Source organism: Phaeoacremonium minimum (assembly GCF_000392275.1).
Source record: "Phaeoacremonium minimum UCRPA7 unplaced genomic scaffold PA7_03_scaffold_582, whole genome shotgun sequence".
Taxonomy (NCBI): domain Eukaryota; kingdom Fungi; phylum Ascomycota; class Sordariomycetes; order Togniniales; family Togniniaceae; genus Phaeoacremonium; species Phaeoacremonium minimum.
In genome coordinates, this window is record NW_006921484.1 from 6,403 (window position 1) to 76,752 (window position 70,350).

The 70,350-nt window shown below is 50.0% G+C and overlaps 10 protein-coding genes across 10 annotated transcripts; 5 read left to right on the forward strand and 5 right to left on the reverse strand.

Moving 5' to 3' along the window:
• Window positions 1–2,903: 2,903 nt before the first annotated feature.
• Window positions 2,904–4,702, forward strand: UCRPA7_8182 (putative bzip transcription factor protein; the record flags this gene model as incomplete). Its single annotated transcript, XM_007920701.1, has 2 exons — window positions 2,904–3,825; window positions 3,882–4,702. 2 exons carry the CDS (start codon window positions 2,904–2,906, stop codon window positions 4,700–4,702), a joined length of 1,743 nt encoding a protein of 580 aa, XP_007918892.1.
• Window positions 4,703–15,843: 11,141 nt separating this feature from the next.
• On the reverse strand, window positions 15,844–17,648 carry UCRPA7_8183 (putative alpha-amylase protein; the record flags this gene model as incomplete). The annotated part of the gene is made up of 6 exons (XM_007920702.1): window positions 15,844–15,868; window positions 15,929–16,443; window positions 16,496–16,877; window positions 16,929–17,339; window positions 17,389–17,436; window positions 17,494–17,648. The coding sequence occupies 6 exons, from the start codon at window positions 17,646–17,648 to the stop codon at window positions 15,844–15,846; spliced, it is 1,536 nt and encodes a 511-aa protein (XP_007918893.1).
• Window positions 17,649–19,105: 1,457 nt separating this feature from the next.
• UCRPA7_8184 (putative pathway-specific nitrogen regulator protein) lies at window positions 19,106–22,123 on the forward strand (the record flags this gene model as incomplete). Its single annotated transcript, XM_007920703.1, has 1 exon — window positions 19,106–22,123. One exon carries the CDS (start codon window positions 19,106–19,108, stop codon window positions 22,121–22,123), a length of 3,018 nt encoding a protein of 1,005 aa, XP_007918894.1.
• Window positions 22,124–22,490: 367 nt separating this feature from the next.
• Window positions 22,491–23,831, reverse strand: UCRPA7_8185 (putative chorismate synthase protein; the record flags this gene model as incomplete). Its single annotated transcript, XM_007920704.1, has 2 exons — window positions 22,491–23,733; window positions 23,797–23,831. 2 exons carry the CDS (start codon window positions 23,829–23,831, stop codon window positions 22,491–22,493), a joined length of 1,278 nt encoding a protein of 425 aa, XP_007918895.1.
• Window positions 23,832–33,896: 10,065 nt separating this feature from the next.
• Window positions 33,897–37,084, forward strand: UCRPA7_8186 (putative vacuolar membrane protein; the record flags this gene model as incomplete). Its single annotated transcript, XM_007920705.1, has 6 exons — window positions 33,897–33,908; window positions 33,961–34,212; window positions 34,265–34,384; window positions 34,439–35,317; window positions 35,367–35,702; window positions 35,753–37,084. 6 exons carry the CDS (start codon window positions 33,897–33,899, stop codon window positions 37,082–37,084), a joined length of 2,931 nt encoding a protein of 976 aa, XP_007918896.1.
• A 226-nt stretch (window positions 37,085–37,310) lies between these two features.
• Window positions 37,311–38,019, reverse strand: UCRPA7_8187 (putative lipoate-protein ligase a protein; the record flags this gene model as incomplete). Its single annotated transcript, XM_007920706.1, has 2 exons — window positions 37,311–37,397; window positions 37,597–38,019. The coding sequence occupies 2 exons, from the start codon at window positions 38,017–38,019 to the stop codon at window positions 37,311–37,313; spliced, it is 510 nt and encodes a 169-aa protein (XP_007918897.1).
• A 6,892-nt stretch (window positions 38,020–44,911) lies between these two features.
• UCRPA7_8188 (hypothetical protein) lies at window positions 44,912–45,799 on the forward strand (the record flags this gene model as incomplete). The annotated part of the gene is made up of 1 exon (XM_007920707.1): window positions 44,912–45,799. One exon carries the CDS (start codon window positions 44,912–44,914, stop codon window positions 45,797–45,799), a length of 888 nt encoding a protein of 295 aa, XP_007918898.1.
• Window positions 45,800–46,133: 334 nt separating this feature from the next.
• UCRPA7_8189 (hypothetical protein) lies at window positions 46,134–46,658 on the forward strand (the record flags this gene model as incomplete). The annotated part of the gene is made up of 2 exons (XM_007920708.1): window positions 46,134–46,361; window positions 46,428–46,658. The coding sequence occupies 2 exons, from the start codon at window positions 46,134–46,136 to the stop codon at window positions 46,656–46,658; spliced, it is 459 nt and encodes a 152-aa protein (XP_007918899.1).
• Window positions 46,659–47,131: 473 nt separating this feature from the next.
• UCRPA7_8190 (putative sh3 domain-containing protein) lies at window positions 47,132–53,376 on the reverse strand (the record flags this gene model as incomplete). Its single annotated transcript, XM_007920709.1, has 2 exons — window positions 47,132–47,760; window positions 47,811–53,376. The coding sequence occupies 2 exons, from the start codon at window positions 53,374–53,376 to the stop codon at window positions 47,132–47,134; spliced, it is 6,195 nt and encodes a 2,064-aa protein (XP_007918900.1).
• A 4,749-nt stretch (window positions 53,377–58,125) lies between these two features.
• On the reverse strand, window positions 58,126–58,650 carry UCRPA7_8191 (putative rta1 domain protein; the record flags this gene model as incomplete). The annotated part of the gene is made up of 1 exon (XM_007920710.1): window positions 58,126–58,650. One exon carries the CDS (start codon window positions 58,648–58,650, stop codon window positions 58,126–58,128), a length of 525 nt encoding a protein of 174 aa, XP_007918901.1.
• Between the last annotated feature and the right edge of the window lie 11,700 nt (window positions 58,651–70,350).

Sequence of the window (70,350 nt, forward strand, 5' to 3'; positions counted from 1 at the left end):
GTTTGTTTACTGAGCAAGTTCTTCAAGGTTTTCTCAGTCCACACGCCGAGGCAAAGTCGCGATTGCAGTTATTGGCCGGACATAACTCATCTCAAGATCGCCTCCTTCCTTTCGTGGAGGCAGAGAATTTAGCTAAGGATCTCCACGAAGACGAGGCCCTGTAAGCAACGGCAGTCCCACAAGGGCAGACAAGCCTCTCTGTAAAGCTTGAACGGTCGCCTGATTCAGCGGCGTGAAAAAGGCGTTCCGGTGGGGCTATATGCTCGTTGAGTGGTCTGAAGCAGAGACGATGATGAAACAACCGAACGCGATGTCAAGGCATGGTGCTATTTTTGTCGCAATCGCCAGGAACAAGAGTTATCAGCCTTGTTAGAGGAGCTCTTCTGGGTGTTTTGGTCTTTGATCATTGGCATAACGGCATTTGGCAAGTGGGGACCGGGTCCAGGCACTCAGTGGGTGGAGCGGCGAGTCGGGCATTACGAAACGCCGCCCACATCCCAGTTTTCCGTCCGTCTCTGCCAGTGAGAGAACATGGGCGCCATCCCGAGGTGTCTCCATCGTTCCAAGTCATTGGAGACAGTGGCGTTGTGTTAGTTGGTGTCTGGTGTTTCTCAGAACCGGTTGAGCGACAGCAATGTGGCTCTCTGCTTTAGGTCATCTACTATGGCCCTGGAGGGCTCAGAATTGGCCACTGTAGCCCCAATACCAGTCGTTTTTTGCTGCTATGCGTCCCCATCGGCTAAACCGTGGAGGGAATGCTTGCGACTTATCGCATGTGTCTGGTGGAGGCTGTGCATGAATTCAGCAGGGTCAAGGAGTGGAAATGATGGTTGTTCTCGCTGCGAGTTTGCGGTCCACCTGACTTGGACGCCGAAGCCGCGCGATACGAGCACTGCTCGCCAAAATTGCTTTGCGCATGAAGTACCACAATGCCGCTTCTTCTCTGCAGCCGGCGACGATTGCTGGATCAGGTGTGTAGCACGGTGTCTACCCTGGACCTGAGAGACGAGCTGTGGGAATGTGGGCGGTGCCCGGGGTGTATGTTAAGCTTCACGCTGTCAAGATTCGTGTTTTCTGGGCTCAGCATGACCGAAAAGATCACAGCCCGGACCATGGCTATAGTTGTTATGCAGAGCGTACCCGTTTACCATCGAGAAAGGGGTTGCTGGAATTACAGATTCAAAAAGGCGCCGCTGACTCCTCGGGCTCATCTCGTCAAAAAGTCTCGAATCCATCTCATTTGAACTGCAGCGGCTGTGTAGGCAGATCACCCGCCTCATTGGCAGCCAGAGCACCGCAACTGATACAATCCCGCCGCAAATCTACGGTCCTGAGGAACAACTGTCGCAAGTATCCGGTACGAAAGTCCACCAACATTGTCGCGATATCCTTAGGCAGTTTCGGCTCGTTCCAGGTATCTGCTACTTCGCGGAAGACCTCGCACCACCGTCGGGCCCGCTGAAAGCTCCGCACCTCGTTCTTCGGTCATTGCCAGCAAAGCCCATTGATCCTCCAGGCTCAACAGCACCGCCGGAATAAGCAGCGAGGGGGAGAATAGAGTTCAGGCCCGCCATCCCAAACGAATCTGTTGTTACTCTCCGACGATCGAACTCCTTGCTGGCCCAGGGACACCCATCCATCAGATCGTCAGTCAAGTCAGATCAAGATCGCTTCACCGATTATTCACACATTAGCAAAAGCCAAACCCTTCTAACCTGCCTGCCTGCAGAAGAGTCGTCACTGACGCTCGTCGTCGTCGTCTGCATAGTCGTAGCTGTTTATCAATCGTGCATCTAATCGGCGATATCGCGCACCATCGCGACATCTGGTTCCTGCTGGTTGGCATCAGCGCTGTCATCATCACCGATTAGAGGCTTCGCTTTGGAGCCCAGAAAGGCAGTAGGCGTCGTCATCCTCAGGCCGCAGGTGGTGAGCAAAAGTCTTGGAAACAGGCCAGTGGTACCTGAGCAAAGTAGGCGTAGCACAGCCAACTTGCAGGTACACAGCGGTCGGCGGATTGCAAGTAACTGCGTGTATACGGGCTTCGGACGGGCTTGACAGGCTGCCGGCTGTGCCTCTCGTACGGGTCGTACCACAGAGAAGCAGCGAAAGGAAGCCGTTGGAAGCAGGCCAGAAGCGAAAGAGCAGTCGAAGAGGAGCAGTGATTGGTGCAGCGCGCTCCCTCGGTCCCGTCGGTCTCGCTCCGCTGCACAGGACTGTGTGGTGTAGGAATCGGAATCGGTGGTGGTCTGGAGTCTGGGAAGTCGAGAGTGCAGAAGGAGTACGTACCTACGTACCTACGTACCTACGTCTGGCATTGGGTTGGGTGACGCTCGCATCGGCTTACGCGTCCCTCCCCTCCCAAGCACACCAGACCCTTGCCAGGCTGCGTCGGGGCCTTCCAAACCAGGCCAAGTCAGGCCAAGCCCAGCCAAGGGAGTCGCTCTAAGCAGGCTCCGCCCACCGCAGGCACCAGACGCCCACCACCTTTCCCACTAAACCATTTGCTGTCTGTCCCTTTCTCTTCGTCTCGCCCTCGTCTCGCTCCGTCCGATCCATATCCCGCCGACTCGACTCGTGGCCCTACTACTCAAACTCATCAGTCCCGCAACACCACCGGATCTCTTGTACCTTCTGCTCTTTCCTCCTTTCTTTTCCCTCAACATCAAACAAAACATTCACAATCCCTCCAACATCCGCTCTTTCTTCTCGACGACCGCCATTATATCATCAATCCTGTCGCTAATCGCTCGCCCACTCGAGTAATACAAACATCCATCGAAAGTCGCCACCACATCATTAGCTCCTGGTGTTGACCAGCCCGCATCATTTGGAGACTCAAACAGGCATTGTAGGAGCAAAAGAAGAGACTAGGCGGAGGCATGTCCAACAACAAGAACAGCATGTCGACGAGTCCGGCTGCATCGCAGCACGGCATGGTCGACCCTCTCGAGTCAATGCTCGACTTCTCTCAGTATGACGACGGCAACTATCAATCGCCCTCGCTGTCCCCGGCCAACGGAAAGGCTCCCTTCACCAGACCGACGACAACTGCCACCACCCAGGGAACACTGCTACCACCAGCTCAGCCGATGAACGGCCCGAGCCATCAATATGATCTCTACAAGCAGCAGACCGGCATCGTCCCCGGTGCCCTGGCGAACACGCTGGCCGTGAACCAGAACAATACTCAGGTCCCCGGCTACTCCAGCTTCGACATCGACTCCTATCTCGGCATCGAGAACCAGTTCGATTTCAACACCTCGCCGTCTCAGAACACTATTGGTACCTCCGAGATGGATATGGAGTTCGACTCGCCGGCTGCCGAGCCCAACTTCTTCTTCCCCGAGCCCACCGTTAACCCCAACGCCATCGGCGGCCAGGAGTCAAGCCTACCATCGCCTCCGGTCATCCCGACCCAGACTACCAACGTCGGCCGCATGTGGCCCGGTATGCATCAGCAAGCTGCCCTTGCCAAGGCACAGGCCCAGCAGAGACATCAGCAGCAGATCATCCAGCAACAGCACCAGCAGAGGCAGAATGCCCAGGTCAAGCAGCAGAGACCCAAGGGTGCTCAGCCATCCGACCCTATCGTCGAGCAGAAGATCAGCCAGTTGCTAAACTCTATGCGCAACAAGCCCTCATCAGTTGACGGTCAGGGCAACGTTCCTCTATTGCAGGTTCCCCGCCCGAGAAAGGACGAGGATGACATGGATGAGGACGAGAGACTCCTAGCTAGCGAGGAAGGCAAGAAGCTCAGCAGCAAGGAGCGTCGTCAACTCCGGAACAAGGTTTCCGCCCGCGCTTTCCGATCAAGGAGAAAGGGTAAGACAATTTCCCCATTTTCATGTTTACCAATGCATTGGCTAACACTACCGCAGAATACATCACTCAACTTGAGTCCGAGATTGCCGGCAAGGTCACCGAGAACGGCGATCTCCGTGCACAGAATCGTGCTCTTATTGACGAGAACAAGAGACTGTCCGACTTGACTCGCATGCTTCTCTCGTCACCATCATTCTCAGACTTCCTGGACCGCCTCAGCTCAAACCCTGCTCAGATTCCTCAGACTCAGCCCGCGCCACAGGTGGAGCAGAGGCAAGAGCCTCGCCAGCCTAAGGATGTCAACCCGTATGGTGGTCAGCAGCAGATCGGCATGGCCATGATCCCTGAGCAGGCTATGGATTTCTCCATGCTCAGCCTTGACACCGATGCCTTCAACTTCCAGCCACAGGTCTACTCTGTAATCGAGACCCCTGATGTCCCAGCCCTCGACGCATCTGTCCTCTCAGGCAAGACTTCCAACTTTGTTGGCGAGCACTTCGACTCTGAGGATGAGAAGGTTGAGATGCCAGTTATCCAGCGCCCAGCTCCAGTTGAGGAGAAGGTCATTGCTCCTGCCGCCCCGGTCATCATTGACGAGGAGTTCGAGAACGATCCCGACTATGCTCTGTACCACGGCACTGCTGCCACCTCTCCAGCTGTCGAGTCTAAGGAGCTCGTTGAACTCGACACCGACAGCCTGTCGCACGTCGAGATCTTCGGCGGTGTTGAGGCTGAGAAGGTGCTCGCGCGGTACGAACTCGTTGATGCTACAGAGGAGGAGGCCACGGCCGCCATTGCCATGGCACGCGTACAACAGATCAGCTCTCGCCTTGACTCGATATGTTCGAGGTTAGAGATGCTCACTGTTGACGTATAATCTCTCTTGACTGGAATGCTTCCTATCTCATTTGACGTAACTCGTCTCATCTCCTCCTCACATCTATATCTCCTACCCTTTTCTTTGTGCATAAGGATAAGAACATTTGGCTTACAGCTCACATCGGCGTTGGGAAACACATTATCTCGGGAACATGTATCTTGTTGAGAGAAAAGGGAACGGGCAACTCTATTTGAAGACATTTTTTCCTCCTCTGTTACAGGCTTTGTTCGGTCAATGCCTGGCGGCTCTTTTGATGATATGATGAGCTATGTTGGCTTGCAGTTTTAGTTTTAGAGTGGACGCCCCTGTTGTCGTCGTTGTCGGGCGGAGGACAGCTTTCAACGGGTCTTATTGAAGAGTGGGTTGGAGGGAAATGCTATGAAACGCGGAGCACCGCTTGTATTAAATAGCTGGCGCCCGCAACTCAATATTAAAACAGTCAACTTACACTTTTGCATCCTCCCTGCAAAATTGAACAGTGATGATGGAAATGATGTGCCTACGTAGAAAACTACCCATCAGGTTTCCAACTACCCAACTTCCGCATCCCCACCTCGTGTCATATCAACTGAGTCCAAGGTAAGTTTAGTCAATGACCTGATGTCTAATTCAACAGCTACTAAACTGCTTCTAACATCCTCGTCGAGGAAGATGCCTTATATACGGAAAGTCCGAACCTAGATTTTTACTAGATTTTGTAGATTTATCATAAAGTTACTCTCTCCATGAAATTAAGAAAGAAACGCGACTTGTATATCTCTGAGTGTGCCTATGTCTTGACATACTCCTGCCACGACGTCCATTCGCTTTCCGGCCCAGTGGTGTTCATGAACAAAGTTAGCCACACACCATTTCCGTCGTACCGCCCAACTTCTATATCAGAAATCCGTAGAGTTTCAGGTATACCGAACGGTGCTACTGAACAAAGACACGGTGAATTCGCTCTGGTCTCTTCTATATCAGGTGAGGCGGCTGCGAACGGCGGCGTGATGTTGGCAGGTTTGATTGCTGCTTGTACTTGGCCCGGGGCATTGTCTTCACAGTGACAAGATGTGTTTCGCAGCTCGACATCCACGATGCATGAGGAAATGAGGCCAATATCCACAGATCTCCAGATGTTCTCCCGTTGCCAGGTGTTCCTTAGAAGCAAGTCAACTGCTGTGCGCCTGATTTGAGGATGTCGGCATTTTGCTGCGACAAGAAACAAACTGGGGACAATTCCAGTCTCAAAGGTAAATGGCGTTGCATCCAATGTCTGGATATGATTAATAGGCGACTTTGATATTGCCAGAGGAAAACCTACCGGTTTCAAACCGGTTGAGGACTTGTCAGAACCCTTGCGCTTCCCCGTCTCCTGGCTAAACTCCACGCATTCCAGATATTCAGAGCACAGACGCACCATAGCGCTGAACCTGTCCAGTTGACCATCCCACGCAGTTTCTTGATCAGACAATGCTGTAGCTACCCATGCAGAAACCGTGTGCCAGTGAATCTCAAAAAGAAGTAGGGAGCGCTTGTACTTAGATCGCGCCGGAGATGTAGCCAGCCAAATGCTAAACGCCGAGTACCATCGAGACAGACGTAACTTCAATAAGCCTTGTTCTTGTTCTGCTGTTCTGCCATTTGGTAGCACTGGTCGTGGTAGATTATTAGATGGTATTTTGTAACAAAAGTCTGTTGGTAACCGATCGGATCGCTGCCGATCTGCCTTGAGCAGCATTCGCCATCGTATTGCTTCCTCTGATATTATATAAAAGCCGCTGCTGACCTGATGGATGGACCGAAATGTAGATGTTTCGAAATGCGTAGCCAGCCCAGTTGAGACGGGCAACGAATAAGCTCCGTACAAGGAAGATGAGACGCCTAACCTAATCAAAACCGGAGCAATATCCTCGTGTATTATGTCCAGCTTTGATTTGGGTATGTGTCGTCCGTCGTTTAGACTGGCTAGAATCTTGCGTCCCTGATGCAGATGCAGAAGAGCAACTTTATTCCTTCCTCGTATGCATTCCAACAAAGCAAACAGTATGCATGTGATCAGAGGAGTAACTAGGTCTTCCGGGCCCCTTGTCGCAAGGTGCTTCTGGAGGACAAATATGGCTTTATTGTATTGCTTTAAAACCATTGGATCGTTCTTCGTGTGAATGGGATCTATCACGGGCTCTTTGGAAGTCAACTTCTCAAATGCGGTGCTCACGGCAAGCATAGCATGGAGAATGGACGGTTCGCTCTCGCAAAGCCTAGGGACAATTGAAGTCCACAGGCTTGCGTCATGATCTATCGTGAGGCTTGGAGCCGTAACGGAGTGAAAGAAGTGGAAAGCCCGATGGTCGTGAGCTGAATCGAAAGAAGGCCCAGTCCGCAGTCCAGTTGAAATGGACAAGTTAGGATTGAGTACGCTTCCAGCGTCAAGCCTAGTTTTGGGTATGGCATAACCATCGCATTTCCGACCAGTCTGGGTGCATCTAGTACAGACTGGCTTTCCCTCGTCGCTATGGAGCTCATTATTCACCGCACAGGTGCTCAGAAAAAGGAGACGGAAGTGTTGGAGGTGGGAACCACCGTTGCAAAGAACATAACACGGCCGTGGCGTCCGTGTAGCTCCCACTTATTACCAGAAGACAAACTTACCACTTTACTTTTCGAAGCCTGCAAGATGTCTTTTGCATTAGACCACGCTTAGGTGCTCATGTGAGGTCAGATCTAGCAGTGCAGACTTACTTGCAGGTCAGACAGCCTGGAGACGCCCCCGTTAGTTGACCCTTCAGATAAAACCGGGGATACTTTATCTATCTCAAGCTATAGGACACTCCTGATAGGGTCACTCGCCCGTTCGCACTTTGGTGCTACCTTTTCTCCCGCCTGAGTGGGTAGGAGAGCGAGATGCGTCGCTTGACAAGGTGGTTGCCATGATCACATTGTTTCTAGTGTGAGACCATTGTAGACCATACGGGAGCCAAATGCGGATTCGCACAAAAGAAAAACGTCAATAATCAATGCTTCCGTCTCGCAAAAATGGGAGTTGTGAGATGATGAAAACGCCGCTTTCTAGTCTCCGCCAATAAATCCTGTCATCAATCGTCCAAGACATTCATGCTCGGAAGTCTGGCTGCTTTGTAGAGCGCACTGATTGGCCAGCCCGGACTTTGACTAACCCAAAATGGAATGGCGTGGACCCTATGCCAGGAGCTTTCGACACCTAGGCGAGCTAAGCTAACCCACACGAGCCTAAAATCAGCTAAGAGATCCCCTGGTACTTACAGAGCTGTACTTGCAACCCTCATTACATGTACGCGATACTCCCCAACTTCCATTGGTCTTATACGTGCTAATCCTTAAAGCCAATGAGCATCGATGAGTCTTACAGCATTGTCAACTGCCAAGTGATGGCTTTAGGTTTATATAAGATTGGCATTCCCCCGCAAGATGAGTGTTTCCTTTCTGTCTCAGTATGGCAACTTACACATAGTCACTCTTGTTTCAACACTACTCACCGCTGTACACAGCATGAACGATGGCAAAGACGCAAACCAAAGATTTCATCACCGGATCCAAGCCGCTCTCTGGCAACATATTCGCTTTTGAACCAGCGGACACGCGACTAGAAAGCAATCGACCGCAATCTGTTAACAATAATGGCCCTACAATTATCGTTTTATTCTCGTGGGGGAGTGCCCTTCCAAACCATATCATCAAATACGTGGATGGGTATCGCGCACTATTCCCTACGGCGCGCATCATCCTAGTCACTGGCTCAATGTCCCAGGCAATGTACCACTCATACAAAGCACAAACGGAGGCTATAATGCCGGCTCTTGAGTATATCTTCAGATCCGGAAAGACAGCTGACGAGCGCATCCTGCTTCAAGCGATGTCCAACGTCGGCATTGTGGGTTATCTCACGTTGCTCAGGGCATACCAGGAGTTCACAGGCAACCCTTCCGAAAAATTACCCTATACCCTGCTCGTTCTTGACTCCACGCCGGGCTCGTCGGATTTTGAGCCAGTGACATGGGCGACTGCACTTGCCTATGAATGGAGAGATCTCTCCCCTCTTCCCATCATCGTCATGATATTTCTCTACACACTATACACAGGTGGTCGGTGGTTGGTCGCAGTGCTCACGGGAACGAACGACGTGGACTTCCGTCTCCGGGCCGGGCCAAACAGCACGAAATGGGCAACTACGAGTGCACCAAGACTTTATCTCTACGGGAAGAAGGATAGATTGATTCTGTGGAAGGAGGTAGAGCAGCATGTTGCAGACTCCAGGCAGAAAGGGTTTAAGTGTGAGACGGAACTGTTTGAAAACTCAGACCACGTAAGCCATATGAGGAAGGAGCCGGAAAGGTACTGGGGCGCGATCAGTAGTGCATGGAAGGATGCCATAAAGTCTAAAAGCTGAGAGTATAAACGCACGTGATGGTCCCGGACTAGAGGATAGGGATGATCTCCCGATGGAACCGAATTTCCTCGACTTCGAAGCGGATAGTACAGGAGTTGACTTGTCCCAAAACAGCAAAGCAAAGCAAAGCTAAAGTTAGATGGAAGGATAAAGATAGCGAGAGATGTAGAGTTGGAGGAGTATCAAAGTAAGTTATGAAAGGAGATAAAAGGGGCGTGAAAAAAGTAGCTAAGTATGAAGGGAAGGGTAAAAATACTTAATGAAGTTATTTGTAAACTCTAGAATTCGTAATCATAGCTATTAGCTAACTTCTTAACAAAGGATACAAGACCAGTAGTCCATACACTAAACTTACACAGATATCTAACGATATTCATCATAATTGATGCAGTACTAGCTACTCGACGGCGAAGGCATATTCAAGTCTTTTATATTGTTTCCCTACTACTATTAAATATCACTAGGATGACGCACATAGATTGATACATTCCTTCCTGGCTGGATAACTTCGCAAAACCTGTCACTTCGAACCCTGACATATTGCTGTTGTGTTTCGGAAATGCGTTTCAGATAGATGCTCAAGTGTTGGACCCCCAAACCTGTACATTCTAGTGTAGCAATCTCTCCAGTAGCTGACTGCATCAGTCTCATATTGATCTGAATGCCCTTGTTGGTCATCAAGAAGGGGGAGCTATTTAAAGGGTCTGGCCGATGGTAGTAAGAACCGCTGTACTGGAAACACTTAGGTGCTGGAGCTAGCAATCCAGTGGGAACACTTCCTTCATCGGGAGAGTTTCTCCATGCGAAGAGTGAATGATCATCAGAGTACTTCATGATTTCTTCCTGAAGACGGTGGAATGCCCTCGTTAGTCCCTCGCCGTATAGCAAGGGCAGATTGACCCCGAATATACCGAGGAGACAGTAAGCAGCATCCTCAGGCACTGTGGTTGATCTATTGCCAAACCACGACATACGATTAGCGATGCTCATTGCTCCAACCCGCTTCCGACCCAATAAAACGTCTTTGTCGATACGGGTAGCCCTAACAATTACCTCGGTGTTGATTGTGACGGTTGTGTCACGGGTAGACTTTTCCGAGGTTTTACTCCCTATGTGTAGCCAATTTCTGTCGAAGAACTCGACTTTCTTTGGCGCAACTAGCTCCTGTAGTGTCCAACCTCTTTGAAACCAAACACTCTGTCCTGGATCTGTACATTCGCGGATACGTTCCTCGCCGTCTTCAGCGTGATAGGAAAGATAGCCTCGACTGTCGAAATCGCTCAGATAAACGATGCAAATATCAGATTCTTGGTACCAACGATACATCGAATTAATAGAGGTTGAAAGCTCGATCGGGTTCTTTTGATCGATACAGCATGAGTCGATCCAGGCATAGTTGAAGCCTTGTTGTTTGACCATGTTGCAGAACTGTTCAACTTTCATTGCGCTTTGGTATTTCGCAGACGTTTTGTCGCTCCGCAGTCGTTTCAAAGCAGGAAGTTCATTGAGCATGATTTCATGGCTTAACCATCTATGCGATAAGATGGCATACCTTGGCTTCTGTCCATTTAATTGTTTTTGGATATTGTGGTAGTCTTTGGCTATTGAAGACGATACATCGCTCTGTTGGCAGCAACAGTCGCATCTGCACGATGTCTCCCTTTTGCCTTGACCGGAAATCCCTAGCTCCCCGCTTTCCACAGCAGCAACATCCAATAGACGCATGTCTGCAGCAGAGGAAGTGTTTTTCAACTTTGACTTCGATAGTCTTTGGATATCGGTAGCGCAATTCATCTGTCATGTCTTCCAAACACTTCACGAAACTTCGGATTAAAGTCTTGCCAAGACCGATGGGTGCCTAGAATCCCTACTTGGGGGAGCGTTACATTCATATGCAGTCACCATATTCCCTGCTAATTGATCCTCTCGGAACAGCTCGCTCTCAAGAGTTTCAGCTTTTTCAGCTTTGAAGGCAACAACATTTGAAGTCTAACATGCACTTCATCCTCATCGAATTACAGTCTTCCCCATGCTAAATCCACCTATAACTTCTCTCTCGCATGAGCTGTCAAATTGAATGCCGTTGTGCTTGGAATTGAAACCAAACCAAGAAAAAAATGTCCACGATTCAAGATCACGACATTCAAATGGAGTACGTCTACACGGGCCTTTGCCCAACACCCGCCATGCCGCTAAGAGAAAACTAACCGACTGCCAAGGCGTCCTATGTACACTATGGAGCAGCCTCAGCCCTATGATCAACAGACGTCACATCGACCGGACAGAGTTGAGCAATACACAAATGCAGCTTATGTACGACCAATCAACGGCCTAAGCCAGAAGTCAGAATTGGTGGATTGTCAGATTTGCCAATACCCTAGGTGGACTGAGATCAGGAATGTGGCAAGTGAGGAGACCAGGTACGTATGGTGCCGTCAGGTGCCGTCAGGTACAAGGAAAATCTCGTCCTCTGCTTAAGCTGGAAATGCGGCTGCAACTTAATTGTCAGCTGAGTTGCTAATGGCTTGGCTTCGAGTAGGCGGTTGCGGAGCGCAACTATGAAGAACTTCTGGCCTTGCGCTGTTTGCTGCTACTTTTCCTCTTCTGTCAACAGCAGAGCGAATGATTTTGAGCATTACTGCTCAGTGTGCAAACAATATTTGTTCACATTCAGGTATAACCAGCAAGTACAATACGCCGACAAGATCCAATCTCGATATCCTCAGGACGATGCCAAAGATAAGGAGAACGACCAGATTAAGGAAAGATTGAGGCTATAGACATATGCAGGCATTCAGAGAGTTTATCCATAGACATAGTTTGGTAGGATCGGCATTTTCTGTTCAAAGCTTGATGGCACAAGGAACTTGGATCTGTTGAGCGAGATTCGAAGGCTGTTGGAACAGGACTGGTCTTGCCCGGGGTTTTGTTTTACGATACATCACCCCTTTGTGCTGAAACGATATTAACTGCTAGTTTGACAGTCTTAAAATGCTCAAGTATCGATTTTGAAAATTCCTCGAAAACTTCGTATCCCTTTACTTCTGGTCTACACACATACACACGATATACTGACTCGTCGCATCTTTGACGGAATTCTGACTTGAAAACTGACAATGTTTACGCGATGTAGATTCTTGTAAGGGTACACCTACTTTGATTGCCGTTTCCTTTGTTCCTTGACATATCGCTATCCTCGATCTCCCCACTTGAATATCCACCATCGGTAACAAGCCTTTGAGAACTACTATCCGAAAGGTCATCTAGCACCTCTACATCTGCCCTCTTTTCATCATTACCAAGTTCGTGTAGCTGAATTAAGCACTGCCAACAAGAAGTCTTATCCAAGACAAAGACTTGATGGCCATTTTGCACAGATAATACTGTTGCAGCCAATCGAGCTTGCCAATTACCATAGGCTTTCACTACGCCAGGCTCGATTGGTGGCTCCAGAAGCTCCTCCCATCTTTCGATGGAAACTAGTGGAGAGACATCGCTGTTTTTGTGATATTCATGACTCGAGTTCGTCTTATCCAGAGGTATGTGAATTTCAGATTTCGGTAGCTGAATCTTTGGCTTTTTGAGAGATCCGAGAATGTCCAGATCGGCAATCCACTTTCCGCGGTCGTATAAAGTAACAAACGCCTCGACAAAAAATATTTCTGAATTTCTTAAACCGTGCTCACCGAGATCGACAGGCAACTTCCAGTCAGAAAAGCCTAAATGGAGAGTAGTATATTGGAAGCAGTCTTCCCGTCTTCCATCGAATATGTTGTGATTGATGCATTGCCAGTCACCCTCTGCTACTTTTGCTACCCGCGGTTGTTCTGGCGGGACCAATAGCGAAATACCTGGCCTTCCGAGATTGCCAATGACCCTCGTCACGCTACAAGAGCCTGTGTAATAGAGGGGGTCGTTCAGTAGTTGGTCTGCGACATACAAAGAGTTTCCGTATGACATTGCCATTACAGGCCCCAAGATCTTAGGGTCAAGATCGAACGATCCAGACTCAATCATGACGATGCAAGCAAATGTCTCTTGTAATGAGAGACTAAATGGTGATAATGAAGGGTATTTATTTGGAAGTAGCGCCTGCGTGGTGGATCTGGATAGGGCCCATCCATAAGTTTTGATTGGTCGTGAGGCTAGTTTAAGAGAAACTGTTGTGGCTTTAGTTGAGTCGACAATGTGACAAAGCGTTGCAAATGCTTGCAGAGGATGTCCTAAAGCAGAGTCTCTCCCCACACACACATTCATTTGATCTACTAATCTCAAAGGAGATATCGACTTCTTCTTGAGGGCGTAACGGATCATATCCGCCGCCAAAACCTCTCTGTTATCTTTATGCATGTGCGGGACATTTGCTGGGTAAACAACGTATAAAGCAGCGACATGTGGGTTTCCAAGTAAAAGTTTTAGACTTAGCCAGGATGTATCGCCCTGGCCAGGGTCGAGGCCGATGACCCGGCGAATCTGTTTGAGACAGAGCTCAGATGCACGATCCCAACAATACGACCTATTGAACCAGGGCATAACCCTTCCTTCTGGTAATACATGAACTTGCTCGCCAGTCTTCGCTAGATCGTCCATGCGGGAAGATTTGAATGACCTCCGACGACTTGGACTTCCCAAAATGCGTGCATATTTGGGAACTCTGGAGTTCGTAATCGTGGCTATCTCATGACTCTTTGACGTAGCATGTAGATATTGAACAATCAATACAGCAGATATATCCAAATTTCTAGCAACATGGCGTAAAAAATCTACTGCAGCTTCTTCGTTCTTCATGGTGGCTAAGAAGTCATATGGATTTGCGAGACCAAACGACTGGGGGGATGTTAGAAAATTTCCGTAACGCCTCCGCCCGGCTTTGACCAGCCGGATACGATCATTGTTCGTCTCGTTGATAGAGGCGAGATATCTCTGTGCTGCGGTTGACAGAAGTGCTGGCCAACAGTGTTTGGCGTCGCGGCCAAAGACTGGCTCAATTAAGGAGTAAATGCTCGTAATAATCTCTGCCCCAAGGGGAAAATGATGATAATCTGGGAACCAAGAGCCTAGTAGACTCCCAAGGGCAACTAATAGAAGATCATCCAGGGATACTCTTGCCGTATGGGTGCTGTAGGAGCCGTAGACCATACGTGAATCACCGTAATATCGGTGATAAGACAGTGGGAGGGACCAAAAAATGCCCCGATGTGTACGTTGGGATGTCTTTATCCCAAGAGTGACAACTCCACCGGGTGAGATTAAGCTGTCTTGCTGTCTCACCAGCTTGGATTCCTTGACCAAAACCATCATGTCTGGGAATAGATGCCATGCTGAAAGACCAAGGATAACCCCACCTTCATTCACACTCTGAGGAATGCCTTGTATAAGCTGATTCATCATTGTCATTGCTGTCGTCCAAACTTGAACAACACTTTCGTAGACCGTGGTATTGTTATTGATCTTAAAGCCAAGATTGTTGATGATCAATAACACCTGCTTTTGCGATTTTTCTTTCGCTTGATCTGCGGTATGTAACCAAGCTCTAGCACTAGCGTCCCATGTTGCGAGCTGGTTCCTCGTCAATGATATCCTCGATGCTAGGTTAAGATTGTACGAATCATTGGATTCACTGGCGGAAAGGATTTTTTGCCGTTCATTGACGAGTTCTACCCAAAGAGATGTGGCTTCTGAGCCGGACCAAAGTCGTGCCAACATACAGGCAAGAAGGTGAACGGCAATAGCATCATGACCAGAAGTGGCGGCTGCCCAAATGGAAGTTCCATCTGCGCCAATTTGGTCTGCAAACATTCCGTGAGATTTTGTTCCTCGGGGATTGTGTATGGGATTTTGAAGAATCTCGCTCGCTCGCAGCCCATACGCGCGAAAGAGACTTTGTGTATCTGGGGCCACTCCTTTGAAAAGGGCACCGAGTTTCCGAGCCGTGATATGTGAGTCGCCTTTTTCAGCCTCTACTACCCTGCAGGAGCTCAGTGCTTCTCCAACAGGCTGATATTCCTTTGGTGCCTCGATTTTGATGAGTGAGAAATCAAAATTCAGGTTGGCCAAGGCCATCGTGGTCTCTTGCGAGGCCGCCATCACAGCGGTTGTCATTTTACCTAAAGACATCGTAGGTATGCAGCGAAATACTTTGTTCTTTATCAAAGACTGTTGTACTGGAGTTAATTACTGCCATAGGGCGAACTTTAAATGACAGAAACCTTGCCACTTTGTCTAGAAACATGGAGTGATAGAGAGACAACAAGGCTTTGCACGTGTCGCAGCCTCAACATGATCAGTGCCTAACACAGGACTTGATGAGACAAAACGCTCCGATTTGATTTGATTCTCCGCCTCATATCATGTGGGCGACTCTCACAGCATTGACGCCCAACGTGGCTTGCATAGGTATCTGCCAATAATGGCAATAGCTTTGGGTGTGTAATACAGCGCCTACTTCGTCTCGTCTTCTAATTAGTAGCCCGGCATTGTCCCATCAAGGACTTGACAACAACGACTGGCTCTTCTAGAAGGAGTGCTAGGTCATGCATTGTAAGTCAACGTTGCCAAGTTGTATAATGATTCTTGATTCGATGCAGCTATTAAAAGATGTATCCGAAAGACTTCGCCGACATTAGCCGCTTTTATGTAGTAAAGTGAGGCCAACATATCACCGCCGTCTATAGGTCTATTTCTTGAATGAACTCTTTAGACGAATCACCTACAGTTCCCGACAGTAGATCATTCATTCTTCGTAAATGTTGCTATCACTACGAGATATTAGCTTCTGCATAGCACATTAACGGGAAGTTCATAATTGCACAACTTACAAGCTCTCGGCAAACTTGTCCCTCCCTTCAGCGTCTTTGTTGACAAAGATGCTGACGCTCGTCTGGCCACAGACGAACTCACCAAAGCCATCCTCGCCAATCTCGACCTCTCTATCAGACCAACCAAGCACGTCGGTCCATTTCTCACCGGCGTGCTGCTCGCCGACGTGCATCCTCTTCGTGCCCGCGCCGGCGTTGCTGAGCACAGTGGCACAGCCGTACGGCCGATCCCAGGTGCCGTAGCGAACCCAGCCAATGCAGGTGGCATAGTCAAAGTAATCGGCCAGCTTGCCGTAGGCGTAGAGCTTCCGGGCGAGCATGATCTTGGGCAGGTTACCGCCGCATGAGGGAGGGAAGGGGTGCTCGCCCTTGATGCCGTACAAGTCGCCATACCATACGCAAGGGTAGCCGTCAATGCGGAGAAGGATCAGTGCATAGGCGAGGGGCTTGAACCAGTCCGCGACTGGGGCCTCTAGGGCTTGGTATGGCTGCGTGTCGTGGTTCATAACCAGCGTCTTCGTGAGTTAGCCAGGGGGTACGCCAGGAGGCGCGGGCAGAGTCACTCACCACTGCGCACATCGGTGCCTTCTGTACAAGCGTGTCATCGAAGATCTGCCTAATGTCGGCACCGTTGCCCTGGCTGATTTGGCTGAAGTTGTAGACGAGCGGTGCATCAAAGAGCGAGAACTTTTTGCCCATGCGATCCAAATATTTTGTCATGTCATCAAGGCTGTCCTTCCAGAACTCGCCAACAACAAACCAACCCTGTCCGTACGTCTCATCCATTTTGGTGATGAACTTGCGAAGAAAGTCCTCGCTGTAGTGCTTGATGGCATCAAAGCGGAATCCTTTCAGCGGAACAGTACTGGCGAGCCACTTGCCCCAGTTTAACACATCCTCCTCCACTTCGGGATGCGAGTAATCAAGATCGGAGCCCATCAGGAAGTCACTTGAGCGAGTGTCAGTACTCGCCTCGACCACTGGATGCAGACGCACTCACTAGTTGCCCTTCTCGCTGTCGACATCGGGGACGGCGGCCCAGCCCTCGCCTTGCTCGCCCATGATCTTGTAGATGGCAGTCTTGTTGTTCGCAGCATTGTAGTCCACTCCACTAAAGTGATACCAGTGATACTTCATTGGGCTATACTTGTCCCCGCGGCCGGGGAAGTCGAAGCCCACCCAGGCGTCGATCTCATACTTGTCGCTCACGAACTTGGTCCGGTCATCCTGGTCGACCTCCTGAGCGAGACACTTCTCCTTGTGATCAGCGGCAAACTTGTGGTTCAGCACAGCGTCCCAGTACAGGCCGACGCCAGTCTTCTTAGCGGTCTCGGCCAGCTTCATGAGCTCCTCGAAGCTGCCCCACTTGGTGACAGTCGTGCCTTTTTGATCGAACTCGCCGAGATCGTAGCTGGATAATAATCAGCCAAGCTCGCCGCCAACGAGTACGTCATTCATACAGATCATAGATATCGTAGCCATTGCCCTCTTTTGAGGAGCCCTTGCATCTGTCATCACACGCGTAAGATAGAGTCGGCCTGAAAGCAGCGCTCATGGCAGCTCACCCGGGGGGAATCCAGATGTTATCAATACCCCAGCTCTTGAGCTGAGGGACGTGCTTCTCCAGTCTGATCCAGTGCTTGTGATCGGCGGGCACATACCACTCGAAGCCCTGCATCATGGTCATGTTCTCCGGGGTGGGTTTCTGTTCGTCTCCCATCTTGGGCGATCTGTCAATGCGTCTCACACCTAAGAACAATTGATGGAGAAGCAAAAAAAGAAAAGCAAGCTGGAGAGCTTGATTGTGGCGACGAGACAAGAGAAATGGGAAGACGTTTGAAATATGGGGACTGTCTTAGACTTTATACCTCTCTTCATTCAGATGCCCGTGTGTAGTCAGCTTCTATTTGGCTGAGAAGCTCGAGCTTATCTCTAGCGCCCGACATTTCAAAACGAGCAGAGAACGTGGGCACGCATCCCAATACTCCTGCTAGGGGCATCTTCTGCATCTCACTGGCTGGATGGCGGCTGATAAAAAAGGATCCAAGACTGCGCTTCTGCAGGAGTCTGTGGCACTAGCCAGGTTCCAAGATTCAGCTTGTGTAAACTTGTTTGTCCGGCTCTCTTTCGCCGTCTGGTCTGGGACTGTGCGCAAGGAGACGCCGATTGATGGCTGCAACACCAGCAATGCATGATCGCGACTAGGTGAAAAGAGCCCGCATGTGATGACGTAGAGGAACACTTGCAGGGGGGGAGAAACTGTTGAGCAGGTCAGATAAGCGATAAGATCATGCTAGTTGTGGCCTGTAACAGAGCATTTTGGGAGCGAGAGTGGATCATGGTGGATGAAGCAAGCTGATGCCGAGCAATGTATAGAGTGAAATGTACCTGAGGATGCGAACGAGACGCATGCACGGGAAACCAGACCGTTGAAATCCGCCATCCACGGGTATGTAGGTATGCTATGGTATCTAAGCCGGCGTGGTCGATCAGATGGTCTAGGCATGTTGTACGATGGCGACCTCATCGACGGGAGGTTTTGCCTCCAACATTTCAATCTCTTTGAGCGGACGTGTCGCTATAAAAGAGGCCTCGTGCAACGCATGAAATTGGTTTCAAGTTACTGGTGCTGGTGACGTCAATCCGCCGAGGCTCTTCAGGAATGGAGGGGACGGGAAGTGCTCTCATGGTGGGTGGTGGGAGGCAATGGAATGTCAATTAGGACCCCTTCCCCAGATTTTGGGAGAAGATCAATTAAGACAAACCTCGAACCGCCAAAATCTCGACTTTGAGGTTGCGCATCGATGCGACTTTCTCTTTTGCAACGAAATGCACGCAAACGAGAGGATGCGCGGTGTGGCGTAATTGCTGCAGCGGACTGGGTGAGCTGACAGGGGTTGCGCTCTTGACCTGGCAACGGGAGTAAACACACCTCACACGCCCAGGCGCAAGTGACCCCCCCAAGGCGGACTCGACCACGAGACAGACCAGTCACAGCACCAGCACACCGCAAACCGACCAAAACAATCTGCGAGATCCAGTAATTTGCCAACGCGGCCTTGCATCCATCTCGAGTATCTGGCCAATTAATCATTGTCCGTCCCGTTGCCGGAGTGCAACCTTGAAAGCTGTAAATACAAGCTGTTCCCAGCTATAGCTCTTCCTCCCACCGACCCCATGCCCAGAAGGCCTCCAGAGGAAGACTTCAAAATCTATGTCGACGAGTCCTGTCTAAGCGCACCAATGGATGAGACAAATATCCCCAAAGTCGCTGAAGGCGATATTCTCTCCGAGTCTCTCGAAACAATCGCCGAACCCGAAGAGCAACTGCAAACGGTCCCCGACAAGGAGGAGCAAGAAAGCCTAAGCATAACCGAGGACGCCACCCCGAACGACAACACTGCCGTTCAGGTTGAAGACGATAGCGAGAAAGAAGGGTTGCTAGAGCAGACAGTTCAAGAACATGCCGATGGCCACGGAGAGTGCTACAGTGGCAGCATCCTAGACGACGAGGATGGTCAACAACACGAGGTTGAGGAGTCATCCGGGACAGACGTCGCAGAGGAGCACCACTCCGAATCAGAACCTATTCTAATCGAGAACGTTGAAGATGCTTCAGAGGTCGTGGGATCTTCAGAACCCGTAGACGACGAGCCTATCATCTCGGAGGACTTACACTTGGAGAGCCATCCCGATGAGGAAGAAGAGGACTCGGTGGACGAAGATAATGAGGATACCCCCCGTCCGACGCAGCTGATGGATGATGGAGAAGATGACGATGGCTCTTCCTCTCGTCGAGAGTCTGACATCTCAGACAGACGGCATTCTTTGAGGACAGAAGCTCTTATCCAAGCCGCTGCCAGAGCAGTTGTTGCACGAATTGAGAAGCAAGACGACAGAAGGAAGTCAACAAATGAGGAGGAAGATGGCGATCATTCAATACTGAGCTCATCTTCGAATGCAGAGCATGGTATCGAAGGGACTGAAATGTCGTACGACGATAGGTCAAGCCAGGGTCGGCTTTCTGATGCGCACTCTCTACCTGGAACCACTATCCACAACTCGGATGGTGAGGCAGCAGATAGTAGCTCGCAACACGATGGGGATGATGATGTCTTCAGTGACCGGAGCCCCAGAAGCTCGCTGGGATCATCAGATGGACAGCACGATGATCATACCGAGAAAATGAGCGATACCCATACCGATATGGATTACCGGTCAAACTATGGTCGATCACCTCGAGTGTCTGGAATCTCAGGCATATCTGATCTCTCACGATACGACAAGGAAGAATTTGTCCCCACCACTCGAGGCACTCCTCGACCGGCTTTCCGGACGCCATCATCTGTGCGAAAGATACAAATGTCTTCACCCACGCCGTCGGTATTTGGCTCCCCACGATCTTCTCGGCGACAGGCCGCTCTGGAGGGAAGTGGTCTGCCCACAGTATCCCGGCTGGGAAGCCCTTCCGTCTCAGCTCAGTACTCTCCCAAAGGTCGATCAACACCCACACGGTTCAAGGTTCGCAAGGAGGCGCCGCTTGTTCTCCTTCATGTCACTCTTCTGCCCCTTCGATGGCCGTGGGCGGATGTCTTGAATGGCCTTGATGCCATCACGGATAACGGGAAGCAAAGCTTGCGCCAATTCGAGCCTTCCGATCAGCTCAAGAGTCTGCGAGGCGCTTGGCGACAGCTCCAAGACCGCGTTGGGGACACTGTCTTGGAGCGAGGCATCTTGCTGCCACATCCTCAGAATGATTACGAGGTGCTTGAGGAGCGGCTTCTCGAAGCCCTCGAACTTCCTCTGAGGCGGCGTGCTCGCATCCTTGAGTGTGGCCACTACTTGGGGCCGTCTAATGAGATGACACTTGGGGAGGATGAGGATGACAGTGAGGACGAATATGCGTCTCAAACGGGTCGAGCCGACAAGAGACATTGGTGCAAGACTTGCCGTAGCGACATTAGATATGACGAGCTCGGTGAAGGCAAGATTTTCCGCATCAAAGTCTACGCTAGTAACGGCCTTATGAAGGCTGGGGCGTGGGAGGCTTGTTGGAAGGAGATGGAGAGAGTGGATGTCGAAGTCGAGCCTATAATGGAGCCAGGTATCCAGAACGAGCTAGAAAGCCTAGGCACTATTCAGCACGAAGAGAATTTGCACCGCCGGCGAGAGAAAGAGGAGCACATCGACGAACAAGATCACGCCTACCTTGACCATGATCATCGTTCCCACATCCAAGCATCTTCACCTCCAGATATCCATGCTTCCCCCATCGACCCACCTGCGACGACTACCACTGTTGACATGGAAGATCTCGAACGTCGGAGACGTGATGAAGAGCGCCTGCGAGAGATATATGGACACAGTCCTTCTGGCCATCACCCCCAGGAACACCCATCTGCGACAGCACCTCGACACCCAGACTCCTATATTCCGCCTCCAACCCCACCATCGCCCTCTGAGCAAGCTTTCGAGCGACGTGAAAGCAAGCGGAAAACCTACCAAGCTGCCTCGCTTCCCGAGCTCCTACTGGAAGCGGGCAAAGTCATCATGCATGATCGTAAGAATGTCGTCATTGCCTTGTTAAGTGTCTTTATTCTCATGCTTGCTGTTCGTACGGCACCGCCAGAGCCACAGAGGGGGACAGCAGCGGGGATATCGGAGAGCGATGCTGAGATCCTGCGAAGCATCTATCTCCAGCAGCAACAGCAAGATAGGGAGACTACTGTGCAAGCTGTGTTGGGCACACAGGTTCAGACCCAGATTGCCGCAACGATAGAGTCGCCAATCAGCGTAGTCCCGATTATGGCTTCGGTCGAGAGCATAATCAGCAGCTCGGCTGTAGCTAGTGAGCCTTGCGTGCCATCGGACACGCCTGCCTCGTCATCCCCAGAGAAGGTGCAGACAATTAAGCAGAAGAAGGTGGTTCGTGTGTACGAAACCGTCACCGAGACAGTTAAAGTTACTGCTACCGAGGCAGCAGCACCCGAAGAGACTGTTGAGACTGAGCCGGAGGAGGAGGAGTTTGAGACAATCGTGGAGACTGTCAAGGTGACAGCGACGCAATCTCCGGTAGCTGAAGCGACACCAGAGACTGTTGAGGGCGTTCCCTCGATGTCTGACTTGGAGAACGCTCAAGTCGATACCCAAGCCGTTGAGCCCGATCTGTCTAAGGAGAGCCTGGATGTTGAGTAATTATGAAGCTGGGTGATATGTATGTACGGGTTACGAGTATTCTGTTTGAAAGCGTTTATGATGGACATGATCATTGCCGGGAGCCAATTTGTTACGAATTTTGTTCAAAAGCCTTTCAAAGATTGTTAATAATGGACTTCTACGCCGAACAAGCCCCTGGATTTCGATATGAGATGCACGGCTATTAGATAGACCCAAGATACCACCATTTATTCGATTTGTTCACGAAATTTGTTCCAAAAACACTTGAAGTTTCCCGCACACGGACGCCTATAGCAGGCCAAAAGCGAACGAGATTTACTTGAACAGCAGTGATGAAATTTTCTATACCAAACGCCACTTGGGAACCCAACCCATATTTACTGATTTATGCCTTCTTACCGATCTCCGACACCCCGTTTCCCACCGGCTTCGCTGTATTTATGGTCTGCCTCAGGGGCGGCAGTAGGCTCTTCGCTGTGTGACGTGCCTGCTGCGCCAGGACCGCGTCCATGATCACCAACGCCGCCATAGCCTCCACGATGGGAACAGCTCTCGGGACGACGCATGGGTCGTGTCTTCCCTTTGCCGCCAGCACACCTTCGCTCTCGCCATCGTAGGTCGCGGTGGTCTGTGCCTGGCCGATCGTCGCAGGGGGCTTGAAGCCTACGCGGAAGTAGATCGGCGCGCCGTTCGAGATGCCGCCCTGGATGCCACCAGAGTAGTTCGTCTTCGTGGTGAGGCGCGGGCGGTGGAGGCCATTCCTGGCGGCGCCGGTCTGCTGTGCGCCGGCGGTCTCCTCTGGTGCGCGGATGAAAGCGTCGTTGTGTATTGAGCCGGGGACCTCGCAGCCTCCGAACCCAGAACCAATCTCGAAGCCCTTTGTGGCGGGGATGCTGAGCATGGCATGTGCTAGCATCGCCTCCAGCTTGTCGAAGCAGGGCTCGCCCAGGCCCGAGGGCACGTTCTTGATCACGCATGTGACTGTGCCGCCGATACTGTCTTCCCGCTTCTTGAACTCTCCGATGCAGTCCTCCATCTTTCTTGACATCTCTTCGTCCGGACACCGTACGGGGAGGAACTGGTCGACGGTTTCGCGGTTGACGGTCTGAAGGAGATTTAAAAAGGCGGGGTTCGTGCTCGGCGACGGGTGCTCAGGCGTAGGAGGGAACATGTGCACATTGCCCACGGACGTCACGAAGGCTGTGATCTCGACGCCATAGGCCAGCTTCAGGTACTTCTCGGCGATGGCGCCAGCCGCCACGCGGCCGATCGTCTCGCGGGCGCTGCTTCGGCCTCCACCGCTGCTCGCCTTGACACCGTACTTCTCGAGGTAGGTCCAGTCAGCGTGACTAGGTCGAGGATACATGTCTATGGTGGCATTGCCGTAGTCTTTAGGCCGCTGGTCCTCGTTCATGACCATCATGCCGATCGGGGTGCCGAGGGTGACGCCGAACTCGGTGCCGGACTGGATCAACACGCGGTCCTTCTCGTTACGGGGCGTCGTGATGTTGCTCTGGCCGGGCCGCCGGCGAGTCATCTGGGGCTGGATGTCGGCCTCGGTGAGCTCCATGCCCGGCGGGCATCCGTCGACGATGCAGCCCACGGAGCGGCAGTGGGACTCGCCATAGCTGCGGAGAGGTTATTAATTTCGCTTGACACCCAGGAGCCGTGGCAGATGCTGAGGAACTCACGTAGTGACCCGGAAGTACTCGCCAAAGGTAGACATGGTGGCCGTCGGGGTCGTCTCAAGAGACGGTGTCTGGTGGCGGGATGTTGAGGGAGAACTCACAGTACCAGTTCAGTGAGTCAAACGGAATTTTTCCCTGCAGTATGTTGACTCAATTGACCAACCATCCAAAAACTTTGCCCCGCCATCGGCAACACCCCGCCAGCCAGCCAGTCCTGCATAAGGTAGGCCAGCCCAGTGAGTGCACGGGCCAACAGGGTCCTTGATCCTGGGCAGTTCGTCTCCTATCAGGTCCCCTGTGGATAAGCAAACATCCACCCCTTACAAGGGGTTCTTCTATATGAACATGATGTTATTCTTTTCCCCGTCGGCAAAGTTAGAGAACACGGATCAGATATATGTATCTCGTTTACTTTGCGTGTCTACATAACCATGTCTGCCAGGTCTGCAAAGTCCATCTTTTGAACTCGATCATGCGTCGCGTACAGCTCGTTGGGAAACCAGTCCACGAGCCTGCCCGCCGGTCGACCTGGAGCCGCCGGCAGATCCTCCTCTTCGCTTCCCATGATCATAATACCGACAGCAGTACCACAAAGCCATGCATATACCATGCCGTCTCCGTTGTAACCCGCACATGCCCATTCACCAGGCTTGTCCGATTCTCCTGTTGGTGCTCCTTTGACATTCCGTTCTGTGAGTCGGTGGTCGAGGCGGCCTACCAGGGGTAGGAAGTCGGCTGTCAGACCGACGATCCCAGACCAAGTCTTCTTCATGCGCCCTCCAGGGCCGTCTTCCCCCCAATTTGGCGTGAACAAAGTTTGGAATATGCCCCCGATGTGCGCAACTGATAGAGGGTCGAGCTTGCTATCATCATACGCTCCGATCATGTTGACCCCTTGCCTCTCAGACTGGGCGAAGCCACCGCCGAGGATGATCTCGCCCGGCTGCCCGTTGTTGCTTGGTCGTTGAGTGATATAGTCATACCCCACTCTATAAAGGATGGACCACGATCGGCTGCCATTGAGATCAGGAAAGTCTCTGCCTGGTCTCTGAGCTGAACAGATGCTCCACATGCTTGTTATCTTGCTCACAAGACCAGGGACATGTTGGCTGACAAAGGCATTGGTTGCGTGGACGACATGACGGGCTCGAATGACTCCACGACTTATCGTTATCTCGTAAGGATATGCTGGTGGACCTGGCGAAGAGATTGACTGAACGGGCGTGGTGGTCTCGATTAAGAGGCTCTTTGGAAACTCGTCAAGGAGTTTCTTCCAGATTGTAGTCACTAGTCTGTATGGCCATAATGCTCCGGCTTTATACGAGATGGCACCGACAATGTGATTGTTGACGAAGTATTTCTGAAAAGGTCAGAGGCAAGCCCATATCATACTGGATTTCACAAACCTTTCGGGTTTCCTCCGCTGTCCAAACTTGGAAGTCGAATTCAGGAATCCATTTCTTGGCCTCCTCGGCCGATTGCACTGCCTTTTGAAGTGTCTCTTTGTCAATCGCAAAATCAACAGTTTCGACCTCGCGACATTCAGCCATGTCAATTCCCTCTGCGTCGCACAGTCCAGTCAAGATCGACAGGTGCTGAAGCTGAAAGCGGCAGAGAGCCGCCGCTCGCTGTTTGCTATGAAACTTGCAGAGCGTATGAAATGCCTCGTAAGGAACCGCCTTGATGTGGCCTCCATTGCGGCCGGTGGCGCCGCTACAAAGCTGCCGAGCTTCCACAACGACTACCTTCCTACTCACGCCCTTTCTCCGGCATTCGTGAAGAACCGATCGGGCAATCGCTGCTCCCGTGATACCCGACCCGATAATAACGACATCTGCCTCGCCCGGGAGACTCGGCGATTGAATATCCACGAGCTCTGGAAACGGCGGATCGTCCAGCCAGAAAGACTGCGTGGGAGTTTCAACAGGAAGCCCAGGTGGAACATTGCATCGTTCGAGAAGTTCGCTATACTCGGTGTTGAGGGTTTTGAGCACGCCAATCACCGCCTTGATGGCCTTGTAGGCTCTCGCTAGGGAGGAGAAGGCATTACCCATATCTAAGGTCATAGAAGACTTTCGCGTTTGTGGTTTACGGGGCGAAGCTTCCTCTCGACGTGAGAAGTCTCAGTCGTACAGGCAGACCCGAGTTCCACAGACCATCTTCTGTGCCGTACGAGGTAGCCGACAAGCCGCGTCCTGTCTCTGTCGCTCCTCAGGCTTATTCGGACTCGCTTGCCAGGATCTACTTAATAGAGATTGAGCGATGAGACGCCAATTCTCCCTGACAATGCTTGGGGAGGCACCGCTGTCATATCTTGGCGTCAATGGCTGCCGCAGACAAGAACCATGCAGCAAGCCCTTCGGAACCTTCCATCTTGCTAACTCCGACATCTTCATAGTGTGGCAACAGGTAGCTCTTGAGTTCCTGGTATTGCATTAGCGGCTGCGCTATGGTACTTCAGATTCGGAACGTGGGCCCTACCTAGCACTACCTGGGCAGCTACAACCGAATAAGCTCAAGCTGCTATCTAACTGCCGATATGAAAGCTACTATAGAATTCCTGAAAGATAAAGAGAGCTATCGTCAGCCGAGGTCCTAGACCTCAGTGGAGACTGCTGTATTGCTAAAACATTCGAGCGGTGTCCCTGGGTATCGAAATGAATATGAGTTAAGCTTCAGCTCTTCAGAGGCATCCCAGGCGGTGATTAGCAAGTCTTGCTTGCCCTCATCTCTGTCATGCATACCTGAAGTGTCTACCTCGGGGACCTGTAGTAGATTGCTTGACTCAATGTTAAACCAAAAAGACTTGAGAATTCCCAGCACCATTTCTTTCAAACAAGCCAAATGGACTTCATTTATGGACACTTATAAGATTACTTCAAGGAACCATGAACTTACGTCAGTGTTATAAGTAATAATCACCTCCAAAAGCCGCTGATTTTAGTGGAGATGGACCCCTCACGACTCCACTGAGTGCTCAAAAAGCTTCACATCTAAAACTGTGCTCTCATGTTCTTGAGTGCGGGGTAGCTAAGAAGAAGACTACAAAAGCCCTCTGCTGACCACCTTGCGTTAGTGAGATGCTGATATGTCGGGTGCCTCTGTTCTGAAGAAGGGGTTTTCGAACTGAACGCTTAGAATCTGCAAACAATCTAGCTACGGACAGGCAGATTATCACTGAAGTCGAAGCAGAGCGTCTTTGCAATCACAATATGCCTCCAAGCACAATTCGGCTAGGCACGGCTTCTCCAGGAACCCAGGAGTCGACGGCGGCTACCTTGAAGCAGCTCTCCCAAATAGCACACAGAGCCGCTGCTAGCAACATCGATATCTTGCTTCTCCCAGAGGCATACCTTGGAGGCTACCCCAGGGGCTCGGGCTTTGGTTGCATTATTGGCAACAGATCAGCAGAAGGTCGTGACGAGTTCCTCAAGTACTTCGAGAATGCCGTTGATCTCGGTGACACTGTTGGGGATGGCGCCGGTGCTGGAGCAGCTTGGGTTAAGCGGGAGTTAGGACCAGATGGACGTGAGCCATTCGAAGTAGCGGGAAGGAAGGTTGACCGTGGTGATGGCACTCGAGAAGAGCTAGAGAGGATTGCCAGCGAGACAGGAGTCTTTCTCGTTGCTGGTTTGATCGAGAAGGCTGGAGGAAGCCTGTATTGTGGCGTCGTTTACGTTTGTCCTAAGCAGGGCCTCATCGGGAAGCGAAGAAAAGTCATGCCTGTTCGTCCTCCCTGTCCCTTTTATACCCTCCTGTCGGTAATGAGAAATATGTCTAACATTTCAGACCGGCTCGGAACGTCTTATCTGGGCTCAAGGATCACCGGCCACACTCCGTGCAGTGAGCACCACAATACGGGGAGTTCGTATCAACCTAGCCGCTGCCATATGCTGGGAAAGCTATATGCCACTTCTACGACAAGCTCTTTATTCCCAGAACATCAACTTGTACCTCGCACCGACTGCGGATGGAAGGGACGGATGGCTCTCTCTTATGCGAAGCATTGGCGTTGAGGGACGATGCTTCGTGGTGAGTTCGAATATGTGCGTGCGGTCAAAGGCGAGCACAAGCAATGGCACGGTACCCATCAGCCAAGGCGACCGACAGCCATACGAGACCTCTACCAGAGGTCGTCGCAACTCCGCTCTCACAGAAGAAGGACATGAGATTGCGTTACCTACATCGCCGAGGCTTTCCCAGAAAGGCCCCCGCCAGAGGAGAAAGTCAGTTCTCGACGAGAACGGAAACGAGATTGTCCTCTCTTGCAATGACGACGCCATCGCGGAAGATCAGGAGGACAATGAGGACGGAGTCAAGACAGCTCCTAAGACATCTTCTGCGCCGCTTACAAATGGGCATAACAAACCTGCAGAGTTCATATCAAGGGGAGGATCTAACATTGTGTCTCCTTTCGGAGACGTACTGGCCGGACCGCAGTGGGAGGATGAAGACGGAATCATATATACGGATGTTTACTTTCAAGACTGTATCAGGGGTCGGCTTGACCTGGATGCTGGAGGCAGCTACTCAAGGAACGATTCCTTCAAGTTCTCCGTGGAGGGTTTGGACTTGAGCCCACTACCGTACTGAGCACAGGTTGGGGCATCTTCGGCATGCCACAATATCCTAAACCTGAGGTCAGATCAGAGAACCTATATAGAAGAATAAGCCTGTGTCCCGTCAAGCGAAAAGCCCGGTGGTGTTATGTGTCGGTGCGTTGGGAACTTCAAAAGCACTTACCACTGCCACGAAAACGAAGGTCCGATTTTCGGTTCAAGTTTGCCCAAGGCTAGAACATTTTGCCTTTTCGAGGCCCCTTTTGCGCAGTGCCTGGGTTTATTTTCGCGGCTCTCGCCGCTTACTTTAACTTCACGGGTCCACGCATTATTAACCACCGTGGCTCACAGTCAATATCCCGCTACTAAAAGGGAGCATTCAAATGTCACCAGTGCAAACGTTGTTTTGCTCATGATCCACTACCAAATCCCTAAATGGTTCGTCATTCATCACCACAAGCCTCCGTAATTAACATAATCCGTCCATGTAACTCCGTAGCCTCTAACGCTCCACCAATGTGAATTGATCGTTTTGGGTATCGCAATAGTAGTTCCAACTTGATGCCAAACCAGCATCGTAGCTTCAATGAGCTTTGTCATTCTCTCCGTCTTCATCCTTCTCATCAACGCCATTCTCCGTTACCTCCTTTGGGCTCGCGAGGCTGGGGCTTGCCAGTCCTCCAATACTTCCATTGACGCTATCTGCCCGGCCGTGACCTAGCAGCCCGCTGCGCACACTGGCTCCATCACCCGCAGTGCCACCCATGTTCTGTTTGGCATAGTAGCTGTTTCGTTCACTGGAAAGGATGCCACCCGTTGCCGAGTATATGCTCGTTCTTTCGGCGGCCGACCTTGCCTGATGCAAACCCGGCGTTGCCGGCATCCCTTGCGTTGCGTCGATGTTCGCACTCAACACGGAGAGGGGAAGTGATTCCCGGCTGCCAGAGAAGAGAGATGAGGGTGCCAGTGCTCGTACCGAGGCATCAGTATCCAAAGACCGGCGTCTCCTGCCTCGGCTTGATGATGCCAGCGTCAGAATGGATGCATTATCGGTTAATAGGTTGTTTGCAGTTGCGGAACTGTAGGTCATGGGGTGATGGGCGTTGCTGGCCGACGGCACGAGGTGTGCGGGTATTGCAGATGCGGGTGAAGTCGTTGGGAAGGGTTGGTTGAAGTGTATGACTTGCGAATTTGCATTGTTGTTCGCCGTGTGGTTCGAGCTAGCTCCGTTTGGAGCCAGCGATTGTATGGTGGTGAGCGTCGTGGTAAGAGAGCGAACCGAAGGAGCCGGTGACGAGAAGGTGCTGTCCCCTCTCCTCGACTCTACGCCGTTGGCTGTTCGGCTCGTGCCAGCTACAGACATGTGCTCATGATCTGTGGACACGGTGGGTGCGACAGAGCGTGCACCGCCAGCAGTGGGCGGAGCGTGTCCGTCAAGGGAGGAACGTCGTGATCTTGAGCTTCGTCCGATTGATGTTGCGGATGTTATGCCACTCTGTCCGGTTATTCCGCTTTGCGCAGTGGAGATCGAGTGATGGCTATGTCGGGCGGCGCCATTGCTGATGCGACCAGACTGTGGATACGGGTTGTTGTTTGGCTTTCGTTTCCTGGTGAGCTTCTTGACCCACGTAGAAAATGGCCGCCGCCGACCTTGCCGGTCTGTGTGAGCGTCGGTCATCGCCATAGCAGGAGCAGGAAGAAAGTCTAGCGAGAGAGATGTCGTAGAATCGGTGACGCTGACAAGAAGCGAATATGATAAACGTGGAGTGAGAGAGCTTCGCTAGGGTCTGGGCCGAACTTAATATATTAGAAGCAACGGAAGCGGAAATCTGGGGTCTAAAGGGCTTGGCACGCCATTTAGTGGAAGCAGCTCAGTGAGGGTGACCCCGATTCGTTAGTGCTTTGAGCCTCCCACGTGACGTCACACCTATGCCTATGTGAGTTTCAATCTTCTTGCTCAGTCAGTTCTGTGCAGTCTATCAGATTCTCATTGCCCCTTTGAGCTGCAGGCTCACACCTTGCTGCCGTATCTTGAACCCTGGGTGCACGCAAGTCGCTTTGTCTGCTTACCGCGCCATGTTACGACGATGTCAATCAAACCGTTGCCGGGGGATGTTGTGGCTCAAATCAAGTCCTCCATAAACATCAACAATCTGAACAGTGTGATATTGGGTCTCCTTAGAAATTCGCTCGATGCCGAAGCCACCAAGATCAACATCTCGTTAGATTACAGTCGTGGAAATTGCTCTATTGAGGATGATGGTCTCGGGATCTTGCCGTCGGAGTTTGCTGAGGAAGGCTCTCTTGGCCAGCTGCATTGTACGCCACTACAAGCTGTTACGTGGGTTTATACAAGCTAATAGTCAACAGCTACTTCCAAATTCCCTCCCCGGACAGATTTATACGGCCAAAATGGCGTTTTCTTGGCTTCCCTAGCAGCTTTATCGTTGCTCTCTATCACCTCTCATCACCATGCTCATCATTCCCACAACTCTCTTAGCTTCCATAACTCAAGGCTCTTTGCTCGCCACACCCCGGCCTTGCCAGAGCAAAGGCTTCTAACATTTCCTCATGGAACACGCGTCACAGTCCGTGATCTGTTCGGATCCATGCCTGTCCGCGTCAAGCACCGAGCAATGCAAGCAACCAAAGGGATCTCAGTTAGAGAGTGGGATCAGCTGATGCTTGACGTCCTGGCTTTGCTTCTTGTATCGCCTAGAGCGGTAATTGTCTCGATCCGTGAGACATCATCTCGCCAGAACTTAGCTTTGAAGACCAAGCTTTCATCCAACACTCTAGAGCCCACCAAATCAGTACAAAAGCCGGACCCCTTGTCTCGCGTACCTAGTCTTCTTCAACAAGCCTCTCTCTGCGACATTAGCGAGAAAAAATTATGGGTATCCCTGGGTGCTTCTGGCTCGGGGATCTCTATCGACGGCTGCATTTGTCTAGTTCCCGTTGCTACAAGGCGTAATCAGTTCATCAGCATAGGAATCGAGCCGCTGTCGAATGACGGCCAAAATAATGTGCTCTATGAGGAAATCAACAGGGTTTTCGCGAATTCCGCATTTGGGTGCCTTGAAGAAAATGATTCGGACGGAGATCTGTTAGACAAGACTGAAGGCTATACAAGCAGAGAGCTGAAGGCCAGAAAAGGAGTAGATCGCTGGCCAATATTCTCCTTAACGATCAGTCTCGACAAATTTACAACAAAGGGACAGACGGGGATAACGGAGATCATCGATGGCCGTGACACCGCCTTGAGCGAAATTCTACATCTCCTCAGAGCAATGTTCTATGAATTTCTCAAGAGGCATCTTTTTAGACCCAAGTCTGTTATATTGTCAGCTGATAGTTTGGCCAGCAGTAGTAAATCGAAAAATCTCGATGGCAGCGGTTTGAGGTCCAATACCCCTTTCAGTAGGGCACAGTCGCTGAGAAGGCAGGGATCGCGGATGTCCGATGGCGGACAGGCAAAATCAGGTTCCCTTTCTCCGGCCCCATCGCCACTGCTCCATCAAGTGCAATTGCCTGAACGTCCTTCTGATACAGCAAGCTCTCCATTTGACTCCTGGTCAAGAGTCAAAGCTGGCCGTTTATTACCAACCTTCAAGGCTGATGCTGTCGAAAGCAGGATCATCACATCTAGCACAAAAACTGGAAGTGTTGAGCACTCGGGCATAGAAAGCGAGCTATGTGCGAACAACGGAAAGCGTACGAGTCCGGAAAGACCTTCTCTATTTGATTCGGCTGGGAGAGTCACACGCAAACCTTTCGAGGATGTGGATGTTGCTAATCTAGTCGGTGACAAGAACAACAACAATCCGCCCACTATCTCATTCACAAGGCCAGTAGAAGAGGAAACAATCACCTGGTGCAATCCCTTGACGAAGAAGCCTTCGATCGTGAACACGAGAACTGGTTTCGTGATACAAGCCGAAAGGGTAGATCCAGGGCCATCCCCGGAACCCGCTCCACAGGATAGGCTCGTATTCCCGGGAAACGTATCCAACCCACCTAAAAGCACTCACTTCACGAAGAACGATGCTTCTTGGATTGACGATATACTACGAAAATGGAAGAATCCCGTGTTTGAGCTGACAGAGGCGCCAATCCCTCGACTTCCCAGTGCCTTAGATACGTTGGGGTTTGGATCGGAACGAAGTAGGCATGATTGTCACGAGCATAGTCATCTCAGTCTCCATACCAGCCATGAGATATCAGCAATGGATACTTCAGGGCGTCTTCATAAGGACGATTTGCGCAGAGCTCAACTTCTAGCGCAGGTTGACAAGAAGTTCTTACTGGCGAAGGTTCAGTCTCAGATTATGGAAAGGAAAGAATCGGTGACGCATGATGGCATTAATGCCCGCGGGACACGCCCATTTCTTATCTTAATCGATCAGCATGCGGCCGACGAAAGGTGTCGAGTTGAGACACTAATGAGGGATTACTTTGACTTTTCCGACTTTTCCGACTCGAAAACTAGGGGTTCCGAATGGAGCTCAAAGACGGAAGTTTTAGAAAAGCCTTTACGATTCGAGTTGTCTAGTCGAGAGCGGGAGCTGCTCGAGCGGTACCGTTCCTATTTCAGCTATTGGGGCATCGTCTATGAGCTTTCAGTCAATAAGTTTCGTACAACTGAAGTCTCTATTACGAGATTACCACCAAGCATTTTAGAACGCTGCAGATCTGAGCCGAGGTTGGTAATCGAGCTCTTACGAAAAGAGGTTTGGAAGATGAATGATGAACCTTCCACCTTCCGCACCGACCCTACTACGAAGATAGCATGGCATCTTAAGAGCGATGCAGAGGTGCAATGTGATGATCGCTCATGGGTGTCCAGATTCCACGGATGTCCTTCGGGGATTTTGGACTTGATCAACTCCAGAGCCTGCAGGAGTGAGTTGTCCTCCGAATGATGCTTGATCTGTTGCTGACATTTCACCAGGCGCAATCATGTTTAACGATGTTCTTTCTGTAGAAGAGTGTACCAACCTTTTGAGGAGATTGGCTAGTACTGCGTTTCCGTTCCAATGCGCACATGGGCGGCCATCAATGATCCCCCTCTTAGATCTAGGCCATGATGTCGACGCTACGGATACGCCATTTGATGAGTCGTTCACTGGCGATTCATTCGCGTCGAGATTCAAAGAGTGGAAAAGTGCGATGAAATAGTATAGAAAAAATCACGAGGCGCAACGGCCTCCTATTTTTGCGTCTCTCATTTTTAGAAACACCGAGATACCCTATAATCACGAGTTTACGATTGAATTTCTACACGCCTCGTTCCCAGAGTCCATGCATACTAGGTAAGTTGGTGACATGTGCCTTGCAGGCCCCACCAGCCCCCGAATTAGTGGCGACCAGGGTCAAGCCACAGCGGCGTGAGCTCCAACAGCACTTGGAGCTTGCGGAAGCACCATTGCTTCGTCATCGCATGCAAAGTACTCCAGGCTCCCAACATTGAGTCTTGCTCAATCTTCACATCGTGATATGTGCCTCAACAATCTATCGGACGTCTGAGACTCACAGAAAACGACCATGGCTATCTCTGTATGTATCCGTGCATGGCAATGCTTCTCGTGCTAACCCCGCTCGCGTACAGTGGAAGTCCTTCGACTTCTTCGAAGTCAGCCAGGTCAGACTCGCCGATGACGACACGCGCACCTTCTTCGAGGGCAACGACATATCGAGTGTCTGCTCCGGATCCGATAGCCTGTTTCTCGGGAGCTACGATGGCTACGTACGAATAATCGGGCCCAGCTGGAAGATCGTCCGAAGCTTCCAAGCGCATGATGCTGGCAGCATTACACACATGCGTCAAGTGGAAGGCACGAGCATGCTAGTCACGATCGCTGTAAGCGATTCAGGTCATATGTGTTGTTGGGACAAATGTTGATGAGAAACAGGAAGATCTTGGGAGCGAGCCCGTGCTCAAGGTATGGGCACTCGACAAGCTTAGCAAGAAGACAGGCATGCCAACGTGCCTGAGCACTTTAAGTGTCAACAACGGCAGGAAACAGTTTCCGGTTGGTCAATGTGTCAGAATTGACCAAAGGATGAGAACGCTAATTCTATAATAGATATCGGCCTTCACAGCAACAGAAGATCTTTCCCAACTCGCCGTAGGATTCGCGAATGGAGCAGTCACAGTTATACGAGGAGACCTCATCCACGACCGAGGTGCGAAACAGAGGATAGTCTACGAATCTGAAGAGCCGATTACAGGCGTCGAACTGCGGGTACATGAAAGCTTGACGACTCTCTTTGTCTCGACCACATCTCGAATATTGAAATTGATTGTCTTAGGAAGGGGTCAAGGCCAGCCACCGCGAACGGTCGAGGACCAAGGCTGTGCGGTAGGATGCATGACTGTGGACAAGAAGACAGGCGATATTGTCGTGGCGAGAGAAGACGCGATATATTATTACACTCTTGAGGGGAGAGGCCCGCCCCGCGCGTATGAAGCACCAAAGAGCCTGATATCAGTATATGGTGACTACGTCGCTCTTGTATCGCCTCCTGCTTCATCGCCCGCAGGCGGAGAGCCGGACAACATTCGCCGGCGTTTCGGTGCTGCGACGGCCGATGTGATTTTCAACGCCTCGACTTTTGCACTCCTAGAGACCGATCTCAGAGTGATTGCCCACACAGAGTCTCTGATATCGCAGGTCAGAGCTATCGTTCAGATTTGGGGAGACCTCTATACACTTCTTCAGGATGGCAAGGTTTACAAATATCACGAGAAGACACTTCAGCAGAGGCTTGAAATGCTTTATCAACGGAACCTCTACCAATTTGCTATTGCCCTAGCTCAAAAAGCCGGGATGGATGCCCAGCAACAGAACGTCATTTTTCGAAAGTATGGCGACCACTTATATCAGAAGGGAGATTACGACCAAGCGATGACACAGTATATCAAAGCAATTGACAGCACGGAACCATCGCAAGTCATACGAAAGGTACGTCCAGACACTTGAGGACATGCTGAGACCAGGCTAATTGTTAAAGTTTCTTGATACGCAAAGGATACACAACCTTATCGAGTATCTGGAGGAGTTGCATGAGCACCACCAGGCAACGGCTGATCACACCACTCTACTCCTGAACTGCTACGCTAAACTAAAGGATATCGATAAACTGGAAAAGTTCATTAAGTCGCCTGGAGATCTGAAGTTTGACCTTGACACGGCGATCTCTATGTGCCGTCAAGGTGGCTACTTCGAGCAGGCCGCTTACCTTGCGACAAAGCATGGCGAGAATGACCTCGTAGTAGACATCCTGATTGAGGACTCCAAGAATTACGATGAGGCCCTCAATTTCATCTGGCGTCTGGATCCTGAAATAGTAAGTAGCCCATGTATTTCAAATGGACCAACAACACTAACTTGTCAAAGGCCTACCCATGTCTCATGAAGTATGCTCGAGTTCTCATCGAGCATTGTCCCAGAGACGCAACACAAGTGTTCATCGACTATTACACAGGCAAATATCGACCAAAGATTCACCGTGCCGTTGTTATTGATGAAATCGCAACCCCCTCTGGCGGCGGATTCACAGCAGGCGCGGCGAGCGCTGTCCAGAATCTTACCAATCTGCTACCTTTACCATATATGAATACATCTGCGGTCGCCTCACCGGGTACACAAGGCAACGTAAAGCCCACGATAGGGGAAGCTGATCTCGTTGTTGATGCAGAGGATGCCCCTGCTCCAAAGTACACACCTCCACCTCCACGGACAGCATTCTCCTCTTTCATTGACCATCCCGACGAGTTTATTATATTCTTGGAGGCGTGTCTGAAAGAGGAGGACTTGTCCGATTCGGACAAGACGGACTTGTACACAACACTCTTCGAGATGTACCTGCACAAATCAACGGAGAAGAAGAATGACCAACACCGAGAGGATTGGGAGCAGAAGGCGAAGAAACTGATCGAGGGCCGTAACATTCCAATCGAGAACTCCAATGTTCTCCTACTCTCCCACCTGTCGGACTTTCGAGACGGAACGACACTGGTCAAGGAGCAATCTGGGCTGCTTTTCGACATCTTCCGCTCATACACATCTGCGAAAGACACTCGTGGTGCAATCAAGGCCCTGCGCAAATACGGCCCTGAAGAGCCACAATTATACCCAGCAGCTCTGGCATATCTTACATCTGACCCCCAAGTGCTAGACGACGCCGGGCTCGATGAGCTCGCCAATGTGCTGGCCAGGATAGACAAGGATGGCCTGATGGCGCCGTTGCAAGTCGTCCAGATGCTTAGCAAGAACGCGGTAGCCACAATGGGCATGATCAAGCCGTACCTCCACGAGACTATTGAGCGCGAGAGACGAGACATCGCGTCAAACAGGCGGCGAGTGACCGGGTTCCGCACCGAAACAGAACAGCGACGCGTCGAGATTACGGACCTCGGATCGAAGCCCGCTGTGTTCCAAGCCACAAGGTGTTCTGATTGTGGCCAGACGTTGGACCTGCCAACCGTGCACTTCTTGTGCAAGCACAGTTTTCACCAACGATGTCTGCGCGGCGGAAATGGCGTGGATGGCGAGTGCCCACAGTGTGCACAGGCTAATGCTACCATCAGGGCGATCAAGCGAGCACAAGAAGAGAATGCAGACCGTCACGAGTTATTCAAGGATGAGCTAGAGAGGAGTGAAGACAGGTTTGGCACCGTCGCTGACTGGTTTGGTAGAGGAGTCATGGGAGTAACGAATGTGGAATGAGTTGTATGATTAAGGAGTTGGGGTATCATATTTGTTCAAGGATGCATATAAAGCGTAGATACATCACCTTGCCGCCAACAGGCAAGGATTGCTTTCTGAATTCAAAGCTCTTCTGAGTCGTTTCCAAAGAGCCCATTCAGCCACGTGCCCACAGGTTCGGCCATTTGTGCCTTGGACGTCTTGAGAAGGTCCCTCCAATCTGTGATCCGATGAAGCAGCTGACCATTCAGTGCATTGCTATCATGTAGACCTGACAGCGATACTTCTTGTATCTCTCCATGGCGAGCAGTAATTGTAGCTTGAAACTTTGGTACTGTTAACATTGTTATCTAGCGTAGAGAGAGGGTATACTTGCATTTGATGGCAGACCAGATGGTAGACTCGGCCGTTCTCGAGGATCTGCTTCTGAAGGGTGCGTGCTGAATGTGAATTGTGGTGTCTGAGTGAAGAGCCATTCAATGGACTTGCTGGGTTAGCGTTATCGGGTCTAGAATCAGAACGACAACGCATACCTTCAGCTCGTTGTACCCCTTTGATACCAGGGCATCGTCTAACGCCGCATCTCCGACGATGGTGGCCACGTCAAATTCCCCGTACATGCCTCGGAACTCCTGCACTACGGCGTCCTCGAACTCCTCGTTGCCGACGTTGACGTTACGGATCTTGGAGCGGACACTCTCCACCCCACGAGCCTTAATGTAAGGTTCCGCCGGTGACTTCAGTAGCCGGCCGATGCTCGCCAGATTTGGCGATGACAAAAGACACGTACCGTGATGCAATGAGCGTAGGCGCGTGAGCTTGTACGCGGAACCAGAGATTTTGAAGGTCTGCTGCGCAGCGCTCCGTTCAGGCTCTGAGACATCGACCACAATGTCGTGCCGGTCGTTAACCCGCGCATTGCCGACGCCAAGACTTCGCAATGCTCGGACGACCATTTCAGCATGCTTATTGCGGTCAAATTCGGCCGGTGGGCAGATGACGCTGTAGTTGACATTCCCAAGGTCGTGAAAGACGGCGCCGCCACCGGAGCGTCGCCGCACCAGGGAGACCTCCTGCGGTGTACTCTGGTGCTGCACACTGCTATTTGACGGACCGGCAAGGCCGCGACGAACCAAGCCGAGGTTCACTTCCAGCCAAGGATTCTGGTTACGCCCTATGACTATACATGGTCTGTTGGTGTAGAGAAGGAGGATTGTAGATTCTGGGTGTGACTTTTGTAGTAGAAAATGCTCAATTGAAAGATTCAGAAAGGGGTCATTGGTCTTCGAGAGGTACACCTGGACACGATTTGCTGGGTGGGAGGCTGCATCGGTAAAGCGACGACATTGGGATATATTGGTCTTTAAGACTCTTGATCTTCGTATGACCGGGCTCATTAGAGCCATGAAGGGGACGTTCGAGATTGTGAGGCTTCGCTGAAGCGCATCTGCCTCGATCTCAAGAATTTTGATATCGAAGTGTTTCCAGCGGCATGGCCCATGCCCCCGACGGACGCTAAGCCTTATCCAGCTGAGTCATCAACAACGCTCAACCACTAACACTAGACCAATTTGCAAACCCATGAGCAATCTGTAGGAGGGAGTAGACTACTGTAAAATGGGTTTTGAATAATAATGTATGATAAGTGACTTGGGTATCAGAATTAGTCAGGTTCCAAATCGTGTAAATGTACTGCAAATCATCACACTATCCTTGTTTGTGGGCACAGCAAGTGCGGACCCAGGCAAAGACCGAGGCGGATACAGTCTATTTCCGCTACAGAGACAGAAGGGGAGGTATTAGTCAAGATATATGGGTGCGTTGAATTTCTATAAGTAGTGCCCGGACGAACCGAAAAGGTTTTTGAATTTCATGACTCTTATTGTGGGATATTATCATAAGATTCAGACGTTACTCATATTGATCTTTCTTTAAATTTACCATTACTTGTATAAGTCCTCTCATAATGAGTAGCTATCACAAGGTTGCTGTCCTAGGCGTAAGTTGAATCATCACTGTGTATCTCTTCCTTGAGATCTACTTGGCCAGTTAATAATTTACCTGCCAACAGAAAGGCTTTCTCGGTTCTGTAATCCTCGAGGAGCTTGTCAACTCAGGATTTGAGACAATTATCATCACTCGCAATCGGAATTCAATCCGGGGTACCCCACCCGGAGTAGCAGTCATTGAAGTTGACTATTCCAGTCTCGGGAGTCTCGCCGATGCACTCAAAGAGCAAGATGCTGTCATCTCAACTGTAAATGCATCGGCAATTTCCAATCAAATGGTGGTTATCGACGCTTGTATTCAAGCTGGAGTCAAACGCTATATTCCCTGTAACTGGAGCTCGATGTCCGCCGATCCCAAGGCGGTTGAGCTCGCTGCATACGGTCCGATGATACAGACACAGGAGTATCTCGAGCAGAAGGCCAGAGCAGGGGAGATCACATTCACCTCATTCTGCAACGGAGCTTTCTTTGACATGATCTTTACCGCTCCATTCGTCATTAATTGGGAGAATCACTCCGTCCGGCTTTATGACAAAGGGGTCCACCCTTTCAGCACAACTAGATTGACTACTATTAGTAAAGCAGTTGCTGGAGCTTTGAACACACCAGAAGTCACAAAAAACAAGGTCCTTTTCATCCACGATATTATAATCACTCAGGCAAAGCTATTGAGCCTTGTAAAGAAACACTCCCCACCCGGATTGCAATGGACAGAAGTGGCCGTGGATGCTGAAGCTGAGCTCAGAAATGCTAGCAAAAGTATTCAAGAAAGAGGTGTTGACTGGGAGAACACCGTAGCGCAGCTCACAGCGGGCCTTTTTGGCGGCAAATATGATGCAGCATATCAGTCAGTTGATAATGAGCTATTAGGATTGGGATATTTTGCAGAGGATGAACTCGAGGCGAAGGTGATTGAAAAGCTGAGAACTCGCGAGGAATGAGACTTGATACTATGCGAATTTGCGATGTCACTCTATTTTTCCTTGTTCGAGTCGCGCGTTGTTGTTGGTCAAGCTCCAGAGGGCATGTTTTCTAGCAGCCAGGACTGCGGATGTAATTTACATCCGCCGCCTAAGTACGAAAATGGCCCGCAGGATCACTTACAACATCACACCAATCATTGTGCTGAGACTGTGAGACCAGCTACCCGCATATGTACTAGCGGATGACCAATACAGGACCACGTCTCTTAATCCAAGACCACTACAATGCCATTTCTCAAAGACTCACAATATCGATGTATGATCCTCAAACCTTTTCTCGTGATACTGTTATAACATGCTCATATCATTCGATCATTTCGGAGTGTGATAGGGAGGCAATCGAGAATTATGTCTTCAAGTCGTGGAGATGGTTCAAGGCGTATTTCTAACGTGAGTGAATGACATATCTCCTTAAGGGATGGCAGCAATTTTCTGTGTGAAAGATTCTAACAATCATAGGCGTGTCTTCCATGTCAGAAGCGGAAGTCAAAATGCGACGGCGGTCATCCTATCTGCTCAGCATGTGAAAGGCGCGGTTTCATCTGTGAATATACAGTCCGCAAAACACGGGGACCTGGGAAAAGGTGTATTGTATATTTTCCTGCGAGTTTGAAACGGTCCTAATAACCCTCCAGTAAAGAGTACATACAAATGCTGGAGGAGAGAGTTCAGAAGTTGCAGTCATCCTTCGGGCCTAGTCAGGCGTCTCAAGGGTACCAAAATCAACCGGATACTAAGGGTAAGGTTCCTGAAATTCTAACCCGATTGCATCTGCCATCGCTAATCGAGCATATTATTGATTGGTTCAGCGGCCAATATAGAGTCTTCGTCATCTGCCGCTGCTCAAAATGATATATCAACATCGATTCTTAAGCTAACAAACCCCGAAATTGAAGCACTGGAGACCGAAGCTCGCAGTTCTACCCAGAATGTTGCATTGCTGATGAAAGGGTTGAGCTTCCTTTCCAAAGTCGATGTGCTTTATGAAAATGTTCAGAAAGTCATGAGCAGGATCAACCTCGGCGGATATCCCAGCACAGTCTTCACGCCTCTGCTTCCACAAACTGACGATCCAGGGCTGGTCGTGCACATCATCGAAGACATTAACACGATATATCCGTCAATGACTCAAGAAACACTTGCTGAGATTTTCAATCAACAATACGCTAGTGGGGGTGAAAACTCCATACAGCACCCGGGACGTTGGGTTCTGTTGAATTCCTATATGGCAATGCTACTGCAATGGAAGGTAGCGAATTCTCATCGACAAGACTTTGCGACTCTTGAATGGGCCTTTCTCAAAAATGCGTATTGTGTTTTCTCTGATGTCATCATTCGAGGCAAGGATCTGCTGAGTTGCCAAGGGCTTGTATTTTTAATGATGGCAATGCAAGGTAATGCTGATGTGTGGACTTCTTATCATGTGCTGTCTGCAGCAGCCCGCTTAGCTCAATTCCTTGGTTTGAATCGCAGATCTGTAGGGAAAGCCATTCCAACCGTCGAAGATGAGCAGAGCTTCCACACATTCTGGTTGATTTACATACTTGATGTAAGCGAGGCTTTGAAGTCTGGACTTTCACCCTGTATCCCTCTCAGCGAAGTCTGTTCCGAGCTACCGGATGAAACTCCGACAGATGGGATCGGTTGCGTTTCTGTCACAGGAATGGACAGACCATTAAACGTATTCAGTTGCAGAGCAAAACTTGCTGTCATTCAGGCAAAGATCCACCAAGAACTCTTTTCCGAGCTCGCACTCCAACAGAGTGCGGCGGACCGCTTCGTGGCAGCTGAAACTCTTCATAATGACCTGGAGGCGTGGAAAAATAGTCTTGCTTTCGAGATTCGCCCATTCTCCGAGGACACTGCACCTGATGATTTGGAGCCACAAATCATCCTGCTGCATTTCACATACTACAGCTGCATATGGAAAGTTGTGGCTGCCAAAAAACGCCTTCACTCTGGCCATTCATCGACTAACGAAGACTCGCAAAACTCTCAGTCTGACAATGGCGCCCGGGTTCCGATGGCCTGCATTGATGCAGCTCGCGGAACAATCCGCTTACTTCGTTACATGGATGCCGAATCTTTCACATTTCTATGGTGAGGAAGTCATGATCTGCTATACGACAGTCCCACTAATCACGACTATAGGCGTATTATTTGCTACCCCATCGCTGCCACTATCACGATTGTTGCGCATGTGCTGAATGATCCATGCAGCGTTACAGCAAGATCCGATGCTTGCCTAATTCAGGAATTTGTAGGTCTTCTACAGAAATATCACAAAGTTGAACTTTGCGATGTTGGAAGAATGTTGAATGGATGTGTAAGACTCCGAGATGTTGCACTTTCTGCCGTGGCTGCAGAAGGTATATACTCCGAGTCTCCTGGAATAAGCAGTTCAAAGAGTGGACGATACGTATCACAAGAGCAATTGAAGGTAAGGAATTCCTTCAAATACTTAATGCGCGAAATAGAGTTAACGTTTGGATCTAGCATGTAAAGACACAATTAGATTCCCATCATGATCATTTGTTGCTTGCACAGGGACTAGTTGGAAACATTCCAGCTTGCACGAAAGAAGTAAGAAGTGTATTTGCTGATGTTCTCGGGGATTTGAAAGAGCCAGGAGATGGATACGGTATCTTTGTTCCAGATCATCTGAAGCCTGAAAATCATAACTTTCGCTTCACTTGAGCTCTAACGCAGGGACTCGGCGTTTTTTTGTCTTTGTGGCGCACTCACCGGAGACAATTGCAGTGTCTTTTTTTGGGACAGTTTGACATCTTCTTGCACTTGTAAAAGCTGTCTCGATGGATTCTATCAGACGAAGAACACATAATTGAGAGTAATATCACACGTAGCTTGTTATGTGCTGTCCTAGCATCTAGTTGTCTCACGGGCTCTCAGAATTGAAACTCATCCGACCACCGGTCTGTCTGATGCCTTCATGACAATAAAAGATCACAGTGAAGTGAGTCACACATATGTGTCGGGGCTGAATTTGCCCAACTACCTAGTATATATATGCCTGAAAAAGCCAACTTTAAGTCGCTCAGCATTGCCAACCCCTTTCGGTGAAGGACTTAATCATTGGACTTTAACTTGAAATTTACTCGACAACATGAGAAGCTTCAGACTATTCGGTATTTTGGGATTTGGCGTCATGACCTCCTTTCCCACCTGCATTGCTATTGGTACTCCGCTCAAAAATTTTCAATTGACGTGCCCCGATTTCTGGTATGAGAACAACGGACTTCTAGGCAAATGCAAGGGCAAGAATGGAATGATTAGCAGCTCTATTGCATCTATCAACTTGGACTACTGTGTTGAATGGAATGGTACATATCTCGAACCGAAACATGAGTGAGTGGCAGTTATTTCTAGGTCACTCGATTAAAGTCATTACTAACACACCCCAAGTCATAACGATAAACTGTCTGATGGTTGCAAAGACTGCCTTCTATCATCTACCATTCTGGCATGCAAGTGTGGCGACCACAAAGACCAAAATAAATTTATAGATATAAGTGAGTTGATCGAGACACTGTCGGTTTGGATACTAATAGTGTCCTAGGTAGATTTGTTGGGAACGTCGATGGACACCTCTGCTGCGATCCTGGACACGTTTGTGGCATCACGATCTCTTCTGGCCAAGTCCAGGAATAGGAGAATTAGTAAAATGTTGTGCATGTTCCCGCTCTATCCCACATTCCGTTATGACTCCCCGGAAAATCATGATGGCGGACTGGATGTTCCGAGAGGCTGGTAGTAAAACACTTCAGGCTGTATTGAGCGCTCCGCACCACGATGCAAATTAATTTATGATCAATCAACCCTAGTCACATTAGATAACCACGAAATAGCTTACTATGCGTGCAATAAAGACTTGGCATTGGCACGTAATAGCAACCTGGTTAGGGTCACCAACATATGTAAAATGTTTCCAAACAAATGTGAAAGCCTGAACTGTCAGTGACATGATATATCAAGTGATGCAATTATAAACGTCCTAGGAGGCTACTGCTTGGAGTTTCGTGTCAATGACGACCTACCGATTCCGTTACACGGTCCTCCTCCTCTCGACTGTACTCGTCGTTCTTTGCTTCGTATCGCTTTATAATGAAGCTGTATCGGTCCATGCAGCTTCCGTGCTACAATGGGGCTTAGAAAGGGGACAAAAGAACACTCTACCACCTCTTCGAGATGATCAGTCCAAGAAAAAGCGTCCACTTTCACCTCCCGAGCGACACAGGGGCAAAAGAAAAGGGAAGAAGTCAAGAACAAAAGCCCAAGGCAAACAAAAGCAAAGCACGAAGGAGGAACTGCCATTGGAGAACGAGGGGCCAGAAGACAGGAGGAAGCAGCCTTCAGAAGACCCTCTATACCAGGAGTTCTTCTCGTGGCGGGGCAAGAACTACAAACCCAGACCGAAGCCTCCGTCTAAGCCGCCACGAGATCCTACACCCCCAATACCAGATCCATTTCCGTTACTGTCTCAATCAAGCAAGAAGGCGGAAAGTCTGCGGCAGCAACTGAAACCACCAGCCATAAACGAGCCTCCGAGTTCGCATGTGTCCGAGAATACTCCTCTTTTCATCGGCTTTACGAGAAACTGGCCACAATTACTACAATGCGTTGCGAGCTACATCGCGGCTGGATGGCCGCCTGAAGACATTCATATAGTGGAGAATACTGGGGTCATGTACGCAAACAGGGATGGAAAACTTACATTACAGAACCCGTTTTACCTGAACCACACACAACTCTCAATGCTAGGTGTCAATGTCATTGTAGTAAGTCCTTCCCCGTCCCTGGGATGGCGCTTTACTAACTAGCCATAGACACCAACACTTATGACATTCGCACAGCTTCAGAACTTCTTCCTCTGGACGGCATTGCAGAATGACTGGACGGACTTCTTCTGGTCACACCAAGATGTGCTCGTCTTCTCATATGAGGACGAGACACTGCCGGTAGCGGACTCCACAGAGCCAATCCCGTACTCACTCTACTCCCGCGCTGTGGGCACCCTACGCTACTTGCAACAGCCCGACGTTCAGCCATGGGCGAACCATTTCTTTGCGTACGATCATCTGACGCTGGTCCATCGGGACGCCATCCTCGCCGTGGGCGGCTGGGACACGCACATCCCCTTCTACGCGACGGACTGCGACATGTACGACCGCCTTTTGTGGGCGGGATACTGGCAGGGCGAGACAGCCATAGGCGTCATCCTCGATGTGTCGACTGTTCTCAAGGACATCGCTGCGCTGTTCCGCTTGCCTGGTGTGCATGCAACATTTGTGGGTGATCCCGGGCCAGGCAAGCTTGGCGAGGGTGAGGAGACGGGCGAGGATCAGCGCCAGTTGGAAAAGATGCTCAAGCAGAAAGAAAAGGCGCAGAAGAAGCTTGTGGAGAAGCAGGGCGAGACGTGGGAGCACCTCGTGGAAGTAGGAAAACGCATGCGAGATATAAAGTACATTGATGGTGGAGGCTGGAGGAACAATTGGCAGCAGAAGCAGGCTGGCGGGAAGGGTGAGCCCTTTTATCGAGATCCAGACGGATTCCAGGCAGGTATCCAGATGTTCATCGAGACTGGGCGCAGGGTCTTTGCAGAGAAATGGGGCCATAGGGGCTGTGATATTGTCCAGATGGGGATCAAAGCCGAGGATGCTTGGAGGCTTGAGAATGATTGGGATCCCGAGACTGAGGGAAGTGGCAGTGAGGGTGATGATTGGTAAGGTGGCGGAACTTAAGCACACAATGACAACACAATATACGAAAATCGCCGCGGTTTAGGGTTTGAATTACATGGTCTATTGAAGAAATAAAATCCCGAAAGAGTGGCAGTAATAGAGGGTATCATCAGCCTCGTCGTATCAGAATGCCTATCTGAAGTCTGAGTAGTGAAGAGGTTCCAAGAGTTGGTGCAAGACCAACAGCCGCTAGAGCTATCTTTGCCACCCCGCATAGATCCAAGGTTGTGCTTAGGTACGCCTCCCAGCCGCCATCAGTTCAGCTCACGAGAACAGCTTCAACAATCAAAGACACATGACTGCTCATCCCATGTAGGACATGGCAAGGCCGAAGTCCGGCTCCAGGAAGCGCCTGGACCCGCAGGAGAAGAACCTGCTCGAGCATCTCATCAGCATGCCGAACCTCAGCAACACGGAGATCGGGCGAATCCTCCGGGTGGACGAGGGCACCGTCCGCCACCGCAGGCGACAGTTCCGAGAGACCGGCACCCTGAGTCCGAAGCACACCACAAAGAACGCCGAAAAGCTCCGGCCGTGGCACCTCGAAGTAGGCCTTGTCCAATGATCGACTGAAGTGTCATACATAGGCATGCTAAACTGATGTTTTGTACAGAAAGTTCTCGAGCTGCTGGAGCGCAATGACCAGCTGCTCATCAAGGACATCCGCGAGTTCCTGCACATAGAGTATCATCTGGAGGTGAGCACCTCGACCATAAGCAGGCAGCTCAAGCGCGCGCAGAAACCGCGAAACCAGAGATCTGGCTACAAGGGAAACCAAAAACAGGCAGCAACATCTGCCACCTCACAAATGTCTTCGTTAGCTGAAACACCACAGTCTGCATGATGATGGATGGGGTTTGTTGTCCTTATAATATGCATTGAGCAACGGCGTTAATTGTTGTAGCATGGCTGGCTTTTGGGAGTGTCCATCTCATTTAGAGTCTGTATTTCAACGACAAGAAAGAATTTGGCTCCTTTGAGTCTACCGTCTCTGTATGACAATATCCGCGAGAGAGTGTCCTACACAAAGTCCTCCTATGCGCGCGCGGCAATGCTTCGCAACGCTTGCTGTACGCAGCTTACTCCAACAAATATACCACACATACACACACGTATCCAGAACACCTCTGCGTCCCACTGGTATAGAAGAAAACAGAAGAAAAATGAACAAAAGGATGTGGAAAAATACATCGGAATATCCTAAAGTCGGATACAAACCCCAATCCTCACTGTACTCCCTGTAGAGGAGCATTATGTACTTTCGAAAAAATCGACCTCCGGCCTCTGCCTACTAATTACAACTCTCTTTCCCTGATGTTATTCCTCGTCTAGGCTGCCCATCAGCCCGCTGCCCTTGCTAGCCTTCTTGCCGAGCTTGAGCATGCTGAGACGCTTGCGCACGCTGCCTATTGACTTGACGCCGGACAGATCGCCGCCCGACTGGTGCTTCTCTGTTATGGCGGTGTCCATGCTCTCGCGAGGCATTGACTCCGTTGTCCACTCTGGGGCCGAGGTGTCCGTGCCGTTGGTTCCACTCCTCGGGAGACGCTGGTCGTCGCTCGAGTGTGCGCGGAAGAAACTCCTTCTATTCGGGTTGTCCTTGCTTAGACTTCGACTGCCGCTGCTTGCCGTTTCTGCGTCTCCATTCAGCTGCTGGGATTGATCGCCGTTTGTCTGTGTTTGTCCCGGCTGCGCGTCCTTCTTTCTGCCACCAAGAAAGCTAAGCCTTGCTCCCCGACCTTGCCGTAACGATACTGGCTGGACAGTTGAGACTTCCGCACTCATGTTGTTAGCATTCGATGAGTTGCTCTTGTGGTGCTGAGGCGTTGTCGGCGCCAGTGATGGCGGAGACCGTGGCCAGCTGGGGGATGGTGTTGGCATGTTCTCGCGGACCGGCTGCGGAGGTGCGAATGCCGCTATCTCTGGAGCAAATGTTACCTCGAAGTCTAGATTCATGTCAGTCTTGATTATTGAATTTTCGGACCGAGTAACCTACACTTCTGCAGATCCTCATGATGCTTCAGAAGGATCTGATTCGAACTCTTCGCAAAGGTAGCTAAACACCTCTTGATCATGATAGCATGATCAATCAGCGCCATCTTAATGGCATTCTCCTGCGCATCCAGCTCAGGGGGCTCGTCATCCTCCTCCTTAGTGATGGATGCCGAGCTCTGGCTGGGTTGCAGTCCGGGGATCAATTGGCGATAGCAAACAACACTGCTCTCCGAGTTCGGGTTGACAGAGATACTGACAGCATCGACAAGCAATTGAGCGACTTCGTCACTCGAGTCACCGTCGATGATCTTCTTCTCAACGGCCGTCATCTCCTGAGTCTTGCGTACGATGCGTTCCAGCGCGGTCTCCTTGGCACTCAGACGGACTTCATGCACATTGACAATCTCGCTACGGCGCAGGATAGTCGGGAACGGCTCCGCAGTCGTATATACAATCTTCTCAGCAAAGTGCTCGGTGACCGGGCCAGTCGTGACACGCTTGCTTGACACAGAGAAGGCTTGTGGGTTGGCTGAGATGAGGTAATCCCTAACCACTTGCTGAACCCTGGCACGCTGGAAGACATGGTGTCGGAGATCACGATGCGCGCTCAGAGCCGAGATGACGAGGAATTGACCCTCAACATCGTCAATGTTATCACTGGTCACGATCTGTGCAGATGGATATTGCTCCTGCATGCGATCCGTAAAGGCAGAAGCGCGCTCCGTTGGAGAACCTTCGTAGACAAACTCTTTGTCGCGGATACTGGCCGGGAAGCCCAGGCCTTTGAAAACGACCTTGAAGTACTTCGGTACGAGCTTTTCGCTCTTAGCAATAGTCTCGTATATGGTAGCAACGGCACGCTGGGTTCTGGCCAGCTTGGCAAAATCGAAGATGTTGGTCTCATACTGAGACTCTAGCTCTTTGTATGCGGCCAGAGCGCTGGTCCACGCTTCGCCATCCTCGAAGTGCTTGATCATGTCGAAGTATATCCTCTCTTTACGCTCAAATTGCGATTGTGCTGGGTACTCAGGATCGGCGAGGGCCGGCAACGTCCTGACAGGATCCCACTCGTAGAGGTCAGCATGGAGCCGCAAGGCCAGACCTGCTTCGGCATGGTTGCGAGCTTCTGCCTGAAGCAATGCAAGTTGGTGGACGTAGCGAACGAAGATCTCTTCCTTCTGCATATCCCGGAGGAACTCCATAAGCCTGAGTCGGTTGATGAGATGTGATGCTTCGCCAGAGCCATCTCCACTGTGAACTGCGACAAGGAGGTCCAGAAATTCATCAACGGTGCCCATAAGTTCGCGAAGAGCTTGATAGAGTGGCTCGTCAGTGATTTGCGACAGAGGCTCAAATCTCTCCAGGAGCTCGCTGACAAACAGCTTTTGTAGTATACTCTCAGTCAAGGGCTTTGACTTGAAATATAGGTCAAGGCAGTCGATGACTTCGGTCTGGATGACTGACAGATCCTCACTCAGCGTCCATTCGCTGACAATCATTGTCTGAAGGACCTCGACAGCCATTCGTCGCAGACCCTCGTGCACACTCAAGCAGAGTTCCACGATGGGTCCAACAAGCGTTGGGACATATTGCACTTGATAGCCACCCATCTTTGTCAGGCCATACCGTTGTCGCTCATCAGTGCTGGTCTCCCATCCGATGGCCTCCCACGTCCGCCTGAGGAGCTCCGCACCATGCTCCCTGACATCGCCAGCGATCTTCCATACAGCTCTCCGCTTCTGCTCCGGGAAGGTCTCAAGCGCAAGTGAGGGGCTTCCGACAAGTTTCAGCATGGTCGTAAAGAACATTTTCCAGAGTTCGGTGTTGAAATTCTCTGCCTCGTCCGGATGCGGAAGGAAGGACTCAAGCAGTATCCCCGATAGATACTGGAGCGTTCTCATGGTGGATTTGTGATGGAATATATGTACACTGAGCCATTTGGACGGGAAAGCTTCGCCCTGTAGGATGCTCATGTGGACACGCAGAGTGTTTGCAATGACATCTTCAAGGTCGTCTTCGGCTAGTTCAAGCTGCATGCCGCTGGGCGAATTAGAAAGCGCTGATAAAACAGCCGACAGCTCGACGAGAGCCTCGTCGAAGTTGACTTCGTCAACCGTCGGTTTGGAAGGGAAGGGATAAGTTGTAGGGAATAGTAGCGAGAGGCGACGCCGGGGGGGCTGAGGCGCGGACTGAATAACAAGATAAGAATCAATGATCTTCGGAATGTGATCGGGTATCTCAGGGCCAAGGTGCTCGACCTGGCTTGCTAACACGGAGCAGCAGAGTCGGATTTGCTCCCTCCACTGCTCGGTTACCTCCTCCGTTCGTCCCCAGTGCGGCGCGATCCATCTGACGGTGTTTGCGCTCAGAGCAGACCGCTGCTCGGGGTGGGAGAAGATGTCTAATTTCGAGTAGTTGATGATCAAAACAAGTTTGTAAAGCACAAGCTTGCCTTTGACCAATGAACACGAATCCATGAAGTCAATAGCGATATGTAATATTTCTTCTGTCGTGAGCAGCCCGGCTAGTTCTGGTAGCCATGTATGGAAGTGCTGGACAGCCAATGTTTGGCTTCCAACCAAGACCGGCGCTGTGCTACGCATCATAGCATCCAGCGCCTTAAAGATGCTTCTAAGATGCCTTGTGAAGCCGGGAGTGTTCCCGGTGAGGCCAATGCCAGCCTCTTTTGCCTTCTGTTGGCCGCGAGCATGTGTAATAAATTTGAGAATATGACGAACGACCTTAAAGGTAGCTCTGAGCTTTCTAGCAGTTTCTGGATCAGATGGGTTTGATAGTAGCCGTGTAAATGATCTAACCAGGCATGGTGTAGCAAAAGGATAATTGAACTTGTTCTCGGCGTATTGATCCACCAAAGGAGCGATGTTGAATCGTCGATCATGCGTAATGTCCAGGACTCGTACCAATGCGGTGAATACAAGGTCCTCATACTCGTCGTTACCGGCATACTCGACCAAGATCCCAAATAGGGCGTCTAGGACATCACTCAAGAGTTTCACAACCTCGATCTCAGCCACGAAGATAAGTTGCTGTAAGAGATTCGGAATCTCTTCACGAGGGCAGTCTTTCCATTTCAAGAGCGAAAGAACAACTCTGTCCTGTGAGAATCTGGTGCTGCAAAGATACGTGTCGAGGCGAAGCGTCGCCAAAGGGCCAGTAACCTCTGCCGAATGCTCGCCACGGCGTGCGTTCCACGGCAATGCTAGGTAGCCACCTTTGCCCATAGGTCCAGGCTGGGCAGTCGCTGTGTACTCATCTACTCGGTAGAGAAGTAAGCCATGGGGTCCATCCCTCACAAATGCCTGGTGGTCCCACAAAGGCAGATGCGCTATGGCGAAAGGGGGATTCGGCATGTCTGCAACAAAGAACACCACATGCGATGTGAATACATCTTGCGGCGCCAATAGTAGCCGGAGCGTTTGTCTCCAAGGATCTCCTCGCTCGGTGGCAACAGATCTCCATGTGCTCAAACCCTCAGAGTTCGAGGAGGGATATATGCAGTTGTCTATTCGCTCGCCAGAAGACCTCCTCACCTCCATCGTCACTTGCAAATTGGTACCATGAACAGTAGTTGGCATCGCTGTTGCGCTGCCGCCGAATCTAGAAAGCAGTGTTTGTCGTGAGAACACAGCTTCGTCAAGGGTGACATAAATGTCCGACCGAGCTTTAGTCGGTGCCCCGGAGAAGCCCATCTTATTAGTCTTGGTGATGCCAGCGAGTAAGGTTGGTGTCGCCTTAATCAAAGCATCTGCATCAGGGTCGTTGAATGCCTTCAAATGCACCTGCAGTCGCTCTCCGTTCCTAGACTTCTCGTATTGTCCGGATTTACTCTCCATCAATTCGCGAATAAGGGGATCCCATTCCTCGCCGTTTTCTTGCTTTTCGGCAACGAATCTAGCGGAGGGCGTCCAAATGCTGACTACATGCTCAACCTCTTCATCCTGCTTCATGATGGCATTCAATTTCAGAACTCCGACGCCAACAGTCCGCTCAGCAGTCATGTTCGTCGTGCCATCGTGAGAAAGTCGTGGAGCCTTGGATCCACCGGTACTTGGCGGTATTCCTTCCCTACTCTCAAGAGCACCAGTAGTCGGTGGTCTCTCCTCAGCCTGTTCATCTAGCTTGGCCATTGGAGCACCTCTCGAAAAGGCAGATCGGGTGCTCTTCTGCGCCCACATTAGGCTCCTGCGCATAGACTTGTTCCCACTAGACAGTGGCGGCTTCGCTGTGTCTTTCGAGTAAGATGTTGTCTGGTTTATTGAGCCAGCTCTCGAACTTGGCTTGCCCACGATTATTTGTTGTGATGTTCGGATCCTAACCACCAAGAAAAGCTCTGACTCGGCGGAAGGAACGCTGCCAATATCCGATGGCGAAAGGTCGGAGAACAAAGTTCGCATTTGCGCTTGAAGATGCTTGCTCACATGGCCCATCATGCCTCCAGCTGGTATCTCGATAATGAAGGTTTCGGACAGCGATATCAGGGAGCCGCCCGGGGCCTTGCTGACCAGGTGAAGGGTCAAGGTCGTGGCTTCGCTCGATGCTCCTGCGAACCCCTTGACGTCCACAAGCAGGTGGTGCAGAGCAGAGAGCTCGATTGTGGGGTGCGGCGGCTCGTCTAGCAGACTCATCACAGATTGTAGCTTGGTTATCTCCACAACGGAATCGTCTCCAGTGAGGACTCGGCCTTGCTCGAGGGGGTCGCGAACAATGACCTCTCCTCCGCATAGTTTGTTGACGCGCACCAGATCCCAGACAGTCTTCTCGCGTAGATTCTTGTACTCCCATGTCGTCAACACGTTATGCAGGAATTGTTGTCGGGCAAAGTTCAGCGAGGTGATCAGCTGCGATAGCTTGTCGAGTTTCGCATACTCTCGCGATAGCAGCAGTTCGTGAAGGTTCGTAGAGTGCCACTCGCGCAGACATGAGGCAATCTCGTCGATCAATGGTTCGGAGGCAGAGGTAGGGGTCTCGTCTCCAATCTTGAGCATCGGCAGGGGAGCTCGCGGTCGTGGCGCATTGGGGTCGCGCTTCCAAGGCACGGAGAGCCGGCCATGTGTGCCGTTGGGGAGGTCCTTGGTTGGTTTCTTGCCACCCTTGCCGTCACTGATGGGACTTATCACCACCTCGGGGCCTTTAGACTTCTCTTTCCTCCTCCTTGCCTTGCCCTCGCCCGTCAGTCCGCCCTTGGCAGAGTCGCTGCCCACTCGTTGTATGCCAACCTCCTCCTTGAGGACTTCTATACCGTCCTCGCTGTCCTCATTGTCGTCTGTCTCGTCAGACTCACCCAATACTTCCCGGACCTCGACACAGCTGCGAGGGAATATGCCATTATAAACGCGTGCCTGCAGAGTCTCGCCTTTGACGGAAGTCAAGCCCGCAAGCAGGGACGGGGGTGCCACAAGATATCCACGCAGCCAGTTCTCGTCGGCCGTCTCCTCCACAATGTAGACTTCATCTCCAATCTCGAGGGGCAGGTCTTCGGAGCCGGTAGGTTGGAAAGGGTACGTCGCTACGGCGAAGGCGATTCGGGGCAGTGGTTGCCAGGGCATCTTGGGCGGAGGCGCATCTACTGGTTCCCCCAAATGACTATTGAAACCTCCCTCGGCCTTCGTGAAGGCGGGTTGAGGAAACTTCCGCCTCGGCTCGCCCCCAGCAGCTCCCGTTGTCTGGCCAAAAGGGTGGCTCGCAAATCGCTCAGGTCGTTATCGCTTTGTGGCTAGCACAGAAGGCATGAATGAGGTCAGACAAAGTTCCGCCTGTCAATCGGATAGTCGCAGAGCAGAACGTGCTGCTGTGGTTTGTGGTATCTAATTTTGTGAGATGCGAAAAAATCGGGACTCTCACTGTCACAAAAGAGGCAGGGAGGCTGACCCCAGGCCAGGCACAGACGTACTGTAGTAGGCGTAGATTGGATATCCGATAAGAAACCCCTGAGCAAACGCAGGCACAATCTGACGGCGCCTGAGCCTCTTTGTGGAGGTCAAGTAAGCTTGGCTTGGTGGCAATGGCAGTTGCAATGGAACCCCGGAAAAGAATGTGATATCAATGGCTGCTATTGCCAGAACAATGTTAAAGCGCTGTAGTCAAAAAGATGGTGAATCGAAGACAAGGTTCCACTGCAATGCCTGTTCCTGTTCGAAGCCAACCCCAAATCAGACGAGGGCGTGTTCTTTTCGCGATGTGACCGAAATGCTGCTGCTGCTGTTGCTGGGTGCTGCTGATCTGTCGGGCAAATAAAAGAACAGCGGCCCCTGGACTGGGACCGCAATAAGAAGCGAGCCCACCGTCTAACGTCCCTTGGGGTGTAGCGCCGTGCCCGTGTGCCCGTGCCCGCGTGTGGAGAAGCAAACGGTAATAGCCAACGTGAACTAACTGACGGTGAGCTGCACAGCAACGGTGGAAATGCTATTTGGACGAGCTTCAACGACTATTACAAAAGACTCAGGTTTTGATTGACGTCTATAAAACAGAGAGCAGCTTGATTGAGGGTCCCGGGAGAGCTGTCTGACTGTCTGGCTGCCTTTCCGCAATGTCTCAGACCTTTTTTTGCGCCTGCCCGCCTTTCTTTTTTCTCCTCCCCCTCGTGGTGGTTCGTTGTGCCCTGCCGTCCCCAGCCACGGTGTGCTCTGGTTGGTCCGACAAGGTGCTTCGTCTGTGCAGGTGCTGGGAATACCATCATGTCCGTCCTTGAACCAGAAAGCCACCACGTTCGCCGCCAGGTTGGCCACAGATTCCTCAACGCTACGCTACAGCTGCAGCCGGGTACACGGCATATCAAGGATTGTGGGATGCCAGAAAAGCGAGTGCCACATCTCTGGGCCATCAATTGGCTGCCCTAATCACAAAAAATCGGCATGGATGGGCAGTCAAATGCGACTTGTTCTGGTCAGCATTGCGCTCGGATGCTGATGTCGTCTAAGATGCAGGGAGACACATGAAAAGGGGGGCCATACTACGGTACCCTCCGGTTATATGTTCGACGCCTGCCCTCTCTTGTGTGCTCCAAACATTCGACTGCCGACTGCAATGAGAAGACGAGCTTCTTGCTGCTGTTGCATTGCTTTATCTGATGAGAGCGCCGTGATACTGCAAGGCGTGCCATACAGTGCATGTGTCTCCAGCCGCGTGGTTCTCCCTGATTACTTTCCCATATGGCGGGATGTTGGCGTCGGCGATCCCACGCCCGACCCCTCCATCACTCGATCCCACATCACATCCAATCTTGCCTTGCGCACACTGCATAGCAATGCTTCCAGGGTACAGTAAGCCGTGGTGTGCGCAAGTATCGACGTTGAATCCAGGTTTCCATCAGACATATCATCGCCTCTTATGGCGTTCAATTCATCTCTCGGGCATGCCTTTTTCATGCCGATGGCAATCAAGTTGATGCGCCGCGCTTGGGAATCCGTGGTGGATTTCATGTGGTGCGTGTCAGCATGGCGATCATGTCCGTTTTGGGCTACACCATGGATGGCTGCCCCTTTTTCGATCAACTGCCATCCTATCAGCTGCCCTCGCTGCACGAAGTCTTGCAGGCAGGCGTAGCTTAGTCAATGTGATAACCACGAGCTACCAACACTGCATGGCTAATAACATTCCTGTAGCAGACTGCTACAAGAGAACATGCTCAATCGAGGGTCGATAGCCTGTTGTTTCTTGGAACTTCGAGTCGAGACACATCTTGGCATTTTTAACAAATCATCCCGATCAGAAAGAGGCTTATTAACGGTCTCATCGAAGGTAATCGCTCGAAGCTTCAAATCAAACTAAACTCAGAAACATTATCTTTCAATTAGACTATGACGATATAGATAGATTGTTTGTTGCCAACACCTCATAGTGTAGGTGCGCCTACTCAACGTTCAAGTGCAAGCTCAGCCCAAGGACAGATTCGACTCATATCGTTTTATATATTGGGGGTGTTTAAGTTCATTCTATAAGCAAGCAATTGATAATTATTTTTGCATTCATGCTGGATGTTTTGGGCCTCCATCTGGCATTTCGGATTCCGAACTTTGTCGGCGTTAGCCTACATCTTGGACGAAATTTCTCTCCTGTCGACAGTCGATGCAGAATGAGATACCCTATACACTAGAACTAACTAGCTCCTGACTGTGACATTAGTGCAGCTGGTGTTATTCGTAGCTACCATGGTCGATGACTTTGTCGTCCGCTTTCTTGTACATTAGGCTCGATTGTACGTGGACTGATAGGCGGTAAATCCTATCGTATATTTCATTCGTCGAGCTCAGATCTGCCCTTGCAATCAAAGCAAGCAGGCCTAAACCCAAAAGCATGAACAGATGTTCCAGATGTAGACCATAGAGCTCCGGGTGGGCGTAATACGCTATTTTCGTAGGAATTATTAAGAACAACCCCAGTGATAGCTTAAACAAGATGTTGTGTCGATGCTCGTAACAAATTTCTAGCATGGAGAACAGTAAATCTTATTTTGAAGACAAGCAGACCCGAGATTTAATCGACAGGCTCTGGGCCGGTGACTCTCAAAAAACGACCATCAGAGGGAACATTAGCCATGAGGCCTACATAAACTTCTACCAAAGACAATGGCATCTGATAGCAGGACACAATGCAGGCCAGCACGTTGCTTTGAGAGATCCTCAGGTCCTGAATACTTTCATCGAGCATTTATCTACATCAGGACATGAAACAAGGGAAGAGATGCTTGTTGATATCAGGAGACTGGCCGTAGATGTTGCGACTCCAGAAGCCTGTGACAACACTCTAATCTAGCCTTGAGTCTTTTACTGATGCTTAAATTTGGGACTGTGAACGGCGAGGCAGCACCGAGGAGATACTTGAACTGGACCGGCGGCTCTCTGCAGGTATTCATTGAGGGCTATTTCAGTCAACAACCTAATCTAAGGATTGATCGGGGCAGACTCTCTGTATCATTCAACGCATGGAGTCTGCAGGAGATTGGAGGCATTCAACTTCAGTTCACGGATAATTTTTCGGACCACTTATTGTTAGTGGAAGACGATACCAAAGTCCTGATATTCCATCACACTACCTTCCTAAAGTGGCATAGGTAATTTGATCTCAATAACACCAAATCCATCCAGATTTGCAGCTAAGCCTACATAGATCCATTCTCCCAGAGTACGTTATTTGAGAGACTCTTGAAACACTAGCTTTATTGTTTCCACAGTCAGAATTCGGAACATATGGTCGAGCTACAACCACAAATGCCAAGTGGTTCCAGCGATTGACAAAGAATGAAAATTTCTTATCAATCGACAATCAACTCGCCATGTGCGGTAACCTTCAGTCCGCAAGTAGACAGCTGGACAATTTCAGGTTTTGGAGAGATCGCTTAATTTTTTTGAAAGAAGCTTATGATGAAGCTACACCTAGGGTTCTCTCCCAGTGGTGGTACGACCGACGAAATAACGTTCAATAGTACACTTTCTGGGTAGCTATAATGGTGTTCGTTGTGACAACTACACTAGGTATTATACAATGTATTGAAGGCGGATTACAATTATCCAGAAACAGAGGATAAACTCAAGCGGCGGAGATGCAAGGAATCTCTCTTCCAGATAAAGCAAAAGATTTAAGAAATGCCTTGGTTACAAGATTAACAAGGACAGCTTCAAGCCTGCGTTGATACAAACACCGGGGTGGACTATGCTATGTGTCGTGGACGGTGATGCACGGTTACTTGGTGAGGGACCAAGCCACGACTGCTTAGATTGAAGTTTGAATACAATCAAGATTCTATTGATGGTTGCTGAAAATATATATATAAACCCTGTAGAACATCAAGAGAATTGAAGAATAACGAGGTCGAAATTTGTGAGCTTGGATTTGTCTACACTCGCCTACTATTACGCAAAATGTAGTCACCCCATCTTAAACCTAGTTTTGCACCTATAAAATACCAGATAAAACGACAAATGTTGAATTCTAGACGACAGAAGAGAAATCTTGCCCATTAATAGCATGGACAACTCGCTCTTAGGACCTGATTCTCATGTCAAGACAAGGCGTTAGGGATCTAATCAGTTTCTCAAGGACAAAGACTCCGAAGCCCAATATTGAAAATGAGTCTTCCCAAGTCATACATAAGTGTATCATTCTGTCGAGCCTCACACCTAGAAGCCAACTGCTTTCTCGACTATCCTTAGCCATAAATAACTTTACGAAAATCTGTACCGTGTCGCGCTTAAACAGTGTAACCCATAGGCTGTGCGGGAGGCTTATTGGTACTCAAGAGCGAGTTTGTACTAACTGCAGCTATGATCAGCGAACTGTCCCAGAAAGTGTAGCTCGGATCAAGCCTGACGATTCGCAGCCGGGTAGTTTCCCAGCTCTTGAAACGGCCGATTATCCACCTTCTTCTTGCGGAAGAGGATACCGAACGATAGGAGATAAATGATTAACTCAAGCGGCGTACGATTATCTGGCGTCGTCTGGCGTCCACCGTTTGTAGCTGGATAATTGCCAGACTCGTCAGGTTGCTGATGGTCGATTTTCTTGCGGAAGAGAATTCCAAACGACAGAAGATGAAGGATCTTCATTGTAAACGACCGGTTGTCCACTATCTTTGGTCCCTCGATCTCGGTCGTGCCATCCTGCGACAAGTAGATGTGATAGTCCCTAGGTAGAAAGCGGCTCGGATTCCATATGTTCCAGATGACGGAGTTGATCAGCATCAGGACTGCCTCGAAGACGTAGAAGAACCACTCGTATCGCAAAATTGGACTCAGAGTCTGGAGAGAATCGGCGTTATCGAGCTCTATGGTCGTATTGCCCAAGTGCTCCACCAGTCGATAGATGCAGCGTACCAGAATCAACATCATGCTAATGTAGAGAATGGTCAAGGGAGTCGAGACAGATCTGTTGCGTATTCTAGCTTTGCTGCACCGCCAGTGGAAGAGGCCAGCCATACACATGAAAATCACAATGACGCAGAGTTGTATGGCAACTGCAGCTATCGTCAAGTGACTTCCCAGCTCTTGTTGGGTTTTTGACGAGGATGAATTCGCGGACAATGATACGCCCAATGCGTTCAGAAGCTCAACAACGGCCATGATAGCACCGAAGGTGGAAAGCACCCTGCCAGGTGGGAGAGGCGCGAAGTAGGGTACATAATAGAAGATTCGGCCGAGGATGTGGTAGTTACAAAGTTCGAGAAGCGGTCTATAATCATGATAAGACCAGGTTAGTCGGCAGCCACAAGCTTGATATCTTTTCAAAGGGTCACTCACGGACAAACATATATGAAGACCTGGCTGAGGATAAACACAATCAAGTTCGTTGTAGAGTCGTAGTAGTAATTGTACGCTCCGTATTCTCGCATCGCATAACCAGCAGTGAATAGCAGTGCACAGAGGGGATGCAGACCGATCAGCTTCCAGGATCTATAGTGACTGTTCGGGCGCGTGAGTGATCGAGTATTGGCATCATGAGCGTCAGGTCTATACATACAAGCATTGCCAGATATGGCCGACTGCCGATATGCCGTAAAGGGCAGCGAAGACAACGGGCGCTATCTTGTTAGGAGCGTAGACGAATAGACTACCCGGAACTGGACCGTGTTAACATCGCTATTCCGATGTGGATAGTAGGGAAGTCCTACCAACTTGACCCTCCCCCATCTTGAGCAAATATAAAGTTATAAAGCGGAATGCGCAAGCGTTTCTGGTTCAGTTGATAGAATGACTTCAGGATTCTGGGAGCAAAGTATTTGATCGATGCGGTTGTGTGGCGCTGGAGAATTGTCAAGATAGTAGTAGACTTCTGCACGCGATACAACGCCCTCTATATATTTACCGTCTCAGGGGCATCGGGTTGCTTGAGGCTCGGCCCACAAATAGAAAGAAGATGCTTGCTAAGAACTAAGCCCTGTTGCTTCTGGCTAGTTCCGACTTGAGTATCGACTCTTGTTACGTCAATGGCGAGAACACACAATCTAGAAGGCCCTAATTCAGAAGTTGAAGGCTGCGGGTGATGGTGTTGCGTAAGTTCCAAGAACTCGACCCCCGGCGGAATAGAAGCATCTTGTGCCTTATTGTCTCGGGCCCTGTGGAGCCTGGAACCAGAGATACCAGTCAAACATGTCATTCTAGACTCGGTGCATCGCCAATCTTAGGGACGAGAACAGGGGCTTGACTCTGACCCATGCCTTATTGCGTCGACAAGCAACAGCAAACTACCGTATTAGTGCGGTAGACACGCGTGTTACGACGCCAACTATCCGCTAGCAAGGCTTTAAATTTAGCGCCCCTGACTTTGACAGCTCAATGGTCGATCCGGCCGAACACGCGTGTTACCTAAGCAGGATTCAGTGCTAAAGTGGCCCGGACCCAGACACCCGGACCGGCCGATTAAGCATCAATTCCGACAACACACCTGTCAAATGCTTTCTGCGTTGAAATATAATATGGGCCAGGCAGCCGCACAGCTTTCGTGGAGAGGCCCAAGACGTTATAATTCACCACTCACAAGATAGCAGTTTTCGACTCCCGGAGATGGCAGTCATGCCAGGTCCCCCTTATTTCCAACGCCAAGACCGGTTTTATACAATATTTCTGGAGACGATAGCTTGACCATTGTTTATATCTACAGTTAAGGCGAATTGTGTTCAATGTGAACAAAGTTTTAAGCAACCAAATCAATCTCATGTTGTTCATTCAGACTACAACTTGACCTCGAGTGAATTCTTTAACAGGGATACTTTACTCTCAAAACTCAACAAGGCCAGACTTCGATTGCAGAACCAATGTTTTTCAATTTTCCAGTTTGTCGTGGCTTCTCTTCCTTTCAGACGGTATCAAGCCTTTTTCCGAGGTCGATGGAAAGTATTTGCATGATGAACTGGTATAAAGATTGCACCACATTTAGATCGACAACGACAACGGTTTTCGAAGAGCTAGTCCGAGAAGTAGAGGATCGTCAAGTCAGCCCCTCAACAGATAAAAAGTCAATATTTAAACTACCGAAGGGTGTGGTACGCAAATTTACTCGCTCTGCATTATTCTCCTAATATCGCCAGATTTCCAGCATATGCGTTTCCATCAGTCAGAAAGATTACTTCATCGCTCTAGACTCGCTTCATCAATTCCAGAAGAAGTCAAAGGTTCAGGTTGCCTAAACCTTCTCGAAAATATCTTTATATATATATATATATATATATTAGATTGGAGTCTCAATGGTTTCTCGGCCGCAGTTATTTACCAAAGTCACATACACTTTTAATCGACAAGGCCAGTTGCTCCTGAGCGACTTGATAAATTGTACGCATATTCGGTCGACATCGTACTTGACAATCAACAAGTACTTCCGGGTGACCATCCAAAGCATTTTAAAACGTTACTACTCACTTGGTTAGGGCTACCGATGACCATGCAAACGTCATTGACTTCGACCAGGCGATATAGATCAACTCTGCAATCTTTGTATCACAGCTTCATCCAGATTCCTTACTTGCGAATTTTCCAGGCAAACCAACTTTTCACCAATATCATCTCTCAGCATTATGCCGGGTCTCACAGATAGAGACATATTCCATTCGCTGCATTTCCATCAAAGAGGAATACCTTGAGATTGAAATGGGGCTAGAAAGCCTCAAATAACGTTTCAGGTGGGATGCCGCCACCCGGAAATGTGCCGTCCCAACCTCCTTTACGGCGTCCAGCTACTGGTGAAACCCCTCCTCTCGAGATTCTGAACCAGTCATTTTCAAGCATAGGACCTGCAACCTGCTTGAATAATCAACCAGTTCCCTACAGTAGCCGACAATTTTCACACGCCCATTGGCTGGGCCACCTCATCACGCAGATGGCGGTATGCTCGTCTCGATGTTCTCCCAATCAAATCAGAGTAAACCCAATGGAGGTGGTCACGTTCAGACCATGCTAGGTGTTGAAGATAGCTGATGAGGCTCAAGTGATAACCCCTCATTCCAAGGCCTGGGAAGTGGGCTGTGAAGAAGAGATCGGGGTGCCGCCGGGCTCTGTGTGATGGTAGTAACGCGAGCCTCGACTTATCTCACCATCGTTTGTTAGTTCTTGTGCAACGTAGAAGCCCACAGATAAGATCCCTCCAGCAAGATTCCTGCTGCTGCAAGTCCGCACAGCACTCCGCCTTCCCCACATCGAGAACAGCGAAAAACTGCCCAGTTTGATCTGATGAATCGCAGATTGTGAATTCAGAAGCAGCTTATCACGTTGCCTTGCAACTATGATTTACGACAGCATTTCCGCCTATCGCTTGTTGCAAAGGGATTTGGAGAACCATCTGAAAAGAGAGGTGTTCAGGGATTACACCGAGAGGGACCAAATAGAAGTTACGGTGTGTCGGTCACGCGATGCTTCATAAATAGCGAGGCAGAATCCTCGAGGCTGACTCGCCGACAGAGACAAGAAAATCAATACAGCCTTAAGCTCCCTCGAGAACTGAACCAGGTAAGCTACCCCGTTCATGCGCTGAGAAGGAAATGTGATATCTCCGTGGTATGAAGCTAAATGTCTCTGAAATCGAAGAAGGAACGCCTTTACATTGAGAGCTATGTGCGATACGATGTGGATGACGGTGGCTATGATTAAACGCCGTGAAGCAGAAAGCTTAGGATCCCATCCTTCACTATTCGCCAGAATAAACAGTAGGGTACACACAAGCAGCAATCTTACGCACAGAGGCGCAGTCGCTTCATTGTGTCGAAGGGTGCCGACAGCGTTGGGTCGGGCATGTGCAGAGAAAGGAGTGTAATTTGCAATTTGAGGAATTCCCATTGAGACTTTGGGTGTTTTTAGGCTTATATATACGACAGGGTCGAATTAGTTACCATATTGTTTAAGTACTACATTTCATGAATCCAATTACTTCTAGAATACGTATCATGACTTGGATGGTCGAGGTCCATTGATTCGTGAAGGTGTCACCACGCAGCTGCGCCCCTCTTCGACAGCTGTACAGCCCCCAAGCCACAATTTGGGTTTGTAGCCAGCCGCAAGGGGTCTGAAGCAGGGCCGATGACAGGAGACAAGGCTTTTTCTGAGGTCTCCAAGGCACTCTTAGGCACTCTTAGAAGTCTTACCTATTCAAAGGCTTGCTTCTCCTTCGGTGTAAATCATTTGTTCTCGGTGTTTCTCCACATTCATTCGCTCACCTGCAGGGCGCCCGAGGTAAAACTGCACAAACCCGCCCTGCTCTCAGAATTGAGCCGCTCGTCCAGATCACCAGATTTTCTTATGTGTAGGGCCACGCAATGATAAACAAGAGACTCCACCTATCTTATTTGCTGTCGCCAAGACATATTGCCGTCTAATTGATGCTTTCGTCCAAGTTCGCGACGATTTCTGATCGCGACGCTCTACTCAAGGCCACAGCAAGATGACACGATGTCAAGAATACTCATTGCGGTTCTTGGAGTCATGTCACAGACCGGATACATATCCCGAGAATGTGCTTCGCACGCAGAAGTTCGAACACACTCTTAAAACTTATAATGACCGGCTCCTTGAGGTCGGCAGATTCTGGGAACCTAGCGAAAAGCGGCCCATTGCAATATGGGATTTAATCCAGAATGAGAATGGTCTGTGTCCCACTTCATGTATGAGATGAAATCCTATTCACACCATTTTGAGAGAATAGAGTTCCGATCGCCTGTGAATATCAAGTCAGATGATCTGGTTCAGCTTCAGCAGACTATAACCAGCCAGGCAGAAGATGCTCAATGCAGATTCATGTGAGCCCTCTATCACATGTCGTACCAGATGCCGGATTGGTCTTGAATTTCTGACACACTGTCACAGCTTTCTCCAGACAACCAATTCTCGTGGACCACTATGTTGCACGAGAGATCAGTTCTTTCACATCTTCACACACCACCAAGTGATGCCCTCCGCCATGGATTTGTTCCTTGAACTAAGGCCACGGGAGAAACCAATTTCCACGGCAGTATTTCGTCATGAGAATTACCTTGGAGCGTCTGGTGCACAATATTCACTTGAGCACCTGAGAAGATCCGGTTATTGCATTCAACATGCATTCAGTATTCTTGGCTACGAACACGAGACACACAGTAATGAGGACCCTTGGCCGTTAAGGCACATCGTGGTTTATCATTATTTTGATATCAAATCTGGCACTTCCATCTGGATAATTGTCAAAGGTAACATGGTCATGCGAAAGCGTATCATGAAATCCTCTGCAGCGTACCTAGCAAAGCATGGAAAGGTTTCAACTGCTGTAGAAGCATCTTTCATCGCCTCCTTAAGAACCCACTTGTTACTCCTGGAATGGTGTTCAGAGAATTTGAGCCAGTACATCGATTCTCTTGACGAAAGATCGCACAAGTTCGAAGCCCGCGTCAAGGTAAGCCCAGTGGCTAGAATGGCTGGCGAAATACCAAATACCAAAGCACCCTCCAGACAACCAACTTGGGATCTAGATGGGAGCAGGTCTCGAAAACAGACTGGTCTTTCCCACACATCACGGACGAACCAGCGATCTACGTTCGGTAGGGCTTTTAGTAGCTTATCCCGTATGGCGTCCGGATTTAGCAGTCATAATTCGCCCCCGAATATGAATTCCGGAGACAATGACGAGCTTGATTTGCAGACATTAGAACCAACTAAAGTCAAGGACGTACAACTCGAGGATATCTTCACGTTCAATGACTTACAATCGTTGCATAATTTAGCAGATGAGGTGGACAAAGCAAATACAGTTCTTGACCAGAACAAGAAATTGCTCTCCGAACTGAGAGAGAATTATAAGACCAATACGGATTCTCCTGATTTCCGATCATATCTTGACTATTCGTTATGCGCTTCAGAAGTATCAGACTTCTTACAGCAAGTGAAGGGCCTAGAGGCAGACCTAGATTCACACCAGTGCAGATTGCGCACACTTCTACGTAGCTTAGAAAAAGACGAAAGCCTTGTGAGTTTGCACCTTTGGCCATAATATTGTTGATCTATTTGCTAATTAGAACTTCAAGTTCACCGGAATTCTGCAATACCAAAGTATGCGAACCGGGGAGTTCTTCTCCGAGTCAGCTCAAAAATCGGCCATAACAATGGAGCAATTGACAAAGAAAATGGGCATTATTGCAGTGCAGACGAAGCATGAGACCGTATCTATGCACGTCATCACTGGCCTTACCTTGGTGTTTTTACCGGGGACCTTTGTCGTTGTAAGACACGATGTACCATCATTTCACGTTTTGGTATCATCACTTCTGACAAAGCGCCAGACCTTCTTCAGCAGCAACATCGTTGACTTCCAGAAAGGGAAAGGTACTGACAATATCGGCGATTGGGGAGTCAGCATACCGGCCTTGAAGCTATTCTTGGCAATGTGTATTCCTTTAATGGCAATCACTTTGTCTATCTGGCTGTTGTTCTACATTCGAACGAAGAGACAGAACTCAGCAGCTGCGATACTTGATGCTCGTGAAACCACCGAGAAAATTCTTGATACGGGAGAAGTGTGAAAGCAACCTCCTCGTCGTCTTGGCAACAATTTTTCATCTGTACGAAAATGAAGATTCTTTTCTGGCTGGCCCGAGTAAGAGAATGTATTCTTAGTGTAATTTTTCTGTCGCTGAGAACAGGAATAACACATGTATCCGTCCACTGAGAGGTTTCCTAGCAAGAGCGGCCCCCTAGCGAGTCTGGCATGTTATACAGTCCTCGAGTGTTTTACCAGGAGGTGAACATTTCACTTGTTTCGAAATTCTAGTTCTCATGTCAAGGTGCTTTCATACAGCCGTATTGGAAATTAAACAAGCACGAACATGGTCAAGGCTAGATGAGTTGACTTCGTAACTCACCCTCAGTGTGTGAGACACAGAGCTGTCAAGTCGCGTTTTGTATCATCATGTACTCAGGAGGCCATCATGACGTCGAGGATAGCTATACCCCGGGGCAGGGCCAAAGTTCTTTCGTGAGCAGCCACCTGTGAAAGCACTTGCATAAATTGTGGGACACTTACCGAATGGAAAAAGAAAATACCTGTCAGAGTTCTAGTGTACGTGAACATACGGTGCGCCGTTCGCGCCCCGCCTGGCGGTCAGGCTCTAAGTCTGCCTCATGTGGCTGTGCCGATGTGGACTTTCCTAGTTGCGCGATCGATGACCAAGATAGCGACCGATTAAGCATCAGTGACATGCACGTTAAAGCATATGGAGTGGGCCTTCGGACTCTCCTAGCTCCAAGCTTGGCTCGCGTCCCTGAGGGGGACTGGGAACGGGGATGGGACCGCCGCTGCGGTCCGCCAAATGGCGAACCACTCTTAGCCGCCCCTAACAGGTGCCTCCTGCGCACTACCCCGTAATGTTATAAAGTGAAATCGCCCTAGATATCTTCGTCCGCCATGGCAGTCAAGGTATGCACTCTTGATTGCCCCATGCAAAACATTGTGCGCTGGCACCATAGCCAAGGTAGTTAGCCTTGAGTTGCGCCGCCTACAGCTACTTGTGCCTATCCAGCCATCTACTCGACGGGAGGCAGCCCAAGTCTCTGGTTCGAGGTCGCCTGCCGAATACCGTTATTCCCCGCCCGCTCCTCCCACCTGCCCCGCCATCATCTCATCCTGTCAACTTCATCTTTCTGCTCTCAGGTGTACACTTCGTCGGCATACCCAATTAGGCACTTCCACGACATATAGAAATATATATACACTAGAGAAATTCAAGATGCGGCCTTGACACACCAAGCTACTAGTCATACCTTTGCCCAGCTACAATCGAAGAGCCAGGCGCAGGTCCACAAAGCCCAGTGACACCACTCGCTTTCGTCCGGTCACCAATGGACGCAACACCAGTCCAGACAAATACCAACACCGATTTAGATTTCACGGAATTCGTCAACGAAACACGGAAAAAGTACAAGGGAAGAAATGGTAGGCGCGAGTCCAAGAACTACATCCCGCCTCACGAAGTGGATGGATACTGGACAGAACCCAAAATTCGAACGGCTTTGAAATCGTACCAGGCACGTCTCGTGGGAGATCCTCATACCATAAAGACTCAATACCTCCTCATCTTCTCAACACTAGTCTATATCGGAAAATGCAGCTCGATATCTTATTTCATGCGATACCGCCTCTCCGACAATCGGTTTCCACTGGAGACTCGCCCAGAACCGGCTTTGGAAGGACCGATCCACGATGATCTTTGGGATAAGTTGTATCGCGCGCAATGGATGTTCTTCCCACTGGTCTTTCGTGGACGCTTCGAGCTTACGAATGTGCGTCTGACGCCTGACCATGTATTGCCTTTCGAAGAAGAACAAGTACTCAAGAGGGGCGATGCGGCGCAGATTTCTCTAATCCAGATTGACGAGTCGTGTAACGAGTCAGACCAGGTTGGTCTTCCCTCCAGATCCCTGCCATCTTGGAGTGATGAGGGCTAATAAGGCGTTCTGCAGATCCAAAACAAGGTTCCCCGTGAAGTCGTACTGAAGACTTACACTGACGATAAATTTCGCAACCAATACAACAGAGAATTGGAAGCGCTCATGGTTCTACAAGATCAAAAGAATGATAACATAATAAAGTACTATGGATCGTTCTCGCAAAATGGCACGTTTAATCTATTGCTGGAATACGCAGATGGTGGTGATTTGCTCGCTTTCTTCAAAGAAAACCCACCCCCTCAGACCCCAGAGGATACCCGCTTATTCTGGACTGGTATCTTTGATGTGCTCAAAGGCTTACACGCAGTCCACCAATTGACGCCCGACAATGGCGAGCCAGGACAATATCGAGGGTAAGTTGTCTGCATTTAATCCTCGGTCCCCTTCGCGAGCTAATTCGCCTCGTTTTTTAGGATACATGAGGATATCAAACCCGACAATATTCTCCTTACCAAAGGCCGGTCAGGAAACTTGTATGACTTCTCTTGCGTTTTGACGGATTTTGGCTACAGCCACGTCAGAGCAGGGCCCGATGGCTTGGGCATAGACCGCCATGGAAACCACATATACGGTATGACGTGTCACATTGCTCATGAAAGTCGAGTGTCACGCATGAGTTGCTAACCCCTCGCTCGTAGGTGCTCCAGAAGCAAGCCACCATCATGCATACCTTCAGAAGGGCATCAATCGAATATCCTCGGCAGCGGACATCTTCTCTGCTGGCTGCGTGATTAGTGACGCAGCATGTTGGGTGGCGTTCGGGTGGGGAGGCCGTGACGATTACTATGCTCGACGTGTCAAAGCGAGCAAGTTTGACGATAAAGGTCATAGAGGCTGTTTTCATGATGGAACCGAGAGGCTCAAGGTTGTTGACGAGGTTCATACACTCATCCGTCAAAAGTGTGGGTCATATGACACTCTCACTCCTCAAGTCCTGGGCCTGGTTGAACAACACATGCTCGTCCGAGCTCAAAATCGTTTTGACGCAAAAGAGATGTTCGACAAGCTCACCCAAATCTTGAACCAACCAGAAGAGGAGCTGAGACTCTCCACGGAAGAACAAATCGATGAGCTTGATTCACTGATGGAACAGCTCAACACGCGATCTCCCGCTGGTCCTTCACGCCATGAATATAAACACGGTCGATTTCTTTCAAACGGTAGCGTAACCTCCAGCAACCAAGACGTGTTCGCCATTGTTGGTTCTCCTACTTCTTTTGCTACCCCTGATCAGAATTCGAGCGCTCCAACAACTCCGGTACGGCCTCAGCTATCCTCGTCTCCCATCACCACTTCAGGCGGCTCGAATCCCCACACGTATAGCACTCCCAATAGCCCAGACTATCTCTCACCGACCTCTCCCTTATCACCACCGAGCTTTCCCCCGAAATTCTCACGTCCCAATCTCCCGAATATGGACTCTCTTGGCTCGGCGTCTTCAAACACTGGAGGCCGTCGTCAGATAACAATGGAGCAAGCAGACGAATGGTGCAGAGCCAGGAAAGGCAGCAATTCGGCGACAACGCACGAGACAGACCGAATTCTGCAGCGTCTACGCACTCAGCTGAACGATCGCGATTTTCTGTTTTTTGTCGACGATTCTTCTACGATGCAGCAATACAAACAGAGTATTGAGAGCATTTTCTACACCCTGGGCTACATATCGAAATCTATCGATAACAATGGTATCGAGCTTGCATTTGCTTCCAAGGTGAAGGATGATCCGCCAACGCACAAACATTCACACGTCACACCACTCCTGCATATTCTCGAGGCTTGTAAATATGACCAAGATGGTTTGTTCATGGAGAAGAGTCTCGGTGACCTGGTTGATCGCGTCATCATTCCACGCTTATTTCCTGGAGGCACAGAACGAAGGCTATCCTTCTCGTTCCTCCGAAAATCGAAGCCAATCAGCATATTTGTGTTCACAGATGGCTGCTGGGGTGCTGATCCCTTCGCAGCTTGCGGGGTGGAACAGCCCATTCGCAAATTGATGAAGACGTGCCAAGACCGCCAGTTTCCTCGGCCACGCGTGAGCATACAGTTTCTCAGGTTTGGAGATGATGTGAACGGCATCAAACACTTGCAGTACCTTGATGACTTCGGTAAACGTGAAGGATAGTAAGTCGCCCATGATTCTTGTTCTGAACGGACGCCTGCTAACGCAATCAGTGATGTTGTTGATACACGTTCTGTCACCGATGATGTGTATAATATGTTTAGTGCCAGCATTAGTCAATCGCATGACGACCACAAGAATGATGAAGCCTCACCAACTTGAAGCATTCATGAAGCGTTGTTCCTCAAAACAACTGTACGCAGGCTCAGGTTTTACGAAAGTACCATTTAGTGAAGAAGTCGGTAACAATCCATGGTCCCCGTTGACAAACTATGGCTGACATAGACTCCAAGATGCATATTTGCAAGGAAGCTCTCCTGCCAGCTTATCGCCTTGATGCACGCAACATCAACCGAAGACTGAGATATCAGTAGCTCATTGAAAGGACTCGAGGCACGGATGTACAGTCAATGGATGATAATCCATCTTAACCATTCGAGGTTTCAGAGACTTTCATGGCTTCCTAGCGTCGTGGTGGAACCACTATCATGACCGATATGCATTGAATGATGGAGCTCATGGGGAAGAGTGGTGTACTTGAGAAATGGATAGTTTGACAAGCCCCTGGAAAACTGCACTGTACACTATATCCTCTGAAGAGCGCTGATCGTGAAGAATGCAATGCGTCAGTCAGTGTACATTGCGGTCCCTCACATACAAGCATTAAGGACCAATACAGGATACAGGGTTGTCTATTTCCGTCCTGAGAAGTGATCTGAAGTGACACATACTCTTCCTTTGTGAATTTCGTACGCCATCAACCACTAAAACTAGCGACAAACACTTGTTTTGCGACTCGACAGATCGACCGTCAGAGAACAAAATATATAGCTGCTCAAAATACGATATGAGTAGATCAGTTATACGATTAATAGGCAAGAGAGCATACATCAAACCAATGTAAGACATGGCAATACTGTCATTACTTCCAAGGAGAGGTAGCATGCGGGCCACGGGGTCGGACGGCGCAAGCTGACAGGCGGGCGAGATGCATATGTAGAGCTCGGAAA